Source organism: Plectropomus leopardus, chromosome 10 (assembly GCF_026936395.1).
Source record: "Plectropomus leopardus strain MGB_pleo_1.0 chromosome 10, ASM2693639v1, whole genome shotgun sequence".
Lineage (NCBI taxonomy): Eukaryota > Metazoa > Chordata > Actinopteri > Perciformes > Serranidae > Plectropomus > Plectropomus leopardus.
In genome coordinates this window covers 24,086,459-24,158,547 of record NC_142185.1, presented here as the reverse complement: position 1 = coordinate 24,158,547, position 72,089 = coordinate 24,086,459, and the positions used below count along the sequence as shown (strand labels likewise).

General features: G+C 38.4%; 3 protein-coding genes across 4 annotated transcripts in view; 2 read left to right on the top strand and 1 right to left on the bottom strand.

The window, feature by feature from the left end:
* sik1 (salt-inducible kinase 1) overlaps positions 1-8,258 on the bottom strand; it is a 12,242-nt gene extending 3,984 nt beyond the window's left edge. The window contains exons 1-11 of one of the 2 annotated variants that reach the window (XM_042494181.2): positions 7,982-8,257; positions 6,689-6,892; positions 6,479-6,595; positions 3,207-3,270; positions 2,937-3,098; positions 1,916-2,040; positions 1,701-1,824; positions 1,396-1,616; positions 582-731; positions 375-485; positions 31-256 (exon numbers count right to left, since the gene is read on the bottom strand). In XM_042494181.2, coding sequence (XP_042350115.1) covers positions 31-256; positions 375-485; positions 582-731; positions 1,396-1,616; positions 1,701-1,824; positions 1,916-2,040; positions 2,937-3,098; positions 3,207-3,270; positions 6,479-6,595; positions 6,689-6,841 — 1,453 coding nt within the window. In that variant the 5' untranslated portion in view covers positions 6,842-6,892; positions 7,982-8,257. Of the gene's footprint in view, positions 1-30; positions 257-374; positions 486-581; positions 732-1,395; positions 1,617-1,700; positions 1,825-1,915; positions 2,041-2,936; positions 3,099-3,206; positions 3,271-6,478; positions 6,893-7,981 lie in introns of both variants that reach the window. The other variant, XM_042494180.2, reaches the window with a different exon arrangement.
* A 35,182-nt stretch (positions 8,259-43,440) lies between these two features.
* On the top strand, positions 43,441-62,418 carry ankrd10b (ankyrin repeat domain 10b). The gene is made up of 6 exons (XM_042494154.2): positions 43,441-43,784; positions 45,577-45,729; positions 46,829-46,920; positions 57,013-57,278; positions 58,927-59,034; positions 61,781-62,418. Exons 1-6 carry the CDS (start codon positions 43,587-43,589, stop codon positions 62,005-62,007), a joined length of 1,044 nt encoding a protein of 347 aa, XP_042350088.1. The 5' UTR covers positions 43,441-43,586; the 3' UTR covers positions 62,008-62,418.
* A 1,812-nt stretch (positions 62,419-64,230) lies between these two features.
* ube2al (ubiquitin conjugating enzyme E2 A, like) lies at positions 64,231-70,731 on the top strand. The gene is made up of 6 exons (XM_042495079.2): positions 64,231-64,432; positions 68,771-68,851; positions 68,975-69,000; positions 69,223-69,312; positions 69,435-69,523; positions 69,925-70,731. The coding sequence occupies exons 1-6, from the start codon at positions 64,389-64,391 to the stop codon at positions 70,051-70,053; spliced, it is 459 nt and encodes a 152-aa protein (XP_042351013.1). The 5' UTR covers positions 64,231-64,388; the 3' UTR covers positions 70,054-70,731.
* Positions 70,732-72,089: the final 1,358 nt, after the last annotated feature.

Below are 72,089 nucleotides of genomic sequence, written 5' to 3'. Positions count from 1 at the left end.
TGCTATTTTACGCATGTATTACATACTTACATGGAGGGTTGCACTGGTGGAAACGGGCCGACACCTCAGCCAGAGTGTGTCTGCGGGACGTGGTGGTGGGAGGCAGCAGAGGCCCAAGACTTTGTGTGGCCTCCTCCTCCTCCAGGTCTCTTGGTCGCACCTCTTCACTGATGCTTGTCTCCAGCAGGCTGTTGGGTGAAATGGAGCGGTTCCAGAGAAGTCTGTTCAGGCTGGCCTCTACTGGAAACACCACACGCTGGAACAGAAGGTGTCCAACTGTTAGTGACTTGATATGTGTCTCTGGTCTGTCAGTATCTAAAGGTGGAGGGTGAAGCTTCCTAAGCTGCTGAATGCTTTCAAGTTTTATCATTTACCTGGAACAATCCACCTTGGTCAAACTCCATCTCTGGGTAAACTGGAGGAGTGCTTTTGGTTGGAATTGAAAATGATGTGCTTCTAAAACTGTCGGTCGACTCCATTATCACCTGTAAAACAAAAACAAAAGCACACAGTGTTTTAGAGCTCATGTAAAAAAGTTAGATTCGGACTTTAAGATCAATACACCTGGCTCAAATGCTCACCTCTGGGCCGGTGGAGTCAGAGGTGCTCCTGGGTCTCTGGCTCCAGGTCCCACACTGGCGGCTCAGCTGCTGGGTGCGATGCTCTCTCACTCTCTCCAGCAGTAGGTAGTAAATTGCGGAGAAGTGGTTGTAGCTGCTGCTCTGTAGAGACTGAAATAGAAGACAGACAGTAGATTAGTGGTGTTGCTGCTTTGATTAACTTCTGTGGCCCTTAATGCCATCTTATATTCATCTCTTTTTATAGCTTCCTTTTACTCTTCCCACCTATGAATAAGAGCCAGTTATAACAGTAACCCCCTTTTCCACTGGACAGAAAAAAAAAATAAAAACAAAATAAACCAATACCTACAAAAATCTGGCTTTTGTATTTGATGAGAAAGGTTACAGTCAGCCTTCACTTTTGGGTCAAATGACTCGCTGTAGTCACAGGTGTGTATCGGCTCCAGCTCTGACTGGCTTCAATTGATAGTGATGGAAATTGATACCTGGGTGAACGCACCAATTTTAGCGCCTTTACTGGGGCGATTCAGTGATGTACTGCCACAAAATACTGTCTGTCTCCGCCCAAGCAGCACTCTCATATTGTTCAACACTGACCACCCCTAACCCTATTTTCTGGCTCGCCTGAGAAAACGTGACACACTAGAAAAAGAAAAAAGAACAGAAAGGCATACTCGTCTGCTGTACAGCTGTGTACACAGCTCTGGTCTATCAGCAATGGGAAAGCAGTGTATGTATAATCTTTTTGGAGATAGTAGAGCAAGAACTGAGACACAAGTAGACACGAGCAAAACTCTTATCCCTGTTCACTCACCTCGATCGTCTTCTGGCGGTCGATGCCCAGTGTGTTCATGATGCCCAGCACTGGTTCGCTGTAGTCCCCCAAGTTGGAGTTGTACTCTGACAGGGAATGGCTGAGGGTCTGGTGGGCGGCTGTTGGGTCTGCCAGCATCCAGCGGTGCTGCTTGATCTGGGCCACGGTGATCCTTCTGGCTGGGTCTACCACCAGCATCTTACGGATCAGGTTTTCACAGTCTGAAGGACGTAAAAAAGAGGAATGAGTCTTGGACTCTGAGCACTATGGATTTGACAAACTTTGGTAACTGGCAGTGATTGTACCTTGAGACATGAAGAAAGGGATTCTGAATCGTCCCTCTGTGACTCTTTGTCTGAGTGCAGGAAGGCTGAGTCCGCCAAATGGAAGAGAGCCGCAGACGAGAACATAAAGCACCACACCAAGACTCTGTGAATTTTAAAAAGGAGAATATTAGCATAAGAAGAAAATGAATGCCTGATTGAAACATTCAGTCTAGAATTTCCTTCTATAAGCTCACCCAAATGTCCAGCTGGGGCCCCTCATATTCTTTGCCTTCAAATACTTCAGGGGCGGCATAAGGCGGGCTGCCACACCATGTAGACAGAGGCTCCCCCGATTTGTAGAAGTTTCCGAATCCAAAGTCTGTAAGACATGGGAAAAAATGATTTCGTTATTAAGACTTTGTTTGTTCTTTTTGTAGGAACTTGCTGGAGGGCGGATGTGTTTCCTTTTAGAGTCTTATGTCATCGTGATGTTCAAAGACATTTTCCAGATCATATCCAGCACTGCTTTATCATCTCTTGCACAAAGGACTAGTCTTTGGGCACCAATCACTTGATTCAGAATGATTTAAGAATTCCTAAGCTGTTTTTCTGCTACATTGCTACAAACAGCTACCTTGTAAATATTTGTTACATCACAGTACTTATTAAAGTGTCTTTGTCTTTTTTTTTGTAAAGTTTTCTATTTTATATTTATGTTCTTGAGTGTTACAGTATGTTGCCTTATTTTTTTTCCCTCTTAATTTGTTTATTGTACATTTAATGTATGCACCAAAAAAAACCAAAAACCAAAGTAAACTAAGAATAAACTACTTAGTAATAAATATTGTTCTAATTCTGACTTTAAATCTATCATTGCCAAATTTCAGGACTTGAGAGCACATCTGGATGAGAACGCCAGGTTCAGACCAGAGGCTGATGTGCCACCAAGCCTGAAAGCTGGCTGCGGAGATCTGTCGGCTTCCAGGTGAGCCAAAACACTGATCTGCAGTGATAGTTTCAGTGTCAGGTGTCTTTTCTTTTCCATATAATTTTGTCAAAAGTCTGATAGAAAAGAGCAGAGGAGCAGAATTGTGTTTACGTTTCTACTATGTCACCCCTGAAGCTTGTCCAAATATTACATTTTTCAAATTTCAAATTACAGAGAAAGTAAATTACTGAAAAAATAAACCATTGGGTACTGGTGCTGAATTTCAGGTAATGGTACAGGTATTGGTTTAAATGTGAACCCTATCCAACCCTAGATGGCAGACCTACCAGCCAGTTTGATGTTCATATTGGCATCCAGCAACAGGTTCTCGGTTTTTAGGTCGCGATGAACGATGTGGTGTCTGTGGCAGTAGTCCACAGCTGTAAGAATCTGCCAAAACTTCTTCCGTGCCTCATCTTCACTCATGTGGCCGTTTGAGGTCAGGTGGTCTGGAGGGAGAGAGGATATTTTAGTTCAAGGCCGTATTTAAGACAGAAATGTGTTTTATGTATCAGAGTATCATGATCAACAGATCTACAAATAAAAGCTGAACTCACCGAACATTTCTCCGTTCTTTGCATACTCTGTCACGATGTACAGCATGTCTTTGGTCTCCATGACCTAAAAGAAAAAAAGAAAAAACAAACGATAGTTTAAACCAACTGGATCATTGGCAGCTGGTGATGACGAAGAGTAAAACCTGTTCCAAGTCTTTCACATCAGCCTGCTCCAGGCATCTCTTGGTATGAGATTTTTCTAACCACAAAAATCCCCGTCTCATTCTTCTCCGTGTACTTGTTCCACACACACAACACCAACACCCTGGCTTTCCATGAAATGTCCTGTTGCATAAGCCAGGCGTCAGTGACTTCCTGCACGCATTTATATCATGTTTGAAAACCCATTTATACCACAAACCCAGAGGGGAAATGCGTAAATGCATATCATGCTCAAACAGACAAACTATCAAATGGTTGAAAATGTTCTCCCTGAGGCTGGCACTAACTGGGAACAGAAAAGAGTTGAATTTCCCCCCTCTATCTCTTTATTTCTTGGAAACAGAGGGACATATTGACACAGGCTGTTCATATGTGTCACGTATCAAGAAACACCATAAGGGCAACTGCTGTAAATGTCTGGTGCACTGTGAAGGCTGGAAAGACGCAATTCCCGATCCTTTGCTGCAGCTCATAGAAAGCTTCCATTTCCCAGGAGAGCCCTCAGGGACGGGGCAGCTGAGCAGAAAGGTTGCACAACAAAGCAATTTTCGTCATATGACAAAGCCCTGTCTGGCCAACTCTGAATTAAATGTCACTAAATTCCACTGAATGGTGGGGCTTAATTCTTTTCAGCCACCAGCTGCTTTAGAAAACCACGAGAAGAATGATTCAATACACAGACGCCTCCGAGCGGGCAGTAGACTTTATCTGTGAGATAGGGCAGCTCTCCGGGGCTCTGTCACCTTGAGGTGCAGCTGACGTCACGGCTCTGAAGAACAGGCACGTCAAGGACCCTCAGACCAACCCAGGAGGAAGATTAACCCCTTAACGTTCATATATTTATTTCGTTTTATTGGCCGTAAATTAGCTGTGAGGTAGTTGAAGCTGCATGACGTCTGCACTGAGTGAAGAACCCATAATTTTATGATGGCACGTTTCCATTGCATGCAGATATTTCTCATCATTCAGCCTGACATATTTGACTTCTTTGGGAACTTTCGGGTCTCCACTCAGAAATCAAACACATTCATGCCTATTTGAGATCAGCAGTTTGACTGAAGGTGCTGATGGTCGAAGAGAGGCTGACACAAAGACAGAGGGAGAGGAGCCCATGATCCTTGACTATAAAGGAAAAATAACATTTAACTCTCATGAGACCGCGGTGAGAATGGAAGCAGCAGCTGATTTATCAGGCCAGAGGTCTGAGACTGCCTCCCACCGTCATCGAGCACCAACCACCTGACTAGCATCACCTCAGACTACCCAAGGGCGCAGAAAAACTGGATGCATCACATGCAACACACAGAGCTGTGAGAGCACCTTTAGAGCTGCGACAGTTAATCCATTAATCAATAGGTTGTCTTCCATTAAATTGATCTACAATTCATTTCTCAAGAAAAAAAGTCAAGATTTTAGGATTCTTAAATGTGAATATTTTCTGGTTTCTTTACTCCTCTATGACAGTTAAGTAAATATCTTACACTGTGGAAAAAAACAAGACATTTGAGGATGTAATCTTGGGCTTTGGGAAACACTGATTGACATTTTTCACTATTATCTCTGCTACTAACCAAGTAAAGAAAAGTAATCATTGTCATGTTATATTTATATTTTAATAAAAGCAATTAACTAGTGTGCCTTTAATGTCAATTTCCCAGTGGTATTAAACAGTATTGATATTTTTCAAGGTATTGTATCACATTTAGAATTTTTCAGTAATGTGATAATGCTAAAATATTGTTATACTGTATGTTGCGTTTGGTGTATTAAATATAAATATCAAATTTTCTTAACAAATGTGACAGCTACAATACTGAATATTCTCTCACAGACCATATCACCCAACCTGACTTTTATTGCATTTATCAATATCCATTTTCCCCCTGTGAATTAATCAAAATAGTAGAAAGTGTTCATTGTAATTACCCCAAACATGTGTCTCTAAATTGCTTATTTTGTCTGTAATAGTCAATAACGTTTAGTTCACTATCACACAAGATAAGTAAAAGCATCAAACTTTCATAACTGAGAAGCTTGGACAAGGGAACTTTTATCATTTTTACTTGGAAAAAGTAACTAAATGATTAATTAATTTTCTGTCCATCGACTCTGATAATTTAATCTGTTGTTTCGGCTCTTCACGATGGTGAACACTGAGTTTCCAAGGAAATATTGTCTTGTTTTGATTGAGACATTATTTCACAGGAAATACCGCTCAGCTGCTTAACACCGGACTTCAATAATCCTCAAGAGCAGGAAAACAGTGCAGAGCTAAACAAAAGGGCAAAAAAAAAGAAAAAGAAAAAAAGAGAGCATTGTGTGTGAGAGTTTGTTTGCGTGGGTGTGTGTTTGTTTGTCTCTTGCCAGACTCGTGCCACAGCGCTTGCAGGGCCGGTCGAGGACAAAAAAGCGGATTCTTTTCCACTAAGTCTTCAATTTGATTAGCAGTAAAGCAGCGCTTTGTGGGGAGGCCTTCACGTGACGCGCAGACACATTGTACTCAGCTTTAACAGACGCTAATTAGACTTAACGCTCAGACCTGAGGATGCACCTTTAACCAGCCTGACTGTTCTCTGCTTCACATACCTCTGCAGTCACTTCTATCATTTTATATATATATATATATATATAGCAAATAAGAACATTGTTCCCAGCACTGACTGGTACCCATGATTATTCTCACTCCCTCTCTACACACATGCAGACACACACAGAGGGAGGTCAAAAGGGATTGCAGTAATGCTGTTGTGCTGTACTTATGATTCAGTGTGCTCTGAGAGTCAACAGCTCACCACAAGCCGGCACAAACCACTTAGATAACAAATGGCCCTTATTTTTGCCACACATAATAGCACCGCTGCATACCAACAATAACCAGGCTCTGCACCACATCACTGTTACAGAGGGAAATATGTTTGTCCCCATTTCGCAAAGCTTTCCACACCATTGCATTTTTGTAACTCCCAGATTCATGCGTGTGTTCAGACTGGCTCCCTGCACTTGAAAATGTAATATAGGTGGAATAACACACAACTGCATGCACAAATCATTCTGCACACATACAAACACATGCATGAAACAACACTGCAGAGATAGAAGATAATACACACCTGGTACAGTTTGATGATATGGGGGTGGTTAAGCAGCTTCATAATCTGCACCTCTCTATAAATTTTCTCCAGGTTGGAGGGGTTCAGTCTGGTCTTGTCAATTATTTTAATAGCCACCTGAAAAAAAAAGTAAATTGTAAAAAAATGAGAGATCGTGCATTTTAAAAAATCTTTAAAGTCAGTCACATAATTATAAGGAAAGGTGCCAACCTGTGTTTTGGTGACTTTATGTTTGGCCAGTTTCACAACTGCAAAGTTTCCCTTCCCCAGGGTGCGGATGATCTCGTAGAAGCCGACCTGCAGTGGCCTTCCCTGGGCAGGGCTGGACTGAGCCCCCCGGCTGCTCTCTGACGTGCTCACCATGGTGCACCAACCGTCTGGAGTTACAGCGTTATGAGGATTTAAGGCGAGTACCTGCACATACAAACATTGCTTTTTATTTTACAGCACATTAACAGATACATTAAAACAGTGGTGGGATGTAACTAGGTACATTTACTCAAATAAATTTACAATTTTTATGTTACTTTACACTTTTACTCCACTACATATATTTGATAGCTGTGGTTACTTCAAAGATTCAGATTATTGATACAAAATATAATCAACTAAAAAAATATGGTGTATATATATATATAAGCTATAAATTAAGCTACTCAGCAACATATCAACTAACTAAAATTGGTTTCACCTTTACCACCCACAGCATTAAAGTGATGAATACATTAATGCATCAGAAATTACAATCCAATGATATATCATTCTGAAATGGGAGCACTTTTATTGAATGGTTGATTCATAGGCATTTATTTCGAACAAACAAAACAAAACAAAAAGATAAAAAAAAAAACCAAAATAACAATTGAAATGGATGATAATCTATACACAACTCATGGAAAGATTCGAATAACCAACAAAAATTAGATGTTACATGTTCAAAAAGGACTAGGAGGAAGTATAAACGTATTATTTCCTACCCCCTCTCAGTTGCTCCTTGATTAATTATTTCACTTGCAGTAAAGATTTGAATGCAGCACTTTTACTTTCTGTACTGTAGTATTGATATTTTTACTTCAGTAAAGAAAAAAAATCAGTACTTTTTCAACCACTGCATCTAAACATTACATTTCATATGGCAGGTGCTTTTGTCCAACTTAAATATGCTTGTGGGTCTATAAACAACTATGGTGCAGGAGCGTGAAAACTTTCTCCCTCTGAAATCATTTGTTCTTACAGAGCGTGCTGTCAGTTTTATGCTCAAAAGTACAGTACGTATCCAAGTAGTTAAAATGGTCTTTTTATTGCGTAAAATCTGTAACCATTATTCAATTAGAAATTTGGGTACTTTTTGTAACTGTTATATTGAAAGTGAAAGAGGCGAGAAGTCGGCTTGACAAAAAGCAAAGGTAGTTTTGAATTTTGTGAGAAAATTATAGAAAAGGGAAATATGAATTGTAAGCCTACTAAAAAGTGAGTCTAAATGAGAGAGGAGTCTCGTCTTACCTTAATAAGAGGACATAAACAACCTTCGCTCACAGCTCTCGGATGAAATGTAAACCATTCCACAACTAGAGCGGAGAAACAACAACAATAGGGAGTCTGGAAAAACTGTAGAAAACCCGCGCGGAGCAACTTTTTCCTCCCGTCTTTACTTTGTACAACAAGACTCTCGGCCCGGGACTCGGTGCTGCCGGTGTGTGCCTGTGCGCTCCGCCGGAATGCAGAGCAGAGGCTTCGGCTCTCGCAGGGGAACTCCTCCTCCTACTCCTCCCTGCCTCCCTCCCTCTGCCACCATAACAAATTGATACCCACCTTATTAACGTCACACCCGCGTCAGAGCTTCGAGCTGGGTGCAAGGCAAGGCCGGGCTCGAGCGCAGGGCACGGGTTGCCAGGCAACCGCGCGGCTCGGGCGCACGGTGACGTGAGTGCTGATGGAGAGGTTGCTGGGAGATGGGGACGGTGACGTCAGTAGTAGAGATGTGTCACCACGTGATGTTTCCCTCTGCCGGGCTGTTGCTCGTGGGCTGCCTCGCTCTCACTCCACAGACCGGCTGCGCGCGCGGATCCTGCAGGAACATGAACAGGAAGCAACTGGTGATCGTCAGTTTGGGTTTTTACCCTCCTTTTATATTTTTTAGACACTGATTTTAAAACATACTTGACAACTGCTGAAAATGTAAGGCTCTAAAAATACAAACTGGCAAAGACTTTTAGAATATTTCGACATTTCTGTGTTATTTCATCTGTTTAGGAGACCCTGGAGGTTTTTTTTATTATATACATTTCATTTATTTTTTGTGCAATTAAAAATATTTTACATTATGAAATATATTTTTGCAACTTGTGTAATGTAAAAACTAAAAAAGGTTTGATTTTGGGGGGCGTAAATGATCATTTATTTATTATTTTATAGTTTACTATTATATATATATATATATATATACTTTTCATTTTGTTATTTTAATTTTTTTATCGTGAAACATAATCTAATAAATAATACTAATAATAATAATAATAATAAACTAAAAGAAGCTTACATATTTGTTTTTTATGTCATGTATTATTAAATTGGTTTTATTGGTTTCAATTTATTTAATTCTAGTCTATGCTAATCACAAAATGGGCCCAATTTATTGATACAATTTGTGTTGTAAAAAACAAACAAACAAAAAAAAATGTTGTGGGTTTTTTTTTTTGTTTTGTTTTGTTTTATTAAAACGTGAAGGGTTTTTTCTGGTTCCACCTGGCTTATCTTATAGCACAGATAGTTCAGGAAAATCTCTCTCCACTCTGCACAAAGCAGATGGGACTGAAAGGAGCGAGGGAAAACCTTAACACACAGAGGAAGAACAGCAGTTTGAGGCAGAAAAAAATATGACAAGACAGGCAGAAAAATAAGGGTGAGGCAAGTGCTATCAAAGAGGAAGAAAAGGATTTGCACAAGAACCAGTTTCGACATAGACAAAATACACAGTCACACAAACGTTCATGTCCACACATTACTGTATTATGACTTAAGTACACGTGAGTATTTGAGAAATTTTGTACATGCAGGCAATTAGCAAAGCTATGTAGGGTGTGGGTGTAACAGGTGAGGTGCACCTGACTTTCTCTATCAATAAACCGGTGCTATAATAACATAGATCTGCACCTGGATTGTGTACAAACCACCAATTTAAACTGTCAGTCATCTGAACACCTGTCCTCGTTAGTCTATAATAATGATAGTGGTGCTGACTGTGGCTTTCTATACCTTTTCTTCTTATGACCAAACAGTAGGGATTTTACATATTTTTATTATAATTTAGGATTAGGGATTTTCCTGTGAACCTGCTATTTTACCCATGGAGGTGGAAAGAAAAAGTCCAGGTCATTAGAACAATACCAGAGAACACAGGTGATATCTGTGGGTGTTGAGGAGGAGGTTAAAAGGTTATGGTTTCTGTTGTGGGTTGGGTAGAAATGAGTGAAAAAAAAACAAGATTCATTAATTGAAACTGGAAAACTGAACAAAGCCATCAACCACTAATATTAAGCAGTCAGAATGAGAAAACACACAGGATATGCAGTGACAAAGTAACTGAAAGATGTCAGGACAATTTGGCTTATGAAACAACCCAATGGGCATGTTGGCATTGTGTGTTTCTGCAAACCACAGATATGTAACATTTGTACAGTATCATGTTGTGGATATGAAACACTTTGTTATGGTAAGAAAACAATCATACGACAAAACTGACCGCCAGCAGGCAATAATGTCCTTTTTAGATGCTTTTAATTCTGGGCCTATGACAGCAACACGACAAATGCGTTTCAACCAACAGTCTTCATCAGCAACTTTTTTTTTGTTGTTTGTTAATCTTGAACAGCAGTCTCCAGCTTGGCAGCCATCTTGCCTACGTGTCATGCCATCCACCATCCCTTCCCAAAGACAAATTAAGCACTTGTATGTACAGTAATCAGAAGTATGCCACTTTGGAATTTTTGATTTGATACACGTAAAACATAAAAATGTAAAATATTCTTGGTTTGCAGAAACGGAAGATGCCGACATTTTCTTCTGGTGACTGCACTGACTAATATACGTAGAATAAAAGTATGTTGGGGTGAGTGTAAATACCAAACCTCAGAAGAGACACAAATCGTACCCTCCCACAGTCTGAAATGTTAAAGGAATGCAAACTGCATGCAAAATGTCTCAACTGAAAGGTCACGCAATATTTTGATGCACGGTTACAACAAAACCACACAGCCCACCCTGCTCCTCGTCTCACTGCTTTCATAACCAAATGTCTCTACCTTGTGCCACTTGACTATCTGTCTCACTTGCATGTTAACAGTGGTTTCATTTCCTGAGCGTGTGCAAAGCAGACACGGTTATATAAACTCTACCTGAGTCAGACTGTCCGAGCACGATGGTCGACTTGTTTAAAAATAAATTAGTGACATAGCACGAGCTCGCTGATCGGAGAGTATTCTGAGCCCTTATGTATAAAACTGCTGAACGAGAATGTTTGGACTTAAACTTTTGCTAAACACCTAACACTGTGAAAACAAGTCGTAGCAAATGTTTGATACCCAGTGAATCTAATTTTTCATCTGCAAGAGATTGAATGTTTTTTTTGTCTTTCAGAAGTTGCATAATCTCATTTTAGGTGGAAGATAAAAATTTAAACCCTTTCACTCCAGGCAAATTTAACAGCAAAAGCTATTTGGATAATTTCATGCAAATTATAAATGATCTTTTATAGAAGAATACTTTACCAAAAGAATTACAATTTTTACATCGATTTTCCACCTCCTATAAAGTTGAATTTATAAAGAAACCTTTGTGTCTCTGGCATGCCTCTGTGGTGAAAGGAGACCCCAAAAAAGGTGATCATTTTTCATAAATTGAGTTTAACAGCGCCCATAATTAACAACAGAAAACTATGTCAAAACATAGGTTTTATAACTCTCACACAACTTGTGCAGTATAATCCGGGTCTCGTTTATCCAGTTATAGACTCAGTGCTTCCCAAACTGATACACTGTGTAGGACTTAGGGGCATCTACTGCCACAAATGAAATATGATATTCATAACAATGTAACTGTATAATCGCGTGGAAATAAGAATCTGTGTTTTGTTACCTTAGAATAAGCCGTTTATATTTAAATATGGAGCGAGTCCTCATTTACGGAGTCCACCATGCTGTTCTACAGTAGCCCAGAATGGACAAACCAAACACTGATTCTAAATGGGGCCATGTGTATTTTTGCATCAGGCACTGCAGTTCTCCTTCATACTTGCCACACAAAAGCTATTTCAGTTGGTTGCAATCTGCAACCGCACTACCAGATGCAACGTAATCCTACACATTAGACCTTCAGAACATGTCAGTACAAACAGTCTCATGTACGGCCAAGTAGCATGCTGGAGCACCTGCATGCGTTCGATTTTTTTCTCAAGCTGCATACGCAGGCCTGTGCCCAGGCATGCTCAGGGTGTGCCACTTGTAGATGTTAAGTGTTTTAAATCCTAACTTTTTAGTAAAAATGCATGTGTCTCAGAAGCACTGAGCATACAACTGGATAAATAACACTTGGATTGTTCTGCATGAGTTGTGTGAAAGTTTGTAAGCTGATGTTATGATATAGTTTTGCTGTCTTTAAACGCAGACCCCCTTTGCTTCAATTCACATAGAATGTTCACCTCTTTTTGATTTCTGTTCACTGTGGAGGCATGCAAAAAAATAATTTCCTCATGGATTTCAGTACAATATGTGGGGAGTAATTGATATAGAAAACAGTCATTTTGTGGGTGAGGTATTCTCTTAAATTGTGTAGAGATCCAGAGGTCAAAGGCATGTTTTGGAAACAATATATTTTTAGACATGATGATATTATGTTTTTAATAATGTTGTTCCTTCTATAGTTTGGCTTTCTTTACATTTCCATAATATCATAATGTTCCCTTCTATTTTATGTTTTTTTTATGTATTTTATGTCTTCTCATGTTTATTGTTAGCAAAGATAAAAAAGGATGTTACACAAAGAAACATAACTTTAAAAGGTTAAAGTCATCATGTTTTTATTGATAAAATGTAACGGATACAATATGAACGGTTAAAAACAACAACAAAAAAGCAAAACTAGAACAATATGGCAGATGCAGGGCAAATAATTGTATCTGATTGGCTAGCCCTGCTGTAGGAACACACGTAATTAATCATGTGATTACTTAACAGCTGCTCTTGAATGCTGCACATTTCACATTAGTGTTATTCTTTTAAGTTTCATAAATGCAAGCCCTTTGAGGGGTCAAGTGGTGATTTGTGATGCTACACCACAAGATATGCAGACTATTTGATGGTTTTCCAAAAACATTTATGACTCAAGAGAATAAGTGTCCTCAGGAGGGGTTAGAAATATGTTGAATGTCTTGATCGTGAGCCAAACCACATTCAGCACAAACCAGTTTCACAGGAATAACTGTTCGTTTGCTGGTAATGACATGAGCACTGGTCTCCCACAGTGTCACAGTTTCTCTCTCTCTCTCTCTCTCTCTCTCTCTCTCTCTCTCTCATACACACACACGCACACACACACACTTTTGTATGGCTTTTCCTGACACCATTTGTATGAGTGGACCCACAACAGTCCACACAACATTTTAAAGTGCGTGCATTTTTTGTGCATATTCATCAAAATTTACTTCTGATGACGTGTTGTAACAGTCAACATTATAGCTGGGAAGGTTCATGTATTTTCTGTGTGCAGAAAAGAAAAGCTTGCAATTCCTCCTATCAGTTGTGCAGAATATCTACAAAGAAATACAAATACGTGCGGCTAAGCAGTCTTTGTTTTTTCCTCTAGTTATCAGTGTTTACTGAAAACAGGTGACTTATCAGGCACATTTCACTGCACGTTTATTCACAAGGAAAACAAGCCACAGGCATCTCAGGTCAGGTCTGCTGTTTGTGTGCTTCTGGTGACATTTTACCAAATGTGGGGGCACAAAGGTCAACTCAAGGGGTATTTCAGAAGAGCTTATTTAAGTTTTGACGAATCCCACTTTCCTGTGCAGGCAAACACAAAGCAGTTGGTGTGTGACAGGATGTAATGTGTCACTCGTTCACCCGTGGACTTGCTATTTGCATAAACAAGCACGTTGAGGTATTTACTGTGTGCATCTTTTCACCAGTACTCAAACTGGTTGCCGTCTACGTTCTTGAAAACGACATTAATGGCAGGAATGAAAAACTTCAGAGACCCACAGAAATGTTTCCTTCAAAGTGGAGATCAAACCATTCACTTCTTTTAATCGGGTGTCATGTAATTATGTCTGACTGTCAGATCTAATTAAATTCACATGTCCCCTGGCTGTTGTGTTCAGACAATACGATACATATCAAGGTCCATCTGGACTTCAAGGTCAGGATCATAAGATGGCAGAAAATCCTTTGATAGTGAGATGTGCTTCTCCAAAACAAGATTAAAAACTGGTTCAAAACAAATCCAAAAGTTTTAGTTACAGAAACTATACACAGCCAAGACTGAAGGCCGTTTTTATACATTGGACTGCTTTTTAAATATTATTTTTCAGATCCAGAGTTGTCTGTTCAGCTGAGGAATTACTCCTCTCTTTTTCTCTAATTTATGACTTAACTTTAGATATAAACTGTCCTCTCAAAGACATCACATACTGTGGACCACACTGACCTCTGTGTTGCACTTCAACACTAAGTGATACCGCACGCTCTTAAGAACATCTGTTGAACCTGACCTTGACAGTCATCATGGCTCATTACAGAGTTACCACACACTTCTTGGCTGGCTGCACATGTCCCAGCCTGATGTTTTTAATTATATGGATACACATGCAAGATTAATATTTACACTTAGACTACAGAAATATTTGAATTGTACACACAGGCATACTTTTATTTACAAATCATTATGCATTGTGACAGGGGTAGAAATTGGTTATGTAATAAATAGGAGTGTAACAGTCCTTCGATCTACATCGATATATCGATTAAATTAGCAATGATCACGTAACATGGATGCACAGTGTAAACATGGATCCATATGATCCTCTTTCACATGTGCTTTTATTTTGAAAGTCTGTGTCACTGTCACACAGCATCGGGCAGATGATGGTGAGCAGGCAAGAGAAAGATGATGAGGAGAATGTAATTTACTTGGGATTAAATTAGTGTGGAAATGTTTTTTGGATAAACTCTGCAAATATCACATTGTTGCCCAAAGTATCAATATAATATTGTATCATGACAAAAACAGTGATTTACACCCCTAGTAATAAATGTAATAACTGTACAAACATTGTAGAATCAGATAATGACAATACTAACAAGCTGATGTTTTGCAGGTATAATATTTACCATGTCTGTTAACATGATAACATTTGCTAACTACCCAAACATAAAATAAATCGTGTTTGTCCAGTACTTTGGTTTATGACCAAATATCTGCAAAATGAATGACATCAGCCTCAGCTATTGACTACTTTATGTTAAAAATTAATTGAACCTTTGCTTGCTCCCGCCCCTCAAGCACAGCCTGGCCAATCATAGCGTAGCATCATCCAGCTCTGACAAAAGTCCGACAGCTACACGGATGTGCTCCATAGACTCTCATGCAAAAGTTTCAGATTTTCTTAATTTTCAGCCTGGTGTGCCTGGTGGCCGTATAATCTGATACTCGTTACCTGGAGGGGTTGGAAGAAGATATACATTATTCCCCTCTTCCAAAATTGAAATTTCAGGGTTATAGCTGACTGAATATATAGACATGCTACTTTTGTGTATTTGTGTAAAGATGGATCCTGTTTTACAGAAACCAGTGAAGGGAAACAGAAACTTTACTGATATTCAACCAGCTGAGTGCCAGTGCATTGTGTGCAGATGAACAGTTTTCGCTTCCCTTGGAGCTCCTCGTCTGTCAGCTGGTGGAGGTTTGGCTACTGGCGGCGCAGGGAGAGGCCAAACACCATTCATCTGCACACAATGCACTGGCACACAGCTGGTTGAATATGAGCTAGGGTTCCCCTTAATTCCATTGTTTTCTGTCTCGATCCCCAGGTGATGTGGTGGTTTACTTTAACACCGTGATCTGTGTTAGACTTAGGCTTCTATGTTTATCTTTTTGATCTTAATTTTTGTGCTGAGTCAAAGGCCTGCTATAGACTCTTTGGACCCTGTCTTGGACCCTGGCGCAAAGTGGCGCAGCAGAGCAGCACAACCATCGTTGGTCGTTTCAGACCAAAGCAGTTATCATTCTCACAGCCAGTGCCTACATTGTTTAAGTAACAACATTTAGTTGTGCCCATCATGGATGGGCTCCTGAAAAGGCCTACCCAGCACAGGCCCAGGGGCCTCTAGTGTCAGGGCCCACCTGGCCTTCACCTGCAAAATGGCAATTACCACAAAGAGACACAAAATGACTACAAAGAGACAAAAAACAACAAAAAAGAGGCTGAATTACTATAAAGTCTATGTCTTACTCCCATGTTCCCAGTGGTCTATTGTTTTATAATCCGCCCAATGTATGACTATTTTTAGGCAGCAGAAAGCAATTGCGTCACCAACAAACAAAAACCTGGTTTAAAGTCAGTGGTGCAGTGGGCTTTTTTCTGGCAATTTAAAGGGTGCATTAGTCAGAGAGTAAGATGTGTTAGGCGGGTTCACAACATGTATCTGTCTTTTAAAGGAAATGGGAGATGATGCTATGATCAGTTAAGGGACTAAATACAACCCTTTTGCCTCACTCTACATCTGTGCGCCATTTAAGTGTCCAAAGTGGTGTTGGTTCTCACTCTGAACCCGCCAAATACCGCCGCTTTGTTGGTGATTTCGGCATCAAACAGCTTTGTCAAAGGCCACCTAACGCAGCCAGATGGCACTTTTCCCAGCGGTACAATCCACCGCCAGTTGGCCGAATGAAGCCTGTTGCGGCAACAATGATTTTTTTTTTACCGAAAAACCTAACCACATGCTTTTGTTGCCTAAACCTAAGGATGTAAACATAAAAACAAAGTGCTGTACCTACGCTCAAAGTTTATTTTGAAAAACACTATGCATCTAACCAGCAGAAACGGTAAATTTTCCATGAAAACATAGGAGTATTTTGAAAAGACACAATGTGTTTAACAGGTGTCAATTGACATGCCGTCCCTGAACAGCAGACGCAGGATGAAACCTTTCGCACTAACCAAGTGGTAATATTTGACAAGTTGAGATGAGAATGTATAGGAGCTGGACACGCTCTACATGTATGTTTAAATAGGGCCCTTTGTTTTGTTGCTCTCTGTGTACTTGTATACATAGTCAAATGTGCTGAAAAGTTCTTCAGTACCTTCAACGACTGACGTAGATACCTGAACAAAGACAAACATCACTTAAACCACCATTGGTTTATTGTGCGCCACATGAATAATACATGACACACATGCAAATATAGTGATGCTGAGTCAACATTGCTCTGAATGTTGCTGTCCCTGATTGTTTGCAATTTCTCTCAGGTCACTCCCCTTCTGTTCCCTCCACTGATTTTCAATAGGTGCCTCCTGCATCCATGTCAAATCTGTGACACAGCTTGTGTTGCAAATGGCTTTCATAAGCACCACAAGAACACTCTTCAGCTCGCACTCGACACATACTCTTCACAAACAACGGCAAAACCAATTTATTTCAGGTCTGCTGCGAGGTAATGATGCAGAACTTACTGTTTTGGAAGGGTAATGTGTGAGAGACTTTAAAGGAGGCAGCTCTGTCTTTAATATTTACGACATAAGATTCTTATTTTCATGCTTTTTTTCATCATTAAATATGGGAAAATCAATGTTAAAATCTGGATAATGTGTAAAACATTATGGCACAACACTGAGAGACTACCTGAGTTCCACTCATTGGCCTCAGTCCATTTTTGTGTTTACTTTGCCATTTGCTTTTGCATCCTCCAGCAGTCTGTGAAAAGCCCCTTCATCTGATCATTTGGTCTCATTGTGTCTCCTGGAGGACAGGGGTACCATTCTTCTTTGGTAATTAATGCTGGCCTGTCTACGCTTGTTGACTTTGGCAGGCTGGGGCCGTCCTCGTGAGCTTGTGCGTCAAGCTATCATACAGGAGGTCCAGCACCAGCCCTTCTCAAATAAACAATTCCAGTGATGAGCGCCTTACAGAATTCTCGGTCACACAAACTCACACGTGTTTTTCCTTGCTGATCAAAGAGGTTGTGGTTTTAATTCCCATGTAAATATTAAATTATCAGTGACAATAAGTCACTGGTTAAAGATGTTCCAACATCTACGTTTCAGCCTGTTTGTACTGGAAAATTATCCTATTTTTTCACAGAAAATAGGCTCAGTATTGTATGGTTGTGAAAATGCACAATATTTTCTGAGAAAATAAATAATGCTAATAGACTTTGGATGCTGTTCCATGGCAGCAGTTTAGTGGTACAAGCCCTGAGGGTGAAGGAGAGCTGGAAAATACGTGATTGATGTGAATGATTCTCACAGCCTCTCCAGTCATAGAAAGAATGCAAATGGGGATGGATTTTCTTTAGAGTTCCCCTCCAGACACATTTTAAGATCCACATTATGTTAACATGGTTATCACACATGAAAAATTAAAGCAGCAGATCTACTCTTCCTCCCTAACCGATAAATTCTGGATCTGGCTGCGTTTAATGCCGTCCTGCCACGTGTCAAGCAGATGCAGCAGGTGCCGTCTGGCCATTAGCCGGGGTATAATATGACCACGACCAGTTCTGTCTGCTGCGTTCTCAGCAGACGCCGTCAAGCGGTGAATGATGCGGACACGAAAGGTGGCTTTTGGCATTGGGATGTTACCCCGAAAGCACTGACAAAGTGGCGATATTTGATGACGTCAGAATGAGAACGGGCTGGTCTGTTATGTACCAAAATCAGCGATTCATTTTAGGGCATAGGGTGTTTTTACAGGCAGAAATTGAAACCCATATTTACGTTTTTTGTTCAGTGGTGACCTCTAGTGGAGGAAGGCGATATTGTAGAGCAAGAAAGTCCACTTAGCGTAGGATGGAGTGGAGGAGGATGGGTCAAACAAGCACCAGACTTAAATCATGGAGACCAGCGTTCTTGTCCTGTGTGAAACCCAAAGTCAGTATAGCTATTTTAACAACGACATGTAGAATGTTGACATAAGACAAGTTATTTTTGTAATAAATACTTATTCTAAGCCCGACCATGATGTTTTTTTCTGAAGCTAACCAAGGAGTTTTGGTACAGCTATGACCAATTTACAAAGTTACTTAGGTGTTTAAAACTATAACCTTTAACAGTCGAATGAGCTGTTCTGACGTATATACCGATTGGTGCACTATTTTAGCAGTCATAGAGGTAAGAACATACAATTTATGTTATCTTATGGGTTGGAAGATTTGTTGATAATATCTGCTGCAATGTTACGGTGTATTCACATTGGTCTGGTTTACATCCAAAACCTGCACATTAGACTAATGTCAAAACTTTCACTATGCTAATGCTAACTCTACTTCCTGAGGAGTAGAGCTCCTCTGCGCTGGAGGTTAAACTGTTTCCTTGCCAAATTTGCATATTAGGGAGTTTTCACATCAAGGCCTGTATACAAGTGCTCTTGACCCCAATGTAGTTTGTTTGATTTGTGTAAACACTGTGTAGCATTCCCGGAAATGGCAATGCTGATCCGTGCCTGAGTTTATTTGAAAAGGTGGTCTCAAGTATGGTTCATGTGTATTTCGGTGCGGTACGTGTCATCTGTGGACAACTGGGCGGCTGTGGCTCAGGAGGTCGTGCTGGTCATCTGCTAGTCAGAAGACCAAATTGCTCTTGATGGCTGATCCTTCGGTGTGCGAGTGCATTTAAACTTGAGAAGCAGGTGGCAGCTTGGCCACTATTTTGTGACTGGATGAGTGTGACCGTGGTGTAACAGCACTTTGAGAGGTCCGAAGACAAGAGAGGTGCTATACAGGTGCAAATCCAGCTATACCAAAATATGGAAGTGGACGGCTATTTAACGCAACTATCAGGAGTTTTTAACAGTTATGAAACAGTCTCACTTTAATACTGATGCCTCTTTATCAGACAGCAGCTTGGCTCACTGTGGACAGACCCAGATCTGGCTTCGCTGCCACTTTTGACCTGCAGTTGTACTTGGGCACAGCATGAAGCAGTTGTAACTAATATGAAAACTCCCTTATACAGTGGTTAACTCTTCAATTTGTGATGTACCAAATCTAGCTTGCCTTGGATTTGTTTGAATCTCAGATTTTAGAGAAGTGCTCAGGCATTGCCCCTTTCAGTAGAGGACTTTGGAAACACGTCACTTGTGACAAACTTTACACAGATACAATTCAGTATTGTCAAGGTCAGACATTTTTGGGACATAAATGTAAGAAAACCCATTTTTGAGAGAGGGGCATCTTTTTTTAAAGATATTTTTTGGGCATCTTGAACTAAAAACAACAATTAAGCTAAAATCATCTGCTAGCTGGCTAGTGGTAGCAGATGTCATTTTTAACAAAGATGTATTTATGCTCAGTAAATGGTAGTTTGGCACTGAGTCAGAAATATTTGTTCCTTCAACTGAAACCACACACAAAGAAAGTAGGCTTTATCTGCTTTTTCATCAGTGGAAGTGATCATATTAGTGCTACTGGATTTCATTTTGATTCCACTGATTTGTTTTTTATTTCTTTTCACTAAGTGTGAATTGTGTTCTAAACAATGACGTGAATGCGGCGTTAAATGTATTTTTTGTGTTTTCTAACAGTAAACAAGCAAACTTGAGACACAGGAAAAGTGATCCTCATATGCAACACCATTCAATGGCTATACAGTGTGTTTTTATGATCACCATTTAAAACAGTAACAAAAGCCCTTTCTGCTGAAGAATGCACAATGTACTGTATCAGCTGAGCTGCTGATACAGTAATCCTGTGGTGTCAGTTATCTCAAGATGTAAATACCTGGCTACCGCCTGTATCTGCACACCAGGCTACACAGCCTTTATGAATGCTTGTGTGCGCAAAAGCCCCTCAGGAGACGGAGCCATGTGCGTCATACCACGGATCAGCCTATTATCCAGGGCTGAGGGTGGCAGGAGAAGGGAATGGGGGGTACCCAGAAAGGTGATAGGGAGCTTGACAAGGAGAATAACATGAAACGTAGATAAAGCACAATGCAGGATAGACTCAATGAGTGGATAAAAGACAGGGAGTAATGGAGAGCATTAAACAAAGGTGGCATAGAGAGAGAAGAGGGGACAAAAACAAAGAGACATTAGAGAGAGGTGTCAGCGTTGACTGAAGCACTATGATGCACCTTTCATAGTGATTTAGTGATGTAATGCTCTTATTCAACCGCTCCATAAACATGAAGGGGGAGTATGATTTTTTTCTCTTTTTTTAAAGTCTGGGTCACTTTTATTTGTCTTTCTCTCTCCACTCCAGCCACACACACAGACAGACACAATCTGAACTAACAGGGGATTTACAGAATTGAGCTGCTCATGATGAAATGGATTTGATATATGGGACAGAGGAAAATCAGCAGAAAGGACCCTGATTAAAATCATGTAGAAGGCAAATAAAGCCATCAAAGCTACACCAGACTGCAGGATGTAGAGGGGGGTAAGGGGGTGAAACTGTAGCCTTTTTCTAACTTTATTACGCAGAAAGTAGATTCACCATTACACCGACAAAATGTTGCTCCATTGTGTGATTTTAGACAGCAGGCTGGTGTTCTGGAGCCAAAAGAGGCAAGACAGGCAACACACCAGTGTCTAGTAAAGATGTTCTCAAAGTCCAGACTTGACGGCAAGTCAATCTGGACCCAGCCCACACCTCATATTAGGAATGCAATAATACAATATAATTAAATGCATGTTCCCTACATAACCCAAACCAACTTATCAATAAATTGTTAGTTTTGTAGAATATAGTCTATTTGGAGATTGTTACAGCAATCCTGGCCCGAGATTAAGCCTTAAATCTAATGGTTTCCCTGTTTGACATCGTTGTCATGGCAACGTTTACAGCGTTGCGAGCGTATGACCTATAAGTCATCATGTGTCAGAGTAGAGTTCAAGGGTCGCCTAACAGGCGTCAGTTCAAAATTAGCAGGTTAGTTAACAGCTAACAGGTGTTCCAAAATGTCAGCCACATTGGTAATAGATTTAAAAAAGACAGATTGAGTTTAAACATCGAAACAGTCTAGAGAAATATCTTCAAATAAAACATGAGCACCGGATTTTATTTCATTATAACAACAAAATAAAAAGAAACTAATGCATCTTCTGGGATTGTAAACATCAGAATTCATATTGTTAACTATGAACCAGAACTAGTTCATTTTTGTCTGTGTGATCTGAACCAGTTCTTGTGAAGTGTGGACATGCACAACTCTGCTGCCAGTATCCTTCTTCAAAGGGGCTTGTCAGAGCCTCCTTACATTTTTTATGATCCATACTCTTAACCTGATTTTGTACTCTTTTTATATTTGCACTCTTCCAACTGCTGTACAACAATTTCCCTCAGGATAAAGTTTAATCTCACATTAGTTGTTCTGACATTTCGCTCAAAACCAAAAATGTTAGTCTCATGGTGTCAGTAGGACGGGGACCATGACCGTACAAAATTTCATCTTAAACCATGGAATTGTTGTTTGCAAGACTTCAATCTGGGCCAGAGTGTCATCCCTTCAGCTGACTGCTATGACTATAATAAATATAAGGGGTCGACCAATATTGCTTTTTCAGGGCCGATACTGATTATTAGTACTTAATGATACAGATATCGGATATTTGTAACAGATATACATTTACAATAAAAATGAAAATATGTCTTTGGAGATTCATAATTTGGAACATAACAAACTTCAACACAAAAATTAGGTTAAACGCCTCTAGCAATCGTTTAATTAAACAGAAACTTTTAACATCTTATACATTAAGTTCCCTTCAACTTTTTTTATGCAGTTCATTGAAAATTTAAATAAAAAATGAATAAATAAAAAAGAGCTCACTGAGGTTTTACAGAGTAAAAGTTCCTCCCATGCCGACACTTTGCGTGCATTGCTGACTGCACTCCCCGCTGTTTATTGAGTGTAATACGAACACTTTTTCATTAATTTTATTGGCCAAAATTAAAATAAAACGCAGATACAGATGATCGGCAAAATGCCAAATATCGCCCCCGATTATCAACCAGGTCGATAATCTGTTGACCCCTAAAAAATATACCATGGACTGTCTCCAACATGATTTATTTGCTGAGGAGATGAAGAACAAGTTTGACCTGGAGGTGACACTGAGTCCAGATGGAAAGAAAGTTATCCCTCCAGGTGTTGCTGCATCTTGTGATCCTGATCTTGCCACTCAGTGTCCATATGGTCTCTCAGCTGGGCCACTAAAGCCGGATAACAGTCCTTAACTCACTAGAGGAAGGAGAGGAAGGAAGTGTAGAGAGAGCTGGAAACACATACGCTATATGTACAGACAGCCTCAGGGCAAAAGTGGTGGTTGAATGGAAGCAACCACCCAATGCTGATTAGCTCGAGAAAGACTACAGTGTCTATATCTGCACAGAAACTTGTGCATAATTGATGATAAGATTTGGAGTGGGGAACATTGTCAATTACTTGTCCTTACACATATTACTCCACCAAATTGCTTTATCACTCCTTTGTTTACTGCAGACTTGTTGCGTCTTAACTCACTTTGCCCATTTCCTGATTTCTTTGCTTAATTTCTTCCACCTGACCTCCATCGTCTCCCCGCGCAGCTGTCGGTTCAGAGCACAGCAGGTTGAGTGAAACGTAACGTGTCTTTGATTCTGTGCTGGAGAGTTTGAGAGAAGTCTGCCAGAGAAAAGAGCAGCTAAGCGTGGATTAAGAGACCTAAGCTGGGTGACGGAGGGTGTCTGAGAGGCAGAAATGACATTCAGGACATCTGTGTGTTCGCCTGCTTCTGCCATGTGAGCGCTGGACCTTACAGACTAGAGGGAAGGAGGGGAGGAGATCCTCTTCTGCACCAAAGCCAAAAAAGGAAAGCTAGAGCTGAGGTTGAGAGGTCAGTCCTCATGGTTTGTAGGATGTGTTGTAATGTGGTCTGTGGTGCAACAAAGCACGTTCACCCAACTTTACTTAAATCCAATTAACAGCTGAGGTGTAAATAAAAGTATAGACATTCAGTGGCATTAATTTGTCGTTCATTAATCACAAATTAATCTGTTTTTAGATAATATGTGTCATATTGTTTTTGTTTATTTCACCCTTTGAAACCTGAGGCGATATGACTTTTCTCGTGCTGCTTTCAGACGCCTTTTACAATTTTTTAAATCTTTGAATTGAGAAAATTAGATTTATTTTTTCCCCAAAAAATTACATATTTATTTGCATATTTAGTGACAAATTGACAGGTAATTTTCTTGTACTTTTCTGTATTTTTTAAAAATAATTTTTGGGTCATTTCTTCTTTCGTTGCTCGTTGCTAACTATTAAGGCAATCTGTCTTTTTTTTTTTTCTCCAATTATTTTGGATAAATGAAAGCTTGACAGAAAAATGTACTCATTATTGCAAACCTTCAGTGTCTCCCTTATCTACAGCACACAAGCACACACACTGATTCTGATGTGCCAGAACAATAAATCCAGTAAATGTGTTCCAGCTTCCCGCCGCGCCACAGGACTGTGAGATCATTCAGTTTGTGATAGTGTACTCTTTTTAAATTTCATTTTGCTGTGCGCACTGAGATTCCCCTGATTTAGAGAATGAAGCTGCACACGCTCTGGAGAACAAATAGTCAAGATCACAATGTACTAAAATCTCCAGCGTGCATGTAAAGCTGCTTTTGTGTAGGTGTCTGGAAGTGTATGTTGGTTACTTAAACATTATGGAGACTGTACCTCCCCACAATGTAAAAATCACATTTAGATTTAAGACCTTGTTTGGAGTAAACAGCTGGGGTTATGGTGGTTGTTATGGTTAGTGCCCTGACACACTCGCTCGTTGATGACGTGTGTGTACCACAAGGTCGATGGGTAGATTTCTGAGAAGAAAGTGGGCATTCTTTCCTGTATATTCCAATGACTTTTTGACCGATAGGTGGGTATACTGTCAACGGTATACTAAGCCACTGGCAGTCGGTTAACCCTTTAAATCCTGAGCATATTGGCTTGATTTCTTTCAAAAACATGGGAAGAAGGCGACAAGGAACTTAACAAGAAATGGCCCAAAACTTAGCAAGAAATCTGTAAAAAGTTAAAAGAAAACTAACTGAAAATTTGTTAAAAAAAATATTTTAAAAAGCAAAACACAAGAAAGAAAATTACCCTAAGAAAGTGCTGAAAATAATCTTATATCTAATTTTAAGAAGTCGTGGTATAAATAAAGTTTTCTGGACATTTTCCCCATAATATAATAATAATATTATACCATAATATTTCAGGTAATTTTAGTCACCTTTTAGCTAACTGTCTGTCTTCCAGTTTCCCTTTATGAATGACGATTACTATCGCCACCTGCTGGTACGGAGAGTTATTTCCTCTCAGGCGGGCACAGAACGTACTTGCTAGTTGGCTGTTGGCTGTAGTCTTTTATAACACAAACAGTTATGAACTCTTTCTGCTAGAGAGATCAATGGGTTTTTAAAATATTCCACCAAATAAAACACGTTAGTTACGATCTCACTCTGTCTCAACTTTAGGCCTTTGTTTACTAACCTCACTTCTGTTTCTCTTCTTGTGTGCTGAGCTGAACTGCCCATAAGAGTGATTTCAGCTCTGCTGTCTCAGTTTCAACATGCTAAATTCTGTAAGAAAAAAAGCAGAAAAGGGCTGACTGCTGACAGCAAGCCAGGTGACAATGCCAAAAAACTAGGGTGATAGGAACTCACTGATGACCTGACATTGACCAGCAGCTTGGTGTGTCAGGGCCATAAGGTAGGAACACACACAAAGTGTAAAAATGTAGTAATTCGATCCAGTTTTGCAAATGACACATGAAAGTTTTGGACTTTTTGGAGGGTAAACCTGATTGACACATTGTAAGGTAGTATTTTATTTAAAAATATGCTACAGTTTCAGACAAAAATACAGACTTGGTGTGCAAAGATCTTAACATGTTGTCAGGCACTTCAGCTGACAGGGAACACTCCTCTATTTGAGTACCAGACTGTTTTGCATTGTGTTTGAGTTTGTTGCTAGGGCTGTTTTGAGATAAAAGCAGACAGCAGATAGTTTAACACAGCTCCTCCTCTGTTCTTCGTCCAACTTGACCTGCTCTCTTCATCTCACACCAGACCACACTGCTCACTTTAATGATTAACCTTAGATTAACTGCAGCACAAAGACCCCTCTTGTTTCCATCTCCTTTCACCCTCCCACCTCCGGCACTTCGTCTACAGTTCATCTCCCTCTACTAACTTTCCTGCAGCTAGTAAATGTCAGCCACTTAGGGCAGGAAAATAAATATCCAAGAGAGCAAAGTCACCTGCCACACTGCGCAGCAGCATCTGCTCATCCTGCTTAAAGCACACAATCCACAGTCAGACCGTATGCCAATTTTAGCAGCTGAGATAAGAGAGCTGCCAGACTCACAATCGGCACTATTTTCTTTCTATGTGCTCTTTATCGCAAAACTATGATTAAAAAAGTCATATCTCTCATAAAAATTCCTCTCTCTTTTGACCACTTCCAGCTATAGCATGCATGACGTCAGCCTCATAATAAGCACATGCAGCTCTCTAGGAAAGTTTCTTTCTCCATGCCTCCCACACTGTGAGTCAAATATCATTATCTCAGTGTGATACTCTCTGTGTATAATTAGCGTCAGGTGCATGGTGACATTTCTGCAGACTTAATGATGTTCTGAAGGATTTGAGAAGGTGGTATAGTATAAATATCCTGCTTGCAGGGGTCAGGTGGGCGTCTTACGCCACACACCAACAGTTATTTCTTAAAATGATCCCTATATGAATTCCCTCTTCTTCCTCCTACATTGAATATGCACCTGCGTCATTCTAGTTATGCTACATGTGTTTCTTTATATTATTTCTCCTCATTTTAAATAATTTAATCTCCTTTATTTTCACATCAAGCCTCCTCTTTCATTTGAGACAGTGTGACTATTTTCTGTCCTTTCCTCCACCGTCCTCCTCCTCTGAGCAGACTGCTTGGTCAAAAGGAGGTATGGGCAATGATGTCAGCAGCCTGCGTCAAAGTCTCAGGGGCACGTTTACAATCCCCTTAGCCTTACTGAGCCTTCCATTGAGATCACCACGCACTAATCAAATCTACACTGCCAGCGGTGCTTCTTTGTGTATGCACGTCAATTTCCTCCTCCAGCTCAATCCGTCACTTTCATAGAGATGCAGAGAAGTGTGGCGTCTCTGAACGTGTGCAGCACCTTGAGCTGAACAGACACACAGGACGTGTGTAAACAGAAGGACAGACTCAAACATACAGTCCTTGGGGAAAGCGATGTGTAACCTTGAAATTGGTCTTTACAGTTGTTTTCTGGCTGATCAATGGAGGTGACTGAATCCTTTCTAACATACACTGATCCATCACAGTTCTCCCTGTGGGTCGTGGCTTTTGCTGAGAACGAACAAAACTCTCCTTATTACGATTTTTCTGCCTGAGGGTGCAGTTCTAATGCTTCCTGTGGTCCTGGGCAAAGATAATGTAGGATTGTTGTCCTGCTGCTGGATATGTTGGTCTTCCAGTGAAATGAGTCATTCAGTCTGTGGTTTGCATTTATGCTTAACTGCATCATAAGGTGGCATAAACACTGACCTCAGTGCAAGGGCCCAGGGTTGGTTTCAAAGTTGGTAGAGACAAAGGGTGGGGTGGAATACGTCACTTACGCTGGTAAATCAGAGGTTATTTAATGGTTCATTTTGTTATCAAGGTGCATTTGCGTCAAGAATGTTAAAAAGGCAGTGTTTATTCACTTTTACCCAAATTACATGGGCTATTTGATACTTACCCACATCATACCATAGATAAAGTTACACCTACACTGACAGAAAGGGAAGGGGTTTGCAAATTAGCCTTAGCTAGAAACCCGTATGCATAGCATCTACTTTGTATTTCTTATGAAGTAATGTTTCATGCATTTGTCTCTGTCAAATAAACATGTTTAAAAAAAAGGGGGCTGGGTTCTCTGGCAAGTTTAGTGTTGAGCTTCTATATACAATGTAGAGTTTTAAAAAGCACAGTCTAAATGAAAATTAGGGGTGGCACGGGGGTGCGGTGGTTTGAACCTGCCAGCCAGCTGGGGCTGTGTGGCGTTTGCCTGTTCTCCTGTCTTCCCTGGCTTCTCTGGCTTCCTTTGATGGTCCAAAGACATGCAGATTAACTAGTGTCTCTACATTGGCTATAGCTGTGAATGTTAGCTTGAATGGTTGTCTTTCTCCATAGTCATATTTACACTAACCGTTCAAGGTGGCAGCATCACGGCATTATGCTGCCTCACTGCTCTGTGTAAAACGTCTGCTTGCAGAAAAGGGGGACAGAGTGGTCTTGCCTCTGAGGCTAGCATGGAGGAAGTAACTGCCCCAAAACGAGGTCTGTGTAAAATGTAAAGCCAGACAGATGTGACTATGGGCAGCATGAGTGTGAAGTTTTGACGACGTGTTTATGCGTGCAACCTAAATGGCAGCTGTTAGCTTAGTGGCTAATTCAAAGACGAATAACGGCGTCCGTAAATGTCTGCAAACTGGGAAAACAATCAGATTTGGGGGCTCCACACCCTTCAACCAGAGGATGAGATCAGCCACCATATAACAGAGAAGGTGCATGATTATGACTGACATGTTATGCCTTTGTTATTGTTAAGAAAGCGCTGTTGTTGCATATGTTTTATGTCACGCTCGAGGCGGACACTCGTGTGTAAAATGTTACACCTGTCATGTCTCCTTTGATCACAGAATGCAGAGATGCAGTGTATAATCACACACAGGAGCGGCATGATGCCGGCATCGGTTATTTCTGTGTAAAAGTGCAGGGGTGATATAAAGGGGGGACTTCTTTGCGCCCCTAAAGCATAATCTCTGTGTCACTGTTTTAGTCCCGAGTGTAGGTCAAGCTCTAAAAATGCTCAATCTTAACAACACTTCCCACAAAGCAACTTGGTAGCATCTATCATTAGTCCATTCCTGCATCCAGCTGGTATCGTAGGGTTTCCTTTAACAAGAGTCTACAGCAGTGATACTCAACACTTTGACAGAAAAAAAGTAAAGAAATGTGACTTGCCCTTGGCGCTAGAAGAAACTCAGGGCATCACCAAGGTTATGCTGATTCTTTGAGACCTCAGAAAGTTCCTCCACTGCACTCAAAGCTGTTATGCAGATGTTTTTGATGGCTGAATTATTTTACCATTAAGTAATAAACTGAACTTCATTTGTGAGGTCGGTCGAGGACCCTTAATTGAGGTCCTGCTGTGTCTTGGCCCAGCATCCTGCGTAATGACGTAAATCCGAAGCTTATACACACAGCAGCCTTAACTGGCATCATTACAGACAGATGACGGTCTGTTACTATGTTCCACTCCGACTGTCAATACGCTCTCAGCATCTGCTCAGACTTGACTGTAACATCCATCACATGGCTTAGCGACACTGCAGAAGTGAGAGGAAGGGAGTGTGAGGTAAGCCATTAACTGGTTAGAGCTGTCAGAGGGGCTGCGACCGCACAAACAGAGCGTTTGTGCTGCATTTACGTCAGACAGCAGCTGTGGTTCTTCCCTCCCCCCTGCAATACTATGAGAGTCAGCCAGACAGGCTTCAGGACTGGGAAAGAAAAACACTGCAAGGAGCCATATGTTTGCTTTTGCAGACACGCTGATACGCTCCACAATGGGAACACACAACACACAGACACACAAATGAGATTAAAGTGGTTGCCCATGGCATTTCCACAGAGGTGACAGGGGAAGATTCATCCACGTACATACATAAAGCTTCTATAATCCATGACATCTGCTATAATCCTCCTTGGCATTTAGCACACATGGCTGAGTGATTATAACAGGTGTCATGTCATGTTTAAGACAGGCTTACGCTGGCTTTAGCCTGCATGTGTCTACCACCAAACGTAAGTGTGCATGAGGGTGTGAAATCACCGGGCTGCAGACTCATAAATGCCGTTTATTGTTTTAGTTTGGGAGGGAGTAGAGTGGCGTCTACTGTTTGGGGTTTTAACTTCCCACCCTTAATTTTCTGGGAACTTGAGAAGAAAAACACAAAGATGGAATAAAACAGAATGTGCTGGACCTGCTCGGGGGTTGAATTTTCAAAAGGGAAAAACATATCTGTATCAAGTGTACTTCATGTTTCTCTCCCTACTGTTCTTTCCTCTCTCTGATCTCAAAAAAGAATCATGTAAGAGGAGAAAATACAGTACACTGTGTTTGTTGTCAGTCACTGCTCTGTGTGCAGGCATCTGTGTGTGTGTGTGTGTGTGTGTGTGTGTGTGTGTGTGTGTGTGTGTGTGTGTGTGTGTGTGTGTGTGTGTGTGTGTGTGTCCTCAACAGGCAAAGCAAAAGCTGTTTACAAACTAGGTCAAACTCTCTGAATGCAGCATGTAGCTCTGCATGGTCACAGCATTAACAGTTATGCACAGCTGCAGCTCTGGAAGTGTGTACCTCTGACGTTACTTGGGGTTTATGGGACACAGTTTTAATCACACAAAGGTTAAAGCTGCAAAATGACATGGGGACTTTCTCTCTTAATATAAATTGCTAAATACCATCAAAAGGCCGAATCCCACTTTGGAAGTACTTCCCTCCGATGACGTAAATCTTCTCGTATACGGCATGACGTATTCCACATATCTACAATTAAATTTTTTAAAAAGGCTGAGTTATCTCCAAAAATACCTTTTCTGCAAATATCACTCATACAGGAGTAAAACGTGCAGTTGTTGGGGACTATTTTCCGCTGTGGATTAATCCACATTTGTTGTAGCAGTCAGTTACCACCACTTTGTCAGTGGATCTAAATATGACATGCCAGGTACACTCCTGTGTCTGTTGTTGACATTCCAGGATGGCGCCTCAATTTACGTCACTTATATGCATTGTTTCTTTTGAAAATACTCTTCTTTCGTTACAGGAAATGTACAGTTTCTGCCCGTTAAATGCATACTGTCTTTTTCAAAATACACTTACAATATAGGTAGAACACTTTTTTTTATGTTTACTTCCTTGTGAAACAAAAGCATGTGGTTAGGTTTAGAAAAAACATCATGGTTTGGCTTAACAGTCACACAGGAAGTGAGCAGAAAGGCTCCTGTGTGAAAATGTGAGGCAAGTTTATTTATACAGTATATTCAGACACAAGGCAATTCAAATTGCTTTACAGGGGCATAGAAATACATGAAAGACAATACATTAAGAAATCATTAAAATTGCATTCAAACACAACCCCTTTAAACCTGACCAAATTGACTTAATCTCTCCTCCACAATTAAAACATTACCTCAAATTTGCAAGGCATTTATTAAAAGTTACTAGAAAATTACCTGAAAATTAGCACACACAAAAAAGAAAAATGATAAAATAAAAAGAAAAGGAACTGGTGGCAAAAAGTGCTAAAATGTAAATGTAATTTACTTTAAATATACAATTATAGTTTATTATTATTTTAAAATAAGGTTCTGTCTTTTTACATTTTATTTTTTATCTATTAATTTATTTATTTTACAAAATTGTAGTTCATTTTCTTGTCAACTTTTCCAAATTTTTTGCAATTTTCGGGGCATCTCATGCCAAGTTGCTCATCGCTTTTTTAGCTGTGGTTCTAAAAGAAATCAAACCAATTTGCCTGGGTTTCAAAGCTTTAAATGCTTGTGAATGTCGTCAGAACGAAACACAAGAAACTTATATTGATCCAGGTTTGAAAGAGTTAAAGGCAATCAAAGAAGCAAAGCAAGAAAAGAAATAGCTGTAGGTTAACAAAGGTGTTTTAAGCCCTGATTTAAATGAGTTACCGGTTTCAGCAGACCTCGGGTATTCAGGGAGTTTGTTGGTCAGGAGCATAGAAACTGGGTCTGGATGCTTCATAGCATACGCCAATTAGAAATATATTTAGGCCCTAGACCCTTTAGTGCTTTATAGACCAGTAAAAGGATTTTAAAATCTTTCCTTTGACACACATAGGGACTATAGAGACTTTCTAGCTCCTTATATTTCGGTAGTTGCTGGCGCTGTTACAAACTGCCAGCATTACGAACTGCCGCCCCCGATGCATGTCAGGTGAAAGGTGGCTCTTTGTGTGTGATGCCGACATCACTGAAGTGTTGGTATTTGACAAGCTGGGAGTGAGAATATATTGTAAAGACACAAGGACGGTCAGTGCTAGACCTAGAACATTCAGCACCATAAGCAAGCTTCCCCCTCAACACGAATAAACAGTGAAACAACGTAGCGAACAAGAAATATTAAGAAGTACCAAAAACATCTATTTTCTTTCTGTCTTTTTTGTATGCTGTACCCTGAATGGCTTTCGCCCTCCCATTTCCTCTCACTCCTAATACCTCTGACATACACTCTACTCCCCCATACCCACCAGTGCTTCACCAGCACAAAACAAGGTGAACTGCAGTGCGAGGACTTAAGGATCATTTTTCCCTTATGTTTGAATTTCTTTGGGGTTTGTTTGGGGTCGGGCTCGGTGGCCGCCTGTGTCACTTGAGGCATGGGGGACTGACTCAAAATAAACTACAGTGCTCATGTTCATTGTAATTAAGGAATATTGTTTGCGAGACAGTGTTGCTCTATGTATTTTAATTATTTTTGGATGACAGTAGAGGTCTTTGGTACACACAGGAGTAAGATTTCAGGCTTAGGCTACACAGACAATTAACTACATTGTTGATTTTGGCTTTTCCATGGGGTTTGTTGACAGTAAGGAAAATACTGAATATTGCTGGCCATATATTTTAACATTGTAGACAGATTTTTTTTTGTATTAATATAGTTAATAGTGGTCAGAAAACAAACATACTTTCTGTCAGCTTATTGGTCAAATCAATCAAATAACGTCAAAATTGCAGCACAGTTTCAGTTTCAGTTCAGTAACATGAGCATAACTTCAGCTGATGAGGGACATTTCATACCGATTCGCATCTCCATTTTTTTTGTTGCCCCCTGTGTGAAAAATAATAGTATGTTATGTTGTAAATAGAGAAATTTGGCATTTAAAAAAAAAAAACTGTCAGTTGCTTTAAAACAGTAAACAAAGCTGCAGATCATAGACAGGAAACAACACTCACCAAAACATTTCTTTCTTTTAAATTAAGTTCCATTTGCATAAGAATATGTGTATATATTGGCCTGCCATTATTCATCTATTAGTAAGAGCCTTTTGCATCAGTCTGACGTATTCACCATCTGTTTAATGTGAACTGACGTTTCAAATGACATACTCAAATGACACAACTATAAACTCCAGGGACAGAAGTGATGAACAGCCAGAAATGTCAACGAACATCAGCAAATAAATATGACAGCATGCGTCAGTCTTTATTAAACAAAAAGTGTTAAAGACATCAGACAGGTGCAGTGAATGTGAACACAGTCATTAACAACCGAGGCAAATGTCCGACAACAGGACACTAAACAACTGTGCAAAGCAAGCCGAACACTTCAACTTTTCTCAGACCAGGGTTCCTACAGGGTTCCTATTTTTAAAGAAAAGGGGTTTTAAGATTTTGTAAGACTTTTTTATTGCTACTTGTAATGAAATTGAGGACCAATTTTACAACAGACAGAATTGAAGTAAAAAAATCACTAACTGACATCAATAAATCATGACTTTTTGGTGATGTTAATGCAAGAGGGATTCTGTAAATTATTATTATTAGTTATCCTTTATTTTAATACCAATTAAGGCCTTATTTTTAGATTAATGGATTTAATGCCTTTTAAGACTTTTTAAGGATCCCCAGGAATCTTGCCAGACCCTTCGACATGAATCTCCCACAGCCATCCATGCAAGCTGTAATTATTTGATTTACAGATATATGTATTGTCAGTGTTTTTGACACTGTTTTATTCTAACCACAGCACATTATGCACAAGCTGGCCATATTCAAAAAGCTGCAATGTAACAGTTTTAAACACACTGCAAAAAGTCTTTTCAACTGAGCACAGGCTCTCACAAGTGCAATGCAAAAATGTAGCGCGGAAATACAAAATACAAACTTCGCAACTAAATACACCCAGTCCAGTGCGGATTATCTGCATTGCTGTGTTACATTTTGGTGAAAAATTAAATGGACCAAAATAGATAAATTGCTTATTTTGAGAAGAGAAAATGAGTTGTCCACTCGACAAAACAAAAAAATATTAACTTTAAATACACAATACATAAACGAAATGGACCCCAAATTTGATGCTAACACTAGCTGTTGTGACTAGCCATATTTAGTGAACAACTTGTGTACCAGCTGCTGAGTAATCTCAAGCCATATATTTCCCTTTGTTTTTTAGTTGAAGCAGCCGTTGCTGTGTTGTTGTATGATATTAGTTGTTGCAATAACTTCTTGATAGGACATTTCCCCTTTTTGGTAGCAAGTTGGCTTTGACCTGAAGGCGTGACATCAGTTTGAATGAAGGATGGTCAAACATATATTTCTACAGGTGAAAATGCCCCAAAAAATCGTGGTCCAGCCAAATATATTTACCCCCACAGGAATGGTCCGAAGGCAGATAAGAACCCACAAAAGCAGTTTTTATATTTTTCCATACAAAATGTGAGACGAAAATCTGTACTTGGTGTTAAACAGCTTTAATTCTCCTGAGAAACTCTGGCTTAAATAAGATGTTAAAAAGGGTACTTAACAAACAAAGAGGGTTATATGCATATATGTAACTGCTCTGGAAATATTGTCTCTGACCTTTTATGACATTCAAGCTCATTAAATGATCATTAAAAGAGAAAACAACCCATAAACAGACTTCAGATAGACAAAAAAAGAAGGAAAGAAAGCTGGTAATTGTAATCTTCCTGTGTAAGAGCTGGTGCTGTGCTGGCGTCAGAAGAAACTGATGTCACCTCCAAACAGCACCCAGCCCCCTCCTCCTTCTCGACCATGCCCAGAAAGACTGCATCACTGCTGGGCTCGATGATCGCCATCTTCTCCCCGGAGGGCACGTCAGTGAGTGACTAATGACCTCCTCTTAGAGTTATATCTCCGTAGTGTTGTGTTTTTGTGATAGATGGAGGCAGGTGCAGTGTTTGATGTGTTGTAATCCAATGAACAAATGCTGCAGGTGCTCTACAGTCTATTGTGGACAAAAGACTGATGTCATGCACAGAAATTAACAATGTGATGAAAGAGCAAACAATATAGGAGACAACATAGGAGACAAAGCAACATACAAAAGCATGATGAACACTTTAAACAACAGATGGTAAAACAGTGTGTGTGTGTGTGTGTGAGTGAGAAAGAGTGAGTGAGTGTGAGACAATATAGCGTACTTCCTCTCTACAATGACACAATGAATCACACAAAATCACAAATGGCACAGTGGATATACCTCAATCTCATGCAATACAATACATCTATATATATGAGACCAAAGAAGGGGGAGATAAAAAAAAAAGTCAGAAGAAGACTCAGCAGGTGCAGCCCTGAGATAAGACTGTGGAGAAGAGAAAAGAAAGGGAAAAGTCATACTGATGAATGACCACAGAGTGATGGAGAATCCCACATTATCATAGATACACATATGTCGAAAAGGCGTATAATGTGCTGCTGCTGACAACAAACAATCAACGGTTATTATACATTTTTATTTGACAAATAAAGCCAATAATCCCAAAGTAATTACATTTAATGAAATACAATAAGTGGTGCATCGAAATTGACAAAGAAAATACTGAGGTTTAATTTAAAGACCATAAATGAACAAGAAGTTCTTGAGATAGAGCAGACAGACATTTTCTGACAACCACCAGCACTTAACCAAGCTCTAAAATCCAGCTGTTAAACTTTATGAGCAACACCAGTAAGTTTCGATTTAAAGACTTGTGGTTGTGTCACATTTTTCTGGAGCTTCAGTTTTAAGTTGTCATGAACTGAGCAGACTCCATTTGCTGAGGAAAACTGTTAACCCAGGGCCATGGGTATCTAAACTGTTTTGAATGTGGGCCAGATTACATAGTGTTAAAATACCTTGCTGCTTCTTGCATCATACAGATTATTACATTTTCTGAGGGCTCTTTTCCACAAACTTACGGCTATGAAAGTTCTTACAGGATGTCACAGACATATATTCATAAATGAGCAAGCTATTGAAATTACAACCTTGAAATGTGTGTGTTAAAGGTATTAGGTCACTGATAATGATGGTAAGAGATTCAATAAGGGCCTTGTAAAAAACACTTACAGCTGTGGACGTTGTGACAGGATGTCACAGACACATGAGAATAGGTTTGATTTCAATATATTCATAAATGAGTAAGCTATTGAAATTACAGCCTTGAAATATGTGCATGTATGGTCATTTTTTCATTTAAAAAAACTGATAACGTAAATAGGCTACAATAAACTACTATAGTATACTTATCATTGTCTGTTTTTATTTTATTTTTAGTAACTTTGTTTTGAAAAATGCCATAAATAAATGTGTAATTAGTTTCTTCTTCTTCTTCTTCTTCTTCTTCTTTTTCTTCTTCTTCTTCTTCTTCTTCTTCTTCTTCTTCTTCTTCTTCTTCTTCTTCTTCTTCTTCTTCTTCTTCTTATTATTATTATTATTATTATTATTATCAGTAGTAGTAGTAATAGTAGTAGTTTTAATTGTTTTAAATAAACAAGCAACATTTTGATGCTTTTAATGCACTCTGACAACTTATTTAAGTTGAAAATTCAGAAACATACTTTGTTGATATGTGTATGGTTGTTCGTCTATATGTGTCGGCCCTGCGATAGTCTGGCGAACTGTCCAGGGTGTACCCTGCCTTCCGCCCGATGACAGCTGGGATTGGCTCCAGCCCCCCCGCGACCCTTACGAGGACAAGCGGTTACAGAAAATGACTGACTGACTGACTTTGTTGATACAATGACAGAATGAATCATGAATCCAAAGATCTAATAATACATTATAAGAAAACATCAGGTCATGAGCAACAAGAGTACATTTGGATGCAAGGTACAGCACCTTACTTTGTGATCAAGAGTTAAATTGAACCCTAAGTATATTTTTCTGATGATCTCACTCATTTTCATGTAAGTCCAACATCTATAATCCTCCAATCCCCCTGCTGTTTACCAGAGTGATACCCAACACCCTTGCGTCATTGCTCTTTCATCTGTGTGGAGCTGACTCAGTGGTGTATTATCAGACGTCAGCAAACAGTCCTTTGTACTCCTGTAACACCATGTGAAGGGAAGACTGGGAGGACCACATCTGTATGCATGACAAATGGGATGTGCTGTGCCTCTTGAATGGCACACACATTCTTTGAATTTGTCACATTCAATGGTCTTATCTGGTTTCGTCAGAGCTGAGGCAGAGCCCCCCTCACCTCGGCAGGATGATTAGTATTGATGTAAAGGCAGGACTAAGTGGACTGAGCTCGTTTCGGGTCAGTCCTTCTGATCTGAGCAAACAGACAGCAGTCAGGTGGGATATTAACCCAGGCTGATAAGCTATCAGCGGACATTCCTGTGTAGGTGTGTAATCAAGGTCAGCAACAGAGATCAAGACTCACGAACTGGCGGCAGGTCCATAAATTCACATTGGAGTGACGCATGAAGAGACTGAAACATAACTCATTGGGCTAACTCGACAGTCAGCAGAACTGAATGTGATTCACCCACAAAAAGGCTGTAATGATTAAGCTTTAACGTCTACTTACAGCAGTCTATTAACAACTCTTTTCTTCCTTTCTTCCTTTTTTTCTGTGGTTACCTAACAAGCCACCTTACCCATTGGTGATCTGATCACAAGTGGAGAGCTCTAAGTCTGCCTGCTCACACCTGACATTAAAATATGCCTCAAATACATTTCGGTTGACAGCTAGATCTCAATTCTTGTCAGATAAACGTGAATCATCTCCACTTGCAAAGACCAAATGCATTGTTTTTAAAGCCTAAATCACCAAAACTTTCTTAATATGTAATTTAGGGTCTTACATGCATAATAAAAACATTTCTAAAAAATCTGACATTAGCCTCAATCCAAATTTGAAATATTATCATTGTATTTTTTTCACAGTTTCCTGAAGCTGGGTTGACTGTGTGTGATTATCCCCAATAAATATCATGTGATATCGATAAAGCTAGTCAAAAAAATCAAGGTCAGGTGTCAGTCTATACTAATTTAACATGCCAAATTGAAATCTCTGACACAAACTGTACCGTTGATGAATTCGGAGTGCTGGTTGGTACATACTCTGACTTACTCTACTATATACTCTACATATTATCAAAAATTAAAAATGTAACTTACAGAAAGCACTGTTTGTAGCTCTGGCCTCTTGTATTTGGCTCAAACTGCCAAAATTCTAAACCCAGTAATATATTTGCTTGTTTGGCTCAGTATGTATTACATTGCTTGAATGATATATGTAAAACTGTCAGTTAGAAATACTCAGAAAACTTTTTCAAAGATTATTTTTAGGGGGATTCCCTTTATTTGACAAGGACAGCTTGTAGAGTGAAAGGATGAGAGAGGAGCCCGCTGTAGCAAAGGGCCGTGGGTTGGAATCAAACCCACAGCAGCTGCAGCAAGGACGTAGCCCTTACGCATGGGGCGTCCGCTCTACCAGCTGAGCTACTGGGCACCTCACAATCAGAAGACTTACTTTCAAATTTGATTTTGTTGTTGCTAAATTACACTGTGGTTTTGTTTTATGCTCTGTCACTCTTTTGGATTACAAACCTCAAATTAGCAACTTTCTTGCTGTGCATCGAAGCCTTTTCAGAAGATTCCAGCTATTCTCTGTTTGACATTAATCACATCGTATGATGAGGGTGTAGGCGCTGAACAAAAGACACCGTGCTCTCCTTATTGTACCGCCTTACAGCCTCGAGGGATTTCTCCTCAATGCAACAATGCAACCATACTCTTCATGTTACACTACAGCCTTACATGACCTACTTCATCAGTACGTTCACTACAGGGATATGTACTTCATGCTGGGTGCTCTTTAATGAGGACAATAAAACTAAAATAGATCTCACGCTTTTCCTTTAATGAAGCACACGACAGATTACTTTTGGCTATTATGTATTACACATGGGCCTATTTGTTTTACCAGTAATTGGAAAATCTTTTTTTTTTCTTAAAGAATATTTTTTTGAGAATTCTCTATCAGCAGTCTGATTATGTCTTAAAATATGGGATGTCTTTTTAATCGAAGTTATCACATAGTGAGTTGCAGTTTTGGTAATGTAAGCCCCAGGTTTTCACAGGGAATGCATAGAATAAAAAATACAATATAAGCATTTTGTGAACATATCAAAGACCAGGTATGAGTCAAACAGTGTTATAGGAGAGTGATACTAAGGGGTGGGTTATGCACAAATGGAATTATTAAGAGGTAGATGAGATATTGTTTTAATATTGGGATAATATCGCAAATTTTCAGACAGTCTGTCCTGGAGGACATTCATAGTATTGCACCTACATTAAAAGTGAAAAGAAATTGTTGTTGAGGAATTGTTGAAGAGACCTAGAGAAGTGCAGAAATAGTTGGACACAGCCTGAGCCCATCAGTGGCAGAAACTAGCACTTTTAGTGGACGTAAGATGATGCACAATTGCCTGTAACACCTGAAACACACTGCCTGTGTGAGTGTCGCTGAACCTGTTGTTTTTGGGTTTTTTTTAAAAGTTTTTTTGATGCCCATGACAACAAGTCAGAGCTGTCAGGCGCGTCTCAGCTGCCTGTCAGCCGCCACACATCTGAAGAAACAGTGGTTCATTTTTTTTCAGCATGCTGCGTGTTGCGTGTTGCGTGCGGTTGTCAGCAAAAATAGACAGTGAAAATGGTGTTTTGATAATTATATCGACTCTACACCACGTTTGATTGCAGTTTCAATATCTTTATAGGTCACAAAGATGAGAAAATACAAATGTATCTGTTTTACTCAAACTTTCCTGCTACTGTTTCAAAATAAAAGTCCTCTCACAACATCTCTGTTGACAGAGTCATATCAGTTGTTGACACAAAGCATTTTATAGTGAAATATTTGCAGGGCTGTGTTGTTGACAATGCAGGAGCTTGCTCAACTTCATAAATTAGCAGAATATGTACTGTTAATGTGGAAATACAAAATTTATAGCAGCAGGCAGCCCTGCAGAAGCGTCACAGCAACAACTCTGCCAGTGTGGACACCACGAGTGTGAAACATGCTGCGGTGTGGCGAGGTTACCGTCACGTGTTGCTCACGCGTGCAGTGTACTCCAGGCGTAAGGATTGTATTGCAGCCTGTTTCACCCCTGCAGCTGTTTGTCTTTTAAAAAAAGTTGTCTCACTTTAGTCACTTAGACACAAAAGCATGAAAATAGGGTGCAGGTTAAAAAGTAATTAAGTTTTCTTTAGACTAATCATATCCTACATAACCCTTAACATTTTTGGTCCCACGGGACGACCTGAAACAGGACTTAAGAAAGTGAAACATACAGTACTATATTATCCATGAGAGGAATTCAACTTTTCCACACGTGTTATTTTTACTCGTCACACAAACACAGCCTCGAAATACACTCACATGCACAAACAGGACCTTTACATATTTGGTTCGTAAGTTCTTGAACTGGTGACTCTTCAGTTCCCAAGTCAAGTCCCCATGGACTTGGCTACTGCTTCTGCTTCCTGTTGTTATACACATATAAAATTAGACGAAACCCTAAATATTCCTCTTCAATAGATATTTGTGTCTCTGTTTTTATGGACTGTAATATTAATATTCAGTTTAACAAAGACTTCATCAGAGCCTAAAGTAAATTGGGTGCATTTTATGAGTGTAAAATGGTCTCCGATGTGGGCAGTAACTGTCATATTCTGTTCTATATTTGGATTATCTGATGATTTATTTCATGCATAATCATTAAAGTGAGTGTGTATGTGTTACGATGATTAGGAGCCCAAACCCATGTCATGTGTTGAAGAGAGGTGAAGGAGGTGACTTGGGAAACGTGGGTAATGGAGTGTCTCCACAGATCATGTTAAATGGTTGGCCAATGAGGTGGTGTGTGACATCATCACAGTAATATCAGTGTGACGCACTTCACTGAGGTTCATTAACATTGTCTTTGTTCCAGAGCCGCTCTCATAACAACACACAGCTCTGGAGCTGTCATCCACAGGATGAGTTGGTTTAGAAAAATGGATGTGTTATCATTTTTAGTGACAAAACAGGAAATTCATGGAAACTGTGTCTGCTGTCTCCATCATGCTTCTTAAAAATTCCAACTAATAATGATGATGCTGAAACCAGAAAAACACAAACGTCATGGCTCCATATATCACGTCAGACCGAAGTCTAAGACTGCTGGTATCTTTATTGAACTATAATTGGCTTCTTGTGGCTCAGGAGGGAAACTACAACGTATACTTAAAGTGACCGACTACAGTCAATATCTCCCTCTAGTGTAAATCGATAATACTTCACCCTGAGCTGCAAAAAAGGTTTGTTTGTCCTTTACTATTTTTGTGCACAAAAAGTAAGCCTCTCTCTTTAAAAAATAAAAAAATCTATCTATCTATCTATGTATATATATGTGTATATATATATATATATATGGCAACACTTATCCCTTCCTTTTCTACACTGGTCAGAGCCTGCTTGAGGTTGTCCATTTCTTGTTGTACACCCCTCTCTAGTGGTTAATAAGAAATATGACATTTAAATAGTATTTTCTCAGTGTGATTTAAGATAAAAGTCTCACTGTTTGGCTTTAAATCGATTATTGGTTGCAGATGGAATTCTGACAAATCTAAGGGATGAGGTACAAAACCCACTGTCCTTGTTTTTTTCTTTAAATAAAAAAACAAATAAAACTTGTACAGTTATGAGACTTCAGCAGTCTGAGTCAGATAATTAAACAGATTCCCTCCAAAAGTCAGTCTTTTCAAGTTCTAACTTTGAAAGATACCCACTTGTTAAGTCAAACTCAGGTTAAAATTCAGAATTATATATTTTTATACAGAAATAGTATTTTGTTCCACTTCCCAGACACTGAGATACGATCTCATTGGGGCTTGACTGAGCAGGAAAGACAATTAAAGGAAAGTGTAAGACTTTATGGGATTCAGTGTCATCTAGTGGTGAGGTTTGGAGATTGCAACCAGTTGAAATTTATAGTTAAAATTCAATCAGTGTTCAGGAATTTTTTACTGGCTGCCAAATAAACCACAGAGGTCTCTTCCTCCCCAAGTCAAATGGATCCAGTGAAAACACTGAATAAAGCAGATTCATGCTTAAACAATCATTGTTTACGATGCCCTTGTTGCAGAGGGGCTGCTACCTGCAACGGCTGACTAAATAATTGTGAATGGCCGTAACTTGAGCCTGAGTTTTGTTCATCTGTTCCAGGCCTACTATAGAAACATGGCGGTACTATATATATATATATATATATATATATATATATATATATATATATATATATGAAAATATATCCTCCTAAATCCTATACACTGGTCTTGGTGAGCAACAATGCTTTCACTGTTATGGTCACGTGATCCTATCATTTAAGGCTCTTATTACGTCAGCACAAGTCAGTACTTCAGTAGTGCATAGTGCCAAACAAATTAATTTTAATTAAATAAGGGACTGTTTGTTATTTTTGAGGGGAGAGGGGATGGTGCACGTCAAATAAGACATTGTGTTTTTTGGTTTGTTTGTTTGGGTTTTTTGGGGTTTTTTTTTTTGCTTTGGCTAGGGACATAGAATTTTAAATGGATGTAGGCTATTTAAAAAATAACAAAACATTTTGATCCCCAATTTCCATGAGCAGATCTGAAGACACATTTTCTTTAAAGAAATGAATAAATAAATAAAAATTCCCCCGTATTAACTACACCATTTAATATGGTCATAAACTTCAAAAACGAATTATTGCTGGATTTTCCTACTTCTGACAATCCTCCTTTTTATTTGCACAATGTGTCTCAATGTGCACATAAACATGCATCCATCATCAAAGTCACTTTATTCTACATTTAAAATGATATGGTCATTTATGGTATTATAGTACAATATGGTTATTTGTGGTGTTTTCCCCCACCTACTCAGGGAGGCCCAAGGAGGAATATTAGGAGCTTCAGGGAGGGACAAAATTTAAAAACAACAACAACAACGATGAGGACAACAATAACAACAACAAAACAAATTCACACTCCAGCCACCTTCCTCATTTGATAAATAAAGTACACCACCTAATCACAGGCCTGCATTTTTTTTTCCAAAATCAAAATTAGGTTTAATGCCAAGCAGGTTTTCATGTACAAAGAAATTGCCTTGGTGCAAACAAAAAACATTTTAACAGGACAGAGAAATAAAAAGAACGAGCTGCAAGAGTCGAGAAACACAAAAAAAGGGCTAGAACTGAAAAAATGCAATAAATATGTCAGTATGACAAAAAACACAAGTGGAGTATGTACACTGTAACTGTTTGGAAATGACAGAGTTACACAGTATTGTGTAGGATGCGCAAAAATATTGATCAAAAGTTCACAGTACAGAGATGTGTGTACTGAATATAAATGTTGATGCTCCTCTGCTCCCTGGTGGTCAAGGACAGAAATTACTCCATATTTTCTGCAACACACTAAATGTCCAAAAGGTGGCGACAATGCTCCTACAGCTGATCGTAAACCGGCATTAAGGGAGAGACCAAAAGTCAGGATTGTGAAATCCAGTCCGCAGTTTGCAGCTCGCTCGGCTTTTCTCAAGTTTCACGCCGGCGCGTGCTCCTCTGTGCCTGCTTTGTGTTGTCAGGCAGAAAGACACACCAGTCAGGGTGGCGCGTGTCCCGATACACAGGCGTCACAATAAAACAATAGTAGTCATTTTTTGTTGTCAGTTTCAAAGTAGTTAGGCATTATTTATCATTTTTGCTACAATGTCGGTGGGTGTGGAGTCTGGATTCTCGAGTGAGGAGGTCTTGAACAGCCGCTTCCCTCTCCACCGGGCTTGCAGGGATGGGGATGTCGGTGCCTTGTGCTCCCTTCTTCAGTGCACCTCAAACCCGGCTGACCTCGCGGTGGAGGACACCTTCTACGGCTGGACGCCCATACACTGGGCCGCTCATTTCGGAAAGGTAGCTCTGTTACTGGTAGTTTAACGATAACGTACCGTGTTTCATGAAGTTAACATTTTGGTGTGCAGAATGCGCGCCGACGGTCTGCGACATGAGCCTCATCTCGGCCATTTCCTGATGTTTAACCGATGAAAAGCAGCCATCGTTAACTGGCAGACAATGGACCGTAAACGTTTAATTGATACGGTTCTTTAGCTAACGGGTTTTCATAAATTATACCCAAAGGCATTGTAAATTTTAGGTAAGTCTCGCGTTGTATTAGAAAGGGTTTGCGGGTGTAAAGCTGACGTCGAGCGGGGACAAATTTTAACATTATTAATGGCCGTTATATGAGCCGTTAACAAAGAAATTCGAAAAATTGACTTTAGTTAGCTTTAGCTAATTTAACTTACCAACGTTTGGTAACGTTACCGTTATTACGAACACTTGACGCCAAAATGATGAAAAACAGGGTTATATCTGAGCTCAAAAACTACCATTGGTCAGTTTAAATATGTAGTTATTTTATCCTGAAATATTTTATTTAAGTTGTTTATGGTAAAAACATGAAAGCTAGTTTACTACGTAAACGACTCATTTCCAACCGACTGACTTCACGTACCTATGCTAAAATTTGCTTTACTCGTACTACACCTTGGGAAGGGCAGGACCACAGTTTGCACACAAATTGGATGCATGCCCACGATAAGAGCAGTAAAGACTCAGGGCTGAGCCAGACCACATAATAGTTGTGCTTTTTTTCCTTCTTACAGCCACTCTTGCACACTTGTCTATACCTGCCTTGTGTCTTCCTGGAAAAGCAATGGATGAATAGATTAAATGCACACGTAGTGCTGTGCGAAAGTCGTAATTAGTCTTAAACTTAGTTTTAGCAAGGTTATACTGATCATACATATTTATTTCTCTGTAGTGTATTTGCTAAAATACACCCAGATAATACTAGGTTCACGGTATTAAAAACGCAAACATTTAAGAAAAAAAAACAACTTCAAAAGGCTAAAGCTTGCAAGTATTTAGTGTGACCTCTCTTTCTATTTAGCATGTCTTTAACTCTCTTGGACAGACAATATGAGATTTACTACAATCTTCTGGTGTATTTACTCCAGGTTGCATTCAAGACATGTCATAAACTCAGTATTGATTGTTTAAGCTGTCTTTTGTGATGGTTGTATGCTTTTGTTATGGCCCTGAATACTAAAAAGGCACTGACAATTTTTTAATACACCATGCCATTCCTTTTGGGAAATGTCTGATTAGAAATGGGATTACTTTAAGTATGACAGTAATACCAAGCACACTGCTAATGCAGTGAAATCATATTTGGAGAAAAAAAATGAAAGTGATGGAGTTGTTTCCACAGAGTTCAGATCTGAACATTATAGAAGCAGTGTGTTAACACCTGGACAGAGAAAGGGGTAATAAAAACAGCCCATGTTTTATGAAGACCTCTGGGAAGTGCTGAGGCAGGCTGGGTATAATATACCAGAAGATTATTTAAGAAAACTTAAAGATAGTCGGCCCAATAGAGTTCATGAGATGCTACATGTAACGGGAGGTCACACCAAATATTGACTTCACTTTGAAGAAGCCATTTTGTTCTGACTTTTTTGGCGTTTTAATGCATTGTACATGTTGTTCTCATTCTTTGTATCTTAATATAGAGTCTGAAAAACAAATATATGTATATTATCCTTACAACTTACAACTGCTAAAACAACAAATCCATGTTTGCACAGCACTATAGCTCATAAATCTGTCTGACTCTTTATGCCCTGCCCTTGTGTCTTCATAGTTGGAGTGTGTGATGCGTCTGGTTCAGGTGGGTTGTGGTGTGAATGCCATGACCTCCAGGTTTGCACAGACGCCCACCCACATTGCTGCATTTGGGGGCCACCCTGAGTGCTTGTTATGGCTACTCCAAGCTGGTGCAGATATTAACAGACAGGTATGACATCAGATGCACACACACAACACACGTCTGCACGCTGTATAGTACAACAGGGGATTAAACAGTTCAGTTTGGTACTTTGAAAATCACCCAACTTGTAAAGTCAGTTTACAGGAATTTTCCTTGTTGATATTTCCTGGAGAGATGCATGTAAACACAATCTTTCACACAGTCTACTGACTGTGCTAAATGGCACATTACAGTGGGATTGTGGACTACATGATTCCCCATTTAACAAATGACTTTGACATAAAAAACCCTCAGTTGTATACAGGGAGAGGTACACATGGGTGAAAGACAAGAGTAGAGCAGTGCGAGAGGTTGAGCTCTGACTGATCCTATCAAGAAGGATCACTCTAAAGCTGGGTCACAGCCTTGCAGTCTACTTTTGCTACTTACCCCTCGACCTGATTTATGTTCAGATTATGGCTATCACATTTTCTGATAATGCATTTGCTCTCAGACTGTTACGTGTTCACCCGTCACGTCTTTTTTCCAGAGTCATGCACTGGGGCTATATTTTATGCTCCGCTGCACTGCTTAGAGAAATCAGATTAGTAGGTCACAATTACATAAGAGTCATCGTCATCGTGAAATGCATTTCTATCAATTGGCTTTGAATTTGCTAAGCATATGTTGAAATAAACACTTTGGGAAACTTATGATTGTGACTTTCTTTCTCTTGAATTCCTAATATTTCAACATGGCTGGTGTTGGGTAGCAGAGCAGCTCACTATTTGAGCTCAGCCCACATTGCATTGTGGTTAGATACAGCCTTCTGGTGTATTTTTTTCCTCTCTCGCTCTTCCATCTGCACTCCTACTAATGTGTAACTGTAAATGTGTGTGGGCGGTGGTGAAGTCTGGTTGAAAAGTTCAGGCCCTGCCCTGCAGAGTTACGCCCTGTTGTCGTCTGTTTTTTTAACCTTGGGAATGGAAAAAGGCGGCAGTTAGGGGAGGGTCTGTTTTATTAACGGCATACTCATACATATATTTAGTATCTTGAAACAGCAGTGTTTTGGCTCATACCTTTGTTCTCGTACACAATACAGTCATGTTTTTTTTGTGTGTAACTGCAGTCTTTTGTCATCACTCAGGACTATGTGGGCGAGTCGCCCATCCACAAGGCTGCTCGTGCGGGCAGTCTGGAGTGTATCAACGCTCTCTTGATTCAGGGAGCGAAAGCTGAGTAAGTCCTGTGATCAGATCTGTGTCTTCTTTTCTTTTCTTCTCTACTATCCAACATCTCAGTTACACCTTTGCAAGGGATCGCCACCAAACTCAAATCGGAGCAGTGATGAAATAAATGATAGATTTAAATGCGGTTTCTTTCTACAGTCTTGCAAATAAGAGTCAGATGATCTACAGATTGATTTTACAAATCTGAATGTGAGATAAAACAATTTGAAACTTAATATTTTTGATATTATGGCTGTCAAACATAGCCAGCCAAAACGAAGCTGCTCTATGAAATGCTAACTTTACAATTTTTTATCACTGCATTTTTGTAAATGTAAACAGAGCTGCTGGACATATTTTTAAGATTGCAGCATAACTTTCATCAGAGGTTCAGAATTAGTCTTTAAAAGATCCTACAATAAAACACCAGGACTCCTCAAAAATTCGAATGAGTGTTTTGGAGGACGAAGCATGCGTGATTCGGGGAGCTCTGTGATTGGCTTAGACCGTACTGTGAATGCATTTCATGCATTCAATATAAGACGAGTTTATTCGATGCATGTCATTTATAAAGACAGACAAAATATAGTATTAATATTTTCCTGTTATTTGTCTATTTGGTCTCATTTTTCTACATGGAAATTGATAGTCTGCCTTGTAAACACATTTGGTCTAGACATCTTTTGATGCTAAATAACAACACTAGAATAAAGACCCTCCGTTTGAGTAGATTTTTGTTCTTAGACTAAAGTTAGTCCATTCTAAATGTCAATGTATTTTAGCAAGATTTATTTACACATTTTCCATTGTAACGTTATGATGGTTGAACAGTCAGGTAAAAGTAATTCTTCTTAAAAATCTGCAGGGCATTGTAGTCATGGTTGCAGCCATGTAGTTAATGAAATAGTAAGGAAGAAATTGTATAAACTTATCTTGAAACATTTTGTTGCTGGTTGCAAAGTTTAGACAAGACAAAATAATGATTATTTATCTGCTCTATTTTAAAACAGTTTGATCATGAGAGGCGTTATATAATAGAATAATAATAGAATTGGTGGTGCTCCCTTGAAAATGTGACATTTTGTTAATCCTTGAAATTGTTGTTTATCATTGCAACAATTCGCATTAAGTTGCCCTCTGTGTGTAATAATATTGGCAAAGACATACTGGGGGTTAAGGGAAATTATTTACAAGTAACTTCCATTCACATTCAAGTGACACATTCATACCAACTTTGTCATTAAAGGAAGAGCTGCTTTTTAATAAAAGTAAATAATTAACTCCACACAGTGCCTCTGATATTAACTTACAGCTGCACAAATCCAGTACTATTATTATTACACATGCAAGAGGACAACCTAATGTAAAAGTTGATAAACTGTTCTTAGTCTAGTAGGCCATAATGCATGATCTTTGTTAAATCTAGAGTGTGGTTTTCTTTGTTAACATTTGTTTTGGTTAGTGTCTTACATATGCAGCTTGACTGGATGACCAAATGCACCTTGCCACTTTTTTTCTGAAGCCTGTTTACTGTCAGTATTAAAAGGCTACTTCTGTTGCATAGAATGAAAATGCATCAATAATACATAATTTAGTTGCATACTTAACATTTTTAGGAGATTGTGAACTTCAAGATCCAGATTTTCAGTTTAAATTAAACTATTTGGCTGTCATTGTACTGTTTTAAGACAGGTGTCATATTTTAAAGAATATAAAAATGCTCTTGGTTTCGACAAGATAATAAGATATACAAAGGATTAGAAAATGATTTTACATTATAAATGTAACCAGCCAAGGCCACCCTGTCTCTTTGTGGTATTTTAGGAAGTGGATATATTCTGTAATCTCTCAATTGTAATCCCTCAGTTGCTTAGCCCCACCTTTTTGGCTGGCAGCTCCTTTTGTGCATTTCTATTTGTAGATTACATTCTGTTACTGTTGGTGCATGTGAAGCATGAACAAAGGCAGGAGAGATGCATAACTCATCTTTCTTGTTTCTTAAGTTTAGATTGTGTAAGACCTGTATGGAGACAGAATAATTACACATGACAGTGTTACTCTTTGTGGTGTCTTACATCTCATAACAGATCATAGTTAGGTCCCAAAGATCAGGTACGTCAGTCAGCTCAGTGAATCAACCACTTAATTTACTTATTGCCGCATTTTATACAAGTATGCAAATTTTACTTTCTGAGCTGCTTTTTTAATCGTACTCTGGTTTTCAGTCCAGTTTTATAAATCAGTCCATGTTTTCCTTGGCTGCAGTGACAATATAATATAATATAATGTCCTAGGGAGCTGACAATAAACGCATATGTTAATCAAAGATTCATATCTAAATGAAAAAATTCATTTTTTATTTCTATTTTTCTTGTTTAGCTGAATTATTGCTTTACTTGCAGTTTCATTCTATTGCAACTAGTTGTTTGCCTTTTTTTCTGATACAGTTGATGTCCAGAAACCCAAACAACCAGGGGGTTTATAGATGCAAAGTTTATTTTGTGTAGCATTTATATGTTATTATCCTAAAAGAAAACTTTTATTATGCTGCATTCTTAATCTGAGCAAATTACATCCGTGGGAAAAGTTAATTAGAGACACCATGATGAAATATTGGTTCTTTTTGTAAGACAGTGGTTAGAATGAGGAGAGAAGGCATTAGTGAATAAAGTTTATAAAAGTTTATAAAAGCTGACTTGTGACCTCTAGTTACCTCTGGGTCCGATAAGGAATGTAAACAATGCTAACACACTTTTCCAAGGGGTGTTGAAATACAGATGTTTAATCTCTAACTTTTACTTTTTTATTGGACTACAGGTCCCAGAGATATAAAACACAAACTTGAATTAGAACTGGGAAACAAAAAAATATTCGGGTTAGTTCATCATGAGGTTGATTTTTTTTTTTTTAGTCACACTGTAAATTAAGGTGATTTGTTTTATACTTTTAGTTTAACCATAATTTTCCATGAAACTCCTGGTTGTTTTGGCTACAAAGTTAACATGAGACATGTTTAATAAATGCTTCATTTCTTGTTCACGTCCTGTAATGTGCATTTGGTTATCAGCTGATGAGTAATATTTATGATGACAATGATATGTGATTTCCCCCTTCCCCCTGCAGATTACAGAATATGCATTTAGTTTAGTTTGTTAATTAGTTATTTTTTTAACTTGTAACCCAGAAATGTATAGAGGCACAACTGGGAGGGAAACTAAGAGGCACACTAGGTGGGAATGAGGCTCATGACAAAATAACTTTAGACTAACAAAAAAATGAAGTTGGTGTTGAATGCCTTGCTGTTACAAAAAACATTAAAAATGTTCACTTTTATTTCTCATTAATCATATAAATAACGGGTCTTACTTAAAAAACAAAGATTACCCAAAGACTAAAAAACATTTGAAAGCCAAATAATCCTTGACAAATATAAAATATTGTTTTAAATTGAAATTGACACGATGCGCTTCAGAAAACATCCAGTAAATCAATATGCCATCTGGGTGTGACTATTATATTAATATTTGATATTTATATATGATTGCATATGTGATGTACATTGTATCACGTGGCACAGTAACTTTTCATAAAGATTTCATTTCATAAATATTTTGTGTACAAATTACAATATTCACATAGTTGTTTATAATCATAAATGCAGGTATGATTATTATCCTTCAAGACAAATGCAAAAAATTCAGTAGGTAATCAAGTATAAACTAGACTATAAAATATTTGTAACAATATTAAGATTGCAATATTTCACAAAATCAACAACAGACATAATTTATCATAGTTTTGTAAATAGTTTTCCTATAAATAACTCATCGTGGTTGAATTTAATTCAACTTTATTTTAGCTCCATGAATGTTTCCTTCATTCCAGGTTTAGATATCGGTCAGATTTTTTTTTGATGTCCTAACATTAACATTTTAGTGGATCTTCCCTCTATGGTTGTTTCTTTCCTTTGTAAAGACCGCTTTAAACTCAATGTTGTCACACATCAAAGAAGCGCCGCCGTCGGCAACAAAATCGAGATAACAGCAAACTGTAAAACCAGACACTTCAAAGGAATCTGTTTTGTATTAAGCAGATAAACTCTAGTGAATTATTCCCATTTGTATTTCTTGATCTATTAACTGGAGTTAAAAAATGTGTTCTTCATTGAAGCTTGCAGAACCTTCTATCATCAATGATAGTCGTCATGTTTTTAAATTAAAATCAATACTTGGTACAAAAAGCCTCAAAATATAACATTTAACAGTAATGGTACTATATTTATTACTTCATACAAAGAGGATCTGCTGCGCCCTTTAAACAGTATGTACACTCAACTTTGTGCCACTATCACTCACCTTGTTGAGTTCACTTTGTGAAGTTCTTGAGTAAAGGGCCTTCGTCATGTAATCAAATGCTTTGCATCTCCTCACATCTTCTGTTGCTCTTGAATACACCTCAGTGTCTTCATCTGGCCAGCTGGGCAGTGCCTTCATCGGAGGAAATAATTAGCCCGTCAGTGGTCTTTACTCATAAACTGTATGCTGGGAATATATTTGTCAACACACTGTGACTTTTCCTACTCTTCTTTGCACTGGCGTTGTGAGCCCTTTGCATTTTGAAGAAGATAAGAAGAAGAGAAGGTAAACGAGGAGAAACTGCAGTAAATGGATCCATTTCTGATTCATTAGTGCAACTGCAATTCAGAGAGCTCTTTCACCATCTGCCCCCACCGCTGATTCAACACTGAGTTGGCTGAATGGCTGCCAGAAAGGGCTGACTGTGGTTCCAGATACCATAAAAATTAAAGGCCACAGATGATCAATAATCGCCCAGCAGCACCTAATGGCTGACAGTAGGTTTGATCAGGAGCCTGATGCCTCTGAATATAACATATTTGGATGCGTTTTATCATCCAAAATATGAACTAAAGCTTTCACCCCTTTAGAGACCTGCTTTTACAGTACCCATAGTTTCATTTTTGGATACATTTTCACGTTTCTGTGGCCCAGCCACCCGTGTCCTTCACACTGAAACCCCGGGATTTATTCTTTGCACATGCCTGCACTGGATAGCCCTGGTTCCTGATGAAGAAATGAATGTTTTGAACGACAGAAGAGAAAAGTTTGCTCACCCTTGTTTGATGCTTATCTTTGTCTGATCACAAAGTGAGGAAAAACTTTACATGAGAACAGCAAATTAGCAGTCTTATTTGTTTTGGTTTGGTCACAGTGGAACAATCTTGTGGTCTTACCCGGCATTATGAAGATCCTGGTCTCATCTGACTATTTTCTCTCATCTTCTCTCCGTGTTGAAATCAGTCGTCATGGTTCTCGTGTCCGGATTAAACGTGTGAAATCAAATGTGTGTTAAATGTCAAGCGTCTAAACATAGGGGACACGTCCCCCGCCCCAATATGTAGATAATTAAGAGCATTAAGAACACCCCCTTCCCAAAAAAGATACATTTTAAGACATACTATAAATTGATGCTGAAAAAATAAAAATTTGTGCATAACAATTCACCAGAATGCAGAAAATAAAGTGATGCTCAAAAGTTCGATGTTGAAACAAAACCCACGCTCTTGCTTTGATTCAATGAAATTAAAAATAAAACATCAAAAATATAATCAAAAGTCCTTCAAAAGTTAGCTCAGCTTGACCTTATGCAACTGAAATACAAAACATTATCATTTAATACAAATCCTGCAAAAATAATTTCTATATGTTCTAGTAATTTTGATATCTTGTCTTTCGTGCCTACAACTAAACGTGATCAAAAAAAAGAAATAAACCTTTTTTTAAATATCTAACAAGTTTCCGTATTAAAAAGAGGTTTTTTTTCTTATTTGTCATGAGCCTCAAAGTGTTCAGGTGGTCCATTAGCAAGCTAGCAGCAGGTAGGAATGTGATTAGAGGCTGTCGGTGATGAGAGTAGCGCAGAGACAGAGGCTTAGAGCAGCTGAGTGAGATGGGTTAGATATGCATACCATCATGTACTGAACTGTATAATGCTAACAATCATCCTGTTGCAATGGTTATTCACTGTCATTTCACTGTACCAGATATTTTACTTCATACACAGAAATGTTTTATTTTGTATGTCACAGTATTAACCCTATACAATATCATAGTCTGTTTTGACATCTAATCTTTGTCACCCTTTCCTTTATGAAAGTGACAATAAGTTACAAAAAAAAGTTTTCTATACTGAACCAGAACCGTACGTCTTAATGTTTTGCAGCCATTGAATTGGAAATGACTTGGTTTTTTCAAGTAATCCTAGAAAGGGGGAGAATAGACACTGCTGAGTCTGCCCCGTTCCCTGGGATAGCCGCACTGTTGTGGCATTGAGTGTTCTCACTATCGCTTCCTATCTACACACTGGCAAACTGTTGAGGTATTTCTTGCGGTGATTGGTTTTAATGCTAGGTTTTTATGAATCAAAACTAAAGTTTTAGACCTGCATGCTTTGCTTATTATCCATGATTGTTCCTGTATCTAGTCTTTTTGTTTTTATTTTTATGATTTTGTTTTTGATTTTGTGAACTAACCATAGGAGCCCTTTATATGGACAGGTTTAATCACGTGAGTCCCATGTCAACATGTAGCATGATAATAGGCTGCCTCTGGAAGGTTAGACGATAGTTAGAGAAGATACATATTGTGTGCTTAGGACGGAAAAGCAAAGCATACCAGGCATTTACAAAGAATTAACGCTTCCTTTCTAAATTTCTGTACCAAACGTAGTTCATTACTGTACTCTGTTATCCATATTTTGGATTAGTGCTAATTGTAGATGTCAGGTCTCACTAAAGGAATACTGTTTTAGGATATTGTGAAGGGATTATTCAGTGAAATTTAATGTTTTTTTCCAGACTCACCAGTTACAATGAACAAAAAAATACAACAAAACAATATCACAGTATAAATAACATAATTGCAAATATAATCACAAATCATCTTTAAAGTGATACATATTATCTTTTGTTGACCAGAATTTAGCCAATGTGTTTTTATGATTGTTACGGGCTTTGCATTATGAGGGGGTCAACTGAGTAGAATAAGACATTTGTAACAGAAAAATGTCATAGTTTGGGCGCCCTGCTATCTCACGTAGTACAGAGGGCGTCTCATGTACCAAAAACTGAGTCCTGCAGCGGCCCGTGATTGATTCCAACCTGAAGCCCTTTGCTGCATGTAGTCTCCGCCCCCTTTATGTCTGTCTAAAGCTGTTCTAATAAATAAATGCAGAACAGCTTCCAAAATCATCTTAAAAGAAAAGGTTATAATTAGAATTTTCACCTGATTGAAACACAATTTGTGTGCTTAAATCAGTGTCCCATTCAGATTGTCGAGCGCCTCTTACAATGTATCCAAAGCATAATCTTTTCTTGAACACCTGCTGTTGTAACACTTCAGCACTTGGCCTTCGTTCTTTTTGGTCTAACCGAAAAATAAAGTTTGGATAAGCAAAAACATGTGAGAGTTTTTATGGCTTTTTTTGTCAGTATAATTAGATCTTATACTCTACTAAAATGAGAGATGGACTTTAATAGCCACCCCCAATATTCTTTTTTTTTAAGCTTGAAAAAAATTTAGAGGTAGCCACAGTTGGGGAAATGGGGTATGGTGGGATTTAATCTGAGATCAGAGCACACATTTTTCCAGAGGTTGCAGACTTAACCTCTGGACTTCCCCAGTTATTTTGTACTTGTAGCATTTCAGATGGAAAGAGTTACAATGAATGGAGTTAACAGTAACTGACTATTGCTTAAAGGGTAAGATGATACAGTGATTTTCTACAGTTTACTTTCCTTTGGTAATGTTTTTTTCACCAGGGCCTAGTGTCCATACTAATTTGATCAGTTAACTAAGTTTTTTAGACCACTGCATTTTCGTGACAAATTTATTTCTGTAGTGCAGTTAAAAAAAGACTGAGCTTACCAAAGTGCTTTACATTAAAATGTTAAACTGACTTACAGGTTGACTTTTAGATTTGTTCCTTATAGTGAGACCAATCCATCTATCTTATTACAAAGTGTTTTTAATATAAAACTAAGCATTTGGAATAATCCTTTTGGAAGCGTTAATTTTGAAGGGGACGGGTAATGTGCAACAAGTTATTGTGTGATTTAATTTTTTTGTTTTTCAATGTTAAATTCTTTTTAAAAATGTTTTTCATGTGCACTAGTTTTTGAAATGTTTCTTTTTTGCACAACTGTTTAGATAAAAATGCAGAGAAAGAGCAATTTCTAAACAAAATGAATGACCAAACGGCAACAGTGTACTTTAAATCCATTCGTTCATTGTGTGATTGTGTGGAGGTCAATGTCACTTGCTTTTAAATGAAGTGTAAATAGTTTGATATAATAGAATGGATAAAATATAGTGGTTAGTGATCATAAAGTTCCTTAAGTATTTGCTTTCGTTATTTTTTTTAAACTAGAAATGTACATTACCTATTCTCTAGTGCACTGACATTTATATAAAACAACCTGCGGTTCATGAAGTTTTCATTGTTTCTGTCACATTTTAATAGTACATGTCAGCTTGGATTTGGGCCAGAGTCCCAATTCTTTGACAAAGACGTGGCTGTTTGCTTAGAGAACTCATTTTGCAGTTCGATGACATTTAGATACAGAACAAGTGCAGTATTGTTGTGTAATTGGCCAATGGAGAGCAGAGACATTCTCATCATTAAGCAAAAAAGGCCTCTATTGGTTAGTGGACTGGCAGACATTTGTTCCTGCACAATAATTTCACAGCGGGAGAAAATTAAATGTGTTGTATCTGACATTTTATTCACAACATAACTGCAGCAATACACATTTTGAGGTTATCCTTAAATTAAGTAGTATTACTTACTTAACTTAAATAAAACTAGATATCTCTTGTGTTTTTATTTTCCAGTGACATTGCCTCTATACTCAATTGTCATGTGCAAGTCTGAAAATTTTAAACCGATGACACAACACTGTTTGCTCATTCATTGTTGAACTCACAAAATCACCTTATTCCTGCTGCACCTGGATGTGATTAACACAACTGTACGTAGTGCAAAGAAAGAAAAAGATAATTGGAGTCATGAATACTTGTACAAAACCCTTTAGATTAGGACAGCTCTTGTATTTCATTCTCTTGTTCTTGTTTCTTGAAATAAATTGGAGACCCAAAATGGAGACGTCCTCATGGCTTCAGCTTCCACAGAGAAGACATCGGGATTTCTGATGCTTGAAGGCTGCACTTTGTTCTTGTTTCGTTCTCTCTCCTTACCGCTGAAGAATCTGCGGAGTTTCCTCTGAAGATACATCCTGGCCTCTTTTTTTGATGATCAGCTTTGACTTTTGATCCCAGAAGATTTCTGCAATCTTGCTCTGCCTCTCTGTTGCATCACTTTTGCTCTCAGGAATCCATTTTCACATCACTTGACACACACACTGCTTTACGTACAGTATACATTCATGTGAACATCACCACTTAAGGTTTTTTTTTTTTTTTTGGACATGGCTGCATCACTGGCTGGAATTTGGATGCGAATTTACAGTAATCCTTGACTGTATCACCAATGGAAATGTGAGATGACGGCGTCCTTTCTACGCTTTGCAAAATCCTCCTTGATGTCGTGTTTCTCCTGCAGACAAGACGAAGCTTTCTACATCACCTACAGAAATTCAGCGGATCTCGCGGATCATTTAATGGAAATATCTGAAATCATCCTGCCCACAGTTGTCAGATTAGTTCAGGTTTCCATCGAAATGACCTGGGTCATACCTACAGTTGTCTTAATTGTATCCTTTTGCAGCAGATGTTTCCTAAATTATTTGGAAACTGTCAAAATTTAAGTTTTATGGAAGATACAAATGATCCAAAAGGATCAGTCGTCATCTCTCACGAGGATGACGAAAGAGGATGTGAGAGAGGGTAGAGCAGCGCAGGTTATTTCTATACATCTGTGTGTCTGTCTGCGTGTGCGAGTACGTGCTTAATGAGTCTGTGTGTGCCTGTGTGTGCGCGTTTGGGAGTGTCATTTTTTGTTTGTTTTTTATTTATGTAAATCAAATGTACATTGAGTGTTTCTAACACTCCTCCTTCTCGTTGTGCAGTATGAGGAATGCCAGTGGGCTGACGGCTGCTGACCTGGCCCACGCTCAGGGATTCCAGGAGTGCGCTGAGATTCTCTCCAATGCCCAGAACTTCCAACAAAACATGGCTCAGTCCCATAACGGAGCTTTTCTGAATGGCATGACCCAGAATGGGGGCCACGCTCGCCCCACTATCCAGGGACGCAGCTTCTTGAATGGCGTTCCAAACAGAAAGAGGTCGTTCGATGGCATGGAGGTGAACCCAGGGAAGAAGGCTCGACCCAACGGTAGGTCGCTGAGCTCATTAAATCTGATTTATTTCGTTTTTGATTTCAGTTTTTTCCAGGTTTCTTTGAAAGGAAAAGCAGCGTCAGTGAGACCAGGCTGGAACATCTATTATTAGCTTGGACTGCTGCACATGCAGCCATGCTGGACAGAATTACTAAACATGGCAGCTTAAGACAAATACACAGCATTTTTAGCACAGACAGAACTGCCTTGTATGTGTGTGTATGTGTGTGTGTGCTACAATATAAAAAGGGTATTACTGTAGACTTTTTAAAATCCTTATCATTTTGGTGCTTTATATATATATTTATAGATATATAATGGGAAAAGTAATTTTGTCATTTCATTTTCATGTAAAAAAAAACAACAAAAAACACACTGTGCTTTTTGCTGGGATCTGTACCAAACAAGGATGTTCCTTTATAGTTTATAGGTGGGAGCATCTCTGTAGCACCACAAGGCTTCATTTACAACAATGTCATACATTTTACATTCATCAAAAAATTGCAGCTCATGCAATTTGGATATTGCACCTGGCCCTCTCACTGCTTTGGTAATATTTTGATTAATTGTGCAGCCTTACTTCTCATACAACCACATTTTACACAACTTTTGAACATAATTTAGCACCAGGCATCAACATAAGTAGTTTTCTTTCACTTACAAACTAGTAGTTTAATTGTGTAACAGATTGAGCCTGAAGTTCACAACCAAAGTTACCTTCATGTGGATGTCAAGAATCTTAAAGGTATACTGTGCTGGATTGAAAGTTACTGTTGGTGAACACGCTCACCAGCTAAAGTGAATTTAAAAGCCAACTCCAGATCCACTCCTGTTTGGAGTTTCGCCTGACTAAATCTTTTTTTGGCCCTGTGTGTCTTGGCTCCCTGCTGCTTACAGTCTGGCACCTGGTGGATACCTCTTTATAAAGCCCTGACCAGACCTGAGCGCTTTGGTGGTACACAAAAAAAAAACATCCCAAGCACAGAAAATAAGACGAAAATAAGAAAATACTGGCAGAGGGCGGAGTCTCTGCGAGAGAAAATATATCGCCTCACTCTTCTAGTAGGTCATAAGTGATGATTGAAATGCATTACCTCAGTATGAGTCTTTTTAAAAATCCTGTGTAATATGCCTTTAAAAAGGGATTTTTGGAGATGTGGAGCGTTGACTCTAAAAAATTAAAATTCTGTAACAAACATTTCAAAAGGGGAGATTTTTATTTTAGTATGTAGGAACAAATGTGAATTTTTTTTATTCACAAAAATCAAGTTCAGTGTTAATTTCTCAAGGCTACACTGTCATCAAAATAGATGCAGAAATAGCAGAATATTTACCTGGGGCTTTACATCATGATAGACTGATATTTTTTGTCATGTTTAACCCTTTAACACCTGGATCAACATCAGGTTTCCTCAATATCATTTAAACCTCTGAAACTTGAGAAAATTGGTTTGCTTTCTGTCAAAAACAAAAATATAATGAGCAAGAAATGTTTTCTGGGTCATTTCTTGACAAGTTGCTTGTTGCCTTCTCGTGTTTTTGAAAAAAATCAAGCCAATTTGCTCAGGTAGCAAAGGGCCAAAGTTGTTCTTACATGTCGTTCCTCACTTTTAATTTTTGCATGCGTCCCTCGCTCTCTCTCAGGTCTGGGCATGCCACCAGAGCTGCTGAATGGAAATGGGCCACTGGGTGGCGCTGGAGAGCCGCAGATGGAAAGCATGAACATGGAGTTGGCAGCGACTGTAACCTCAGGTGGGCCAGGACCCTATGCATTTGGGCTGAATGGGTTTGTACCACCACAAGGGCCGGGGCCCATGGATCATTGTGAGGACCAGGGGGGACAAAACAGGTTGAGCCCCGCGACTAAAGAGCTGGAGGTCATCACTGTGGCATCAATGCAGACCCCCTGTCGCTGCACCAACTCCTACGCCTACCTGTAAAGGGCTTGTGTGTGTGTGTGTGTGTGTGTGTGTGTGTGTGCGTGTGTGTGCGTGCGTGCGTGCGTGTGTGTAGGCATATGCTAATGATCCCTTTTGTGCAGTATATCTTTTTGGTACGGTCTGGCTATGTTTGTTTGCATAACACATAAAGCAAAGCATTTGTTTTGATTCGGTGGTAAGCTACATTTGAAAGATGTATAGCAGTGTGTGTTGTATTTTCTACTTTTCAATGTACCTAATTATACTCGGATGGATAAACGTATGAGATTTCTTTGTTATACAATTATATATATATATATAATGCATCCGTCCAGTTATACAGATAATTGTTGTGTGATTATTTTTTAGGTTTATGATAAAAGGATGAGTTTTGTTTTGCACAATTATACAGCAGTATCCCAGATAATGCAAACTTATTGCCATTCCCTCGACACAGCAAGTAGCAAATGTAGGTCATATTGGCTTAATGGAAGAAATTAAGGTACGTTTCAAATCAGTCAATATTGCTCATCAAATTATGTGTTATTATTTTTACGCGGTGTGACCATTGTGCTAGGAGCGTCTGAATTTCACTATGGAATAGCTCCAGCTGTCACATGCTCATCCAAAACAGGTCAGAGAAAGTGTTTTATATACAATTATATTAAGACAAATAACTATCCACATGAAATGCAGCATCTAAATGATAATTGGATTTTTTTAAGTAATAGGATTTCCCCTTGTTGACTTATTAAATTCAATTGAGTATACTTTCTTTTAAATAATGCTTGATTGAAGATATTTACTTAAAATGAGTGCCTAAGCGCTCTTTAATAAATACATAGGAAATGTCTCCTGATATTAACCCCTTGAAACCTGAACAAACTGGCTTTAAAAAATGGGACGTAAGCAAAGAGTAAACTAAGAAGACCTGAAAATAACAAGAAATTAGTGGGGCGGTACAAGAAAGTTACCTGAAAATTAGCACACAAAAAAAGTGCTTAAAAATTATTGTTTAATTAATTAATTATTGTAATTATTATTATTTTATGTTACATTAAATGTAGCTGTAGTTATAATAATTTCCCCTCTCATTTATCAGCTTTTATTTTTCTTTAAAAAAGAATTACTAATATCTTGCAATTTGTCAAATATTTCCTAGTATCTCATTGCTTTTTTTTCTCATGTTTTTGAAAGAAATTGCACCAATTTGCTCAAAGTTCAAAGGTTTAAATACTTGTGAAAGGCATCTGAAAACAGAACAAGACAAGTAATGTTGCTACAGGTTTCAAAGGGTTAAATGCCACCAGACATTAGCTGAAGCTGTTTTGTATTCAAGAATTTCCTTATGCCAAAGCATATCCCAACATGAATGTAGCTCAAAGTATAAACGACTCACTGTGCAGCTTTTTTGTAGTTTGTGGATGTCATATACGAAGACGTAGTGGGGCCATGGGCTTGGAGTAAGGTTACTCCTCTTTTTCTTTTTCGTTCATTTTGGCTGCGTGCTTAAAGTGTGGTGAATGTTCACTGTTAGTTTTTTAGGCGACTAGCAGGGCTTGCACATCTGTATATTATATGATAATATGATATTACACAGTCTGATTTAAAGTTGTTAATCGGCCGTTTTACAATCAGTAGTTATGAATAAACAGTACTGCTCAAGAAAGTTTGCATGGATTCACAAAAAGCCTTATTTCTTGAGCTGTATTGAGTAGTTGAACAATAACTTAATGTACATTATTTTCAACTTTTTTAGATACTGGTAAGGGAAACTTTGTTCTTTCTGTATTTTGTAGTAATATTTCATGTTGCAGGTGGTTTCTGTTTGTTTTTGAAGTTTGAGTGTACAGTCATTAAATTTGAAACATTCACTGCTTAGTACTGGGCAGGTTCAGCTCTGTACTTGATTGTGTGAAATCATTAAATGTTGATTAATTTTATAAACGTGACTGTGGTGGATTTTTGTTTTCTCATGCATCTGTCAAGTCCTGTTTCAGTGGCATTTTAACTGCGATCCGTGAAAAAGTGGAATTATTTTCAGGTTAATGCATAGAAACACTTTTAAACATGACAGTATTTTTCACGAGATTATTCCAATTTAAATCATGTCTGCCCATTATGTTGGATTTTGGATTATGGCATACCGACACGTCTGGAAGATTTAGGTTTTTCTTGACTTGACACCGTAGCTTAAATACCACTGTGGAGACAGAAGTAGGTCACTGTGTCATGTAGCGGTAACTGTATGTGAGAGCAGCAGCAGATCAGGATGTGACCTACATAAAACAGGTCAAATCACGTTGGTTTGCTTAAAGCTCTGGAATGTACTTTGTAATTATTGATCAACTTTTTCTGAGGGTTATGCAAAAAAAACCTTTTTCTCTGGTGTGTTGAAATGCAGTCACGTAACGGCTTCGAAATTTCTACTCGGCTGCTCATATGAGCCCCCCTTAATAGTTGTGCAAAACAAAATCAATCCAGTGTGATTTGTCCCCCCCTGCCCTTGTCATATTTATATAAACAGTAAACTAATTTTATATAAATATATGCCCTTTGACTATTTGTCTCATTTCCAGTGGCAGGTGAGAAACACTGTGAGGATTTTTCCTCAAATGGTCACAGTCAGCTTCCCTTTGGGTGTGACCCAGCAACAGAAATCCTCCACGGCCAACTTATCTACGGTGACTCATCTGAGAACAGCAGCTCTGCAGGCAGCCAGGTGGAGCACCAGAAGTCTGTGAAAGCAGAGCAGCTGTACGACCATGCCTTCTTCACCACCATGCTTCTTTACCACGGATCCTAAAGTACGAAACATTGAGTTGACGGGCCGTCCTTTTTGCCTGAATGTCATATAAGCTTAAACAAGCATTCATTTGCCTTAAAGCCACTGAGTGGTCCAGTTATTCATTTATTTTTTTTGTATTTGGAAAGGGCCGGCCCATGTTTTGGATGAACTGAAATGCGTGACTAATTCATTGTTGGTTAAGGAGTGTTTTTTCTCTGTTTGTGTTTAAAGAAAATGTTTGTTTAGCTTATTATTAAAGTTTGATTAGGCTGTAAATAGCCTTGTCCTGTTAATACACTAAAATAAGCATCTGTATTGAACCACTGCCAATAATTAATTTTGTGTCTGTCTCAAATAGAAGTGGGGGGTTAATTAAAAAAAAAAAAAAGCAAGATACTCATTAATAATTAAAGTTTTCCAAAAGTTAAAGTTTGATTCAGTTTGTCTTTGGACCACTTTATAGAGAAGTTATGAAATATATTTATCCTTATCCTGGCAAAGATGCCATGTTAAGCCAATAATAAATGAGCTTCCTAGAAAATGTTGGTATTTAAGATATTTTCAAACTAAGTCTCAAACATCATCTAATATATGGAGGTACATGAAATGTCACATACATAGGCTATATATTTAAAAAAGGGAATGGCATAATGGTAATAAAAAACACAGGTCTAATAATGTGTCATTTTCTTTATTCATCAAAGCCGTTAAAATAATATATTGTTGATCAAAAACTGTCATTCATGCAGCGCATTTCATGGGATTGTGTGCAGGAGAGAGAGAGGATCAGATTCTTTATTGTCATTCCAATCATGCAAATGCATGAAAAATAAAATAAAAAATGTAGTACTCAGGCCTGAGTGAACATGAAATAACAAAAACTGTTATTAGTCAGCAAATAAGTAAATTAAAAAATAGATAAAGTGAGCAGTGCAGTCAACAATAAAATCATAAAGTCTAAAAAAACGAGAAATATTATTGCAGCATGGTCTGAGGAATATAAAATATAACCACAATCTCAAAATTCAAATAAATCACTTTAATGTTGTGGATGGTAAAAGTATAAGTATACTGCTGGGCAGTTTAGTTATACATGATTTATTGGTCGATTGCATTTTGTATTAATAATCTAAGTTATGAAAGTAACTAAAAGTAAAAAGTACAGTATTTTCCTTTGAGATGCATGAAATGGAAATGCTCAAGTAGCTCAACATTCTCTAAATTCTTCTTCTTAAAATCATTTCCTTAGGAGGAAAAAGTGTGAAAGGCGTCTGAAAGCAGCACAAAGAAAATTATGTTGCTCCAGGTTTTAAAGGCTTAAGGGTTAATAATATTCCTTCAGAGTAGAGCGTGTTTATAACAGAATTGCCCCACAGATATTCCCTATATACTTTAATACAGTATATACTTAAATAGACTATATGGACTTAAACAATCTATATACTTTGTATAGTATATATGGTCCAGCCCAGGGATAGTTGCTTTGCTTTGGGGGCCACTTTCACAAAATGACAGGAGGTGAAGGGCCCGTCACAGCATCCCCATACAAGACCCTAGGACTTAAAGACATTTCTGGGATTTTAGGAAGTTTCTAGGACTTCAGAACATTTCTAGGATTTCAGGATGTGTCTCAGATTTTAAGACAATTAAGGGATTTTAGGATGTTTCCAGGATTTCAGAACATTTTTCGGATTTTAGTACATAGGCACTTTTAATAAACAAGCTCTATTTTGATGCTGTTTAATGCACTCTGGGACCTTATGTGTGTTAAAAAGTAACAAAACAATCCCCAGTATGAATCATTTTTTTTTGGTGTAAATTAGAAACTGGTTGGGGAGGGGGGCAGATTTGGTCCGCGAGCCGTGAGTTGAGTATCACTGACCTCACATGTATGGGCAGAGCTGCTGGTTTGCTCTGCCAACAGTCACTTGTCACTGAGGTCAACCTTCGTCATAGCTGCGCTGCACAAACACCACGTCACTGTGAACACGCCCCATGTTAAACGACGCCCTCAATCATAATGGAGGGTGAAAAATAAATACTGTTAAATTAACCAACGAAGAAAATACATATATCTTTCTGTCATAAACCATCATTTATTTCTTATAAGATATTTCCTGGACGACACCGGATTATTGTGGTGATTTCCCAATGTTAGAATAGTTTGGGAAATCTGGCACTCGACATTGTCCCCTCCTCTTTTCCATGATGTGGTATCGTCCGGTAAACCTAGCCGGGCTAGCCTCGGAGTCAGGAGGATTATCGAGAGAAGCGTCGGGCCGCTGTGATCGGGGCCACGGTGAAGGCGTCAAATAACCCTTAAATACAACACAACGTTCCGATCAAATTATCTCCCGTAACCGTACCAGTGTTGACAGCACGTGTTCCCAAGTTAAACCATGTCAACCCCGGCTAGAAGAAGACTTATGAGAGATTTTAAACGGTAAGTTGATGGTCAGGAACTATGCCGATGATGATAGTTAGCTATGATTTGTCAAAAACGGCTAACATTAGCCTAGCTTACGTTAGCTTGGCATAGCTAGCCAGTATGTTTTTGTGAATATAGACCTACTAATACACCAATATCTACAGTGAACTACGATGGTAACTTAAATACTGTATAATCTATGTGGTGTTTTTATGAGCTTGAAACATTTAAGTGAAATAACGGCAATTTTGTAGAAGCGCTTCGCCCGCAGCTAGAAGCTAACAGTGCTAACTAATACGTGTTAGCACGTATAGTCGATTAACGTTGGAGTGGCTGTTACAGTTTGCCGGCTAACTATAAATGAGCTAGCATTTAAATGTCTGGGACCGGTTGGCCCTTTTATCCACAGGTAAACACATTTTATACAACGTAACGACATTTAACCCTGTCATTTAACATTAACAGGCTGTTTAACGTTATCTTGCCAACCAACAATAGTAATATTGAAATCAGGAATGGGTAAAATAGTTTCGTTAATCGAAGTTTGATATCAGGTAAGTAATTATAGACAGATTTATTTCAATGATGTAGCAATATAAAGTTGTTTTTTTTAACCGGAATCACACACGAATACATTGTGTTTAACGGTAAGCCAAAAAAGTATCTGGGTCCTCAGTCATGTTTTCATTTCACTTTAAATTTCGGGAGTTTCAAATCCTTTGATCGCACGGATTATTAGGTTTTTTTGTCATTAGTGTTTCAGAGTAAGCTCTCTTAACCTTTCACAAGCTTCTATTGTCTAGTAGTGATTGTGCAACACAGTATTAGACATGTGTTATAAGGTTTGTTGTAGAAGTTGAGGGAGGTTAACAATTTTGTTTTGACTTTCACATTCAGTTTTTCTATTTTGCCGAGATAAATATGGTTAGAAGAAAAGTATTGTGTGTTCTGATGTGTAATTCCTGGTATTTCAATACCAGTTTTAATGGAAAGTTAATCATAAAAGCAAGACAAAATTTCTCACAAATATTCAGCCTTAATTCAAAGTTAACTCAAATTCAAAGATGGTAGCAACTGATGAAACTTTTAAGAGGATCCATTGTTGTTGGCAAAATATTAGCATGTTGTTGGAGTGCCATCACATGGAGTTGTGTAGCACTATATTTTAGAAAATTACAGAAATTAATATATTTTTTGCACTCATCCAACATAAAATAGTATTCTCTTAAGTACCATGCAATGTAGCTACTGAAAGTTCCATATTAGTAGTAGTAGTATTTTTATTCAGCCATCACAGACAACACAGCAAAGACATAAAATACTCACAACATACACTCTAATGTATAACTAATAATAGGTATGTACATTTTTGATAACAACATAAAGTAAATAACATATGATGATAATGACTGAAAAGGTATAGGCTGAAGCAGAATGCTTATATATGCCTACCCTACATAAAATCCTGCATTAATTTAAGGTGCCCACCTGAAAATGATAATAAAAATGAGGAAAAAAACAAACAAACAAAAAACCTATTTCAATGTGTAACTCTCAAAAATAGCCTTTTAAATAAGCCATTTGTTTAAAAATCAATAACAAGGTGCACATTCTTAAATTAAAGTTGGCATCATTCCAAAATTTAACTCCAAAAACAGAAATACATCCCTATTTTGTGCCCTTTTTATCTTTTGGAATGGTAAATTTACAAACCAAATCATTGAATTTCAAAATACTTGACTTTATAAACCTGGGTTTGTGTGATCATACTAAGCAGCTTTATGGATGAGACGCATAGCTCATTTTTGTAACATTAATGAATTATTGGCTGTTTTCAATGTTGATCCCCACAAGTCTACACAGTACAACATATATGGAAGTGATCAGTAAATAATATACAAGGATTTGTGATTTAATATATCCCTAGATTTGTATAAGATTGCTTTGATTTTGATATTTTACCTTTTATATACTCAATATGTTGTCTTCATGTTAATTTATCATATATCACTACCCCAAGGAATTTAGTCACAAAAACTTCTAATTTTATCATCACAGATCTTTAATTCAATATCCCCATTATATCCTTTCTATTTTCAAAAACCATGAATTTAGTTTTCTTTGTATTGAGAGCTAATTTGTTGACATCAAATCAACATTTTAAATCTCAAGTTCCCTTTCTATGGCGAACAAAAGTTCCTTTAAGTTTTTTCCCAGAGCAAAATAACTTGGTAGCATCTGCAAAAATTAAGAAATTTTTATAAGTCTGTAACATTACAGATATTATTCATATAAAGTAGAAATGATTTTGGACCAGTTACCGAACTCTGCAGTATCCCACAAGTGACCTCCCTAAATCCTGACACATTGTCATCAATTTGCACATTTTTTTTCTATTTTCCAAATAGCTTTTCAACCAAAAATGAGCTATGCGTCTTATTCCACACCTGCCAAGTTTTCTCAGTAATTTGTTATGATCCACAGTATCAAAAGCCCTCTGTAAATCAATATAAAAAACTTATAGAAAATGTATTATTTTCAACTGCTTCTGTTATTTCCCCGATTATTTCCATTACTGCATAGGTTGTGGTTCTATTTTTCCTGAATCCATACTGATGGTCACTCAATAACTTACATTTCTCAATGAAAAGTCCAATTGTTTAACAAATAATGTCTCTAATAGTTTTGAAAATTGAGGAAGTAGAGATACAGGTCTGTAACTGTCCATATAATGCTTATCTCCACTTTTAAAAATTGGTATTACCTTTTTTTTTAAATTTTCATTCCATTTCATTTATGACAAGTTTTATTAACTCCACAAAGAAACGTGGAATTAATTTAAGCATTAATGAGTTTGTCGAACCTTTCTTTTTTGTCATTTGACACAGTAATTTTGTTGGCCAGTGAAACTCCAACATTCACAAAATAGTCATTAAAATCATCAATATTTTTTAAGTTGTCAACTGCAGCATCAGATTTGTTCAATAAATAACTAGGTAAGTCTGATTTGAAATTTCTGTTTTGAATTATATGATTTATTACGTCCAAGTTCTTTTAATGTGATATTTATTATCCCCTAATTTTTATTGTAGTATTTCTTCCATTCAGATCTCATTATAGAGGTCAGCTTATTTTTATACGGTTTATACTCTCTGTCTTATATAGTAGATTTTTCTTTATGAATGCTTCTTGTAGACTTTAAGTCATCCATGGCTTTCCATTATATTTCTTTTTATTTACCCAGTACTTCCTGACAGGACAATGTTTGTTGTATAAATGTAAAAATGTGTCAAATGCTTGATTCGGATCGTCAACATAAACCTCGTCCCAGTTATAGTTTGCAAGGTCCAACTTTAATACCTCATTTCTTCCTGGTGTGCTAATTCTCACTAATTTAAAGAAAGGCTCGTTAAGGCCAACTGAGCTGTTGACCCTAAAATGATCTAAATTCACAAAAATAGGAAGATGATCACCAATATCCATTAATGGGATTTTATAAGAGAATGTCCAACCATAAGCCTTTTTGTGTCTGTTTTTTCGCTACAGTTCGACCAGCTAGTTATATTCCTTTCTGATGTTGATGTTTTTGATGTTACATTGTCCAATATTTACATAATAAACCGTGTTGACTCGATTGCAGTGTTAACACAGACCCCCGAAAAGTCTCAAAAGGCAATAATTTAATCTAAAATAACACCTTAATTGGTATTATAATGTACAAATAAATCTTTCAAAGTCTTAAAATTTCCAAAACATGGAAATTAAGATTTTTGAGAGTCTTTTTTTGTTTCTTTTCTGACGTTACAATGTAAAAAGTACTTATTTTATCTATGTGTGTGTGGCCAGGAAAGGAACTTTGTTTCTACTTAACTAATCGATGTTAGTTATGTCTTTTTCTTCAGTTTTGGTCATTGTAAAATTGGCATTTTAAAAAAGTCTTAAATCTGACTTCCCTGAAGTTGGAGGGATCCTTGACTTAAAGAGACAGTTGATTCGTTTTTATTGTGTGTATTTGTTCAAAGGAGAAGGCTGAATGTCATTTATCAAAAATATAAAGCCAGGGTTAAAGTCTAATTGTGACTAAATGATCTGGGAACATCTGGGAAAGTAACACAGATTTATTTTAATTTTTTTATTGGGGCAATTAAGTCTGTTTACTCTAACCACAAGTGTGCGGTACTGCCACCACACATGTTCGTGGGTAGAGTTATGTTTATATGGAATTTAGCTACGGCTTAATGTTAAAAAATAAATGTAGTTTTAAGCCTGTGGAGTTTAGATTAGAAGTAATGCTTTAAACTTTTCCTTTCTTTTTCTTTTCTTTCTTTCTTTTTTGTTGTTGTTGTTCTGAAGGCTACAAGAGGACCCTCCAGCTGGTGTCAGCGGTGCCCCGTCTGAAAACAACATTATGGTGTGGAATGCAGTCATATTTGGGTAAGTCCCTGATGTACATCCATGACGTACGCGGATAGATTGTCACCTCAACTTCTGCTCTTTTAAATGTGCGTATGAAGTGCAAAATAAATGATGAAATACTTATTTTTTCAAACCTCACAGCCCTGAAGGAACTCCCTTTGAGGACGGTAAGTATCTCGCTCACTTCCACGTGTTTATTTTTTTTAATAGTTGTTGAACCTGTAATATGTGTACGTCATGTTGATAAAGGGAGTGTTCAGGTGAATAGAAGCAACCACACCTGCACCCTTTATCTGCCTTAAAACATTCCTCTCTGCTAACGCACAGTCAGGATTAATGGTGCACAATTACGATTTTGTGTGTGTGTGTGTGTCTTGTCTTCATCCCAGGTACATTTAAACTCATTGTAGAGTTTACAGAAGAATACCCCAACAAACCCCCCACAGTACGATTTGTGTCAAAGATGTTTCATCCAAATGGTAGGAATATTTCCTCATCTGTTGTGTTGATTGTATGTATATATATATATACAGTGTGTGTATATATATAAATACCCGTGTTGATATTTGTGTGTCGTGTTTAACTATGTTTTTATCAACAGTCTATGCAGATGGCAGTATATGTTTGGACATCCTACAGAATCGTTGGAGTCCCACTTATGACGTGTCCTCTATTCTCACATCTATCCAGGTAGGAAGTAGATGTTTGTAAATGCAGGCATGCCTTTTTATTTGTTTTTTATTACGTTTTTTTTTTTTTAAAGCTTTGGTTACAAACGAACATATCAAGAACAGTTTATTCAAAAAAAAACATCTGCCATAGTTAAAACAAACAGAGAAAAGCCCAGATACAAAAGAATAAAATGTAATAGTGACAGGTAGCGCTGCAACTAACGATTATTTTCAGTAGTGGTTTCATTTATATGTTTGATTATTTTCTCAACTAATCAATGAATCATGTGGTCAATAAAATGTCAGATAAATGTGAAAAACATTTGACTTTCCAGAGACCAGTCAGGTGCCTTCAGATGTCTTGAGGTGGATGCAGGTTGGTTGTTTTCTCACCTTCAGTATTTATCTTCTTCCCTTCAGTCCCTGCTTGATGAACCAAACCCCAACAGTCCGGCCAACAGCCAGGCAGCTCAGCTGTACCAGGAGAACAAGCGGGAATACGAGAAGCGTGTGTCTGCCATCGTAGAACAAAGCTGGAGAGACAGTTGACCTGACAATCCTCATAGCTGCTCTCTCCATTGTTAAGCTGTGTGTGCTGCAAGTTTTAGTGGAGTACCTCTTAATTTTCCCCCCTTTTTGATTTTAAGCTTTTATGCACTTTACCTTCAACTTCCCATCATAGAATGTTTTTTTTTTTTGCCCAAGAGGGATTTATTTTTTCTATTCTGCCCCCCTCCCCCCCTTTCCAGTCCATCAGGGGAAATGTGCTGAATCTTGCCTTGATGTTTTGTCAGTATGGACTTGTGGGCCATTACCCAAAAATTCTGGTGTGTTCTTACTTGCTGTAATCACTCCCCATGACTGATTATGTTTCAGAGGGTGTATGAATTACGTCATGGGTCCTCTTCTGTTGTGCTCCTTACCTTTTTTTTGCCAGTTTGTTTTCACAAAGCAGTTCGTCTGCTCCGATGTAGTCGTCCTTCCTTACCTTGGGAGAATGAGCAGCCTCAGCATCATGGACTAAAAACTAAATCAGACATCTTTACACCGTGTCTTTTGCCGTGTTGTGAACTCTGTTACATGCATGACAGAAAGAGTGTATTCACGTTCCTGTTCAGTACTCATGTATATAAAATACCTGCAACTGAATTTATGTACAGATTTTGCACTGGTTGTCCCCCATGTCATTTTTTCAGCACTTGTAAATAAAAAAAAAAGGCAAATCCATCTTTATGTTGGAAGCTTTTTATTGTAACTGCAAATTCAGAAACTAAACTAAAAATTATTAAGATCGAAAACTAACCACAAATCAGTCTGAGTTATTGCCCACAAGCGAAACCGTGGTTTTATTATAAATGTCATCGCTACATAACGTCACTAAATACCAGGGGAGTTAAATCCTTACAAAAGCAGCACGGGTGCTGGTGCTGCTGGTGAGTTGTGATACTCTTTCAATTACTCTAGAGTGCTTAAAATCACTTTTTTGTTTTGCCCTCATGCCAACAATAGCCAAGGTCAGAGGAGTAATGTTTTTAAGGTTGTCCATCTGTTTGTCGGTAGATAGCACTTTCCATCCGTCCCATTCTAGTGAATGCCGAATCTCAAGCACAACTTAAGGGAATTCCTTCAAATGTGGCATAAATATCTACTTCCACTCAACAAGCTGATTAAATTTTGCTGGTCTAATGTCAGAACCACTGACCTCGAGCCAAAAAAAAGTAAAGAAAAAAGAGTAAAGAAAGTCAAAACTACAGTATGTCGTCAGAAATATTAGAAAAATCATAGTGTAGCATGTTGTCCAAATTAGCATAAAAACTTCATTGCACAACTTCATTCAAAATATCATAAAAAGTCAGAGCATAATATGTTGTCCAAAATATCACAAAAAAGTAAAAGGCTATAACACTATTTTGTCCAAAACAGCATGAAAGAGTCATTGTATGTTATGTCTGAAATATGATAAAAAGTAGAACTAGTATGCGGTCCAAAATAGCAAAAAAAAGTCTTGCGTCATCACACTTCTCCCCCCGTCTGTCAGGTGCGTGTGTGTCTTGTCCGTCTTTGTGTGTCAATATGAGACGTGTCTTTACTGCTCTCCTGACTCCGCTGCACAACTGCTGCTGATCAACTCATCACCACTTCTACAAGACCTCCAGGTTTTTCTCCACTGAGCGCCAGATTATCCCCTCACCACATGTGGTATTGTAATTTGCTGAACCAAGTTTATGTCTTTGTGCTTTGACAGCAAGATTTCTTTGAGCTGCGATCTAACCTTCCATTTTTCTTGTCCTCAGATATCCAATAACGTCTTGCTCAAACACTGAACTAAGGATCCTGTCTCACAACTTCAAGTCACACCTGCCTGCCTGCTTGCCAATCCTCAACCACTCCAGGCTTTGTTTTCACTCTGGACCTGCTGACCATGACGTTGCACGCTACGCTCAGTGTCCAAAAGACAAGGCTCATCAGTGACTGAGATGTCCACGATGAGCCACACCCCCTCTACTTAAGGTACCTCTCACTCCCGAACCCAACTTCAGCCCACTCTCCATCAAAACAGTGAGTCATTCCCTCTCATGTCTCTA

What these genes read in the sequence shown, in the direction of transcription:
- ankrd10b (XM_042494154.2), top strand. Translation starts at nt 43,587, where the DNA reads ATGTCGGTGGGTGTGGAGTCTGGATTCTCGAGTGAGGAGGTCTTGAAC. An exon ending in GTGCAGATATTAACAGACAG is followed by an intron (nt 45,730 to 46,828) that starts GTATGACATCAG and finishes GTCATCACTCAG; the next exon opens with GACTATGTGGGCGAGTCGCC. An exon ending in GGCAGCGACTGTAACCTCAG is followed by an intron (nt 59,035 to 61,780) that starts GTGGGCCAGGAC and finishes TCTCATTTCCAG; the next exon opens with TGGCAGGTGAGAAACACTGT.
- ube2al (XM_042495079.2), top strand. Translation starts at nt 64,389, where the DNA reads ATGTCAACCCCGGCTAGAAGAAGACTTATGAGAGATTTTAAACG. An exon ending in CTTATGAGAGATTTTAAACG is followed by an intron (nt 64,433 to 68,770) that starts GTAAGTTGATGG and finishes GTTGTTCTGAAG; the next exon opens with GCTACAAGAGGACCCTCCAG. An exon ending in TGGAATGCAGTCATATTTGG is followed by an intron (nt 68,852 to 68,974) that starts GTAAGTCCCTGA and finishes CAAACCTCACAG; the next exon opens with CCCTGAAGGAACTCCCTTTG.